The following is a 72,089-nucleotide window of genomic DNA, read 5'->3' as shown; positions in this document are numbered from 1 at the left end:
AACATGGGTTTCAATGGGGCTGGTGATGAGGAATTGAAACATTTCGTTAAATCCAGGAATTCATTAAATAGAAGTTGACTACATCAGGGGCGGTATTCTCGAGTTTTGTCCCTTTTGCGTCCCTTTCAAAAGTGTCCCTTTTGGCGAGCCCTGATTGGCTAAAAGCAAACAACCGGAAGTGACTTAACGCAAGCGCAACAACCCTACTATCAACGCCCACTGCTTAACCGGAAGTACGTCACGATGAAAGGGACGCAAAAGGGACGTTTTCAAAAGGGACAGTTACGAAAATACCGCCCCGGGTTTAACTGTATTGGGGCTATAACCATACTCCCTCCGCAGATGTCCATGCTTCACTGTGCAACACGCAGTGGGGGAAAGCCAGCTACCAAAAAGCAAGCTTGCACTTCATTTTACAAAGTCGGCTTCTCCTCTAAACAGCAGTGCACGGCAGGAAGTACTTTTTTAGCGGTAATATATGCTGTCTTATATGAAAATGTGGAGGCCATTTTTTTCTATGAATTGTGCCACGCGCTCAACACATGCCACTGAGCAAATTGTTGCAGCCGGTGCGACACCTTGATATCCCGGTTATATACAGCTTCGCTGCAATATATGAGTCTCAGATCACATTAGTGTCGAATAACAACAGGTATACCATTCGCATACGAATCTTATAATGTTTGTACCACCCGCCCGTAGGCAACCACTGAATGCAGAGAGAGAGAAACACTTCTATTGAGTCCTGTGGTTTAGCGGTGCGTGGTGGCCGCCAGTTGAAGTCTGGCGGTGATGGTGGCAGCTCTTGTGACCAGGAGTGTTTGCAGACGCTCCTGAGAGACTTCGAGACAAACAAAGCAAACTAGCAACCGCTTAAGGATAGAGAAAAAAAAAGACATGGAGGTGCTGGGTATCGATCCCAGTACCTCTCGCATGCTAAGCGAGCGCTCTACCATCTGAGCTACACCCCCACGGTAGAAAACTGCACTGCGATCCCGTTAGGTGCGTGCAATGCCGCGACGGAAACTAGATCACGCGAGAGTTGCCGGAGAAACCGGCGGGCACGGCGGACGCACAGTTGCGCATTCTAATGTTTGCGCTCGGCTTGCAGGTCAACGGCCGAACATTTTGCGGGATGAAAGTTCGTGGCGAACAAACTTATTTCGGTCCCTCGAGTAGGTTTTTTGCAATAATACGGCTAGCCTGAGTGAATAAATATGGAGAAATCAATTACTTATTTGTTTATCAGCGTTATCTTATAGTCGCCTGCATGCCTTCCAAGTGGGAGAGTCGGGATATAGGGTAGACAGCGTCTTCAAATAATTAACGGGCAGATGTTGTACTCTAATAGATCGTTCGTAAGAGGGAAGGAATATCTGCAGAGTTCAAATTATTTATTCTGGTAATTCGAGAGTTACGACCGCTACCATGTTGCATTTTTAAACTTATTCGGGCTTTCCCAGCACTTCGGTTCGACCTGCTTTTCAATGTGCAGTCGAATGATTGGATAAGTTGCAACTATATATGATGATACGAAAGAATTTGACAATGCCGCTGATGTTTACTTTCGGGAGCAGTGAAAGCAGCGTTTTTGTTTTCGTGTCAAGGAAATTGTCTTAGCACGTACTTTTTTTCTTCTTGATTCCATTCTCTAACCATGAAAAAAAGGGTGAACCGGTGATTCCACGTTCTTTTTATGGAGTTCGAGATGAGGTTGCGCGCAAAAGTGAAAGACATAGTCGGAATTGACCCTGCCCTTTCACGGCCCATTCCACTGCCGCATTTTGCTTATTCGATGATGGAACTAGAAGATATGTGCATACCATCCCAGGGAGAAAATGCAGCCTTCTCCAACGCTTCTCATCATTAGACCGTCGCCTACTAACACCGCTAGAATACTGGCAGCGACGACGTTTTCCAGCAGGAGGGTTCGGAGGGTTCGGTGATGGGAGAATGTACAGAGCCCCTGACACTCTACACATAATGAAATAACGATTGTTTTTATTTCCCAAGCAATGTGCTAAGATCATACGGCTTCGACCAAAACAATGAGCGATTTTGCAGTTCAGTTGAAGCCAAACAAAAACAACGAAAATAATCGGAAGTTTGTAAAGGGCACCCTTCTGAATACCGATGCCTTCTTTAATGTTTTGATACTGAATTCATTTTCTTACATTTTATCAGTTTAATTCCTCCCTTCCCTGTTCCATAGATTTCGCCCCTCCTGAAATTAAATTCTGCGTACTCTTTGGATTTCATGTATATGTATGTTCTGACGGATGAAGTCGCAAACGGTAAAAAAAGAAACCATTAGTGTTATTTATGTTTCCAAATTCACCAGACTGTGTCACTTCAATTATGTATACAGTATTCAACACATATTTTGGGGCTACGATGTTCTTACCGGTCATGCAAGCTCGTATACTTGAATTAAGCCGTAACATTCGGCAAGAATGCAATGTTTAGGTATGTTGAATGTAAGGGATTCGTATCTAATGCGCCTGAAACAACTGGAGCGAATTTCGAATTTCAAAAATTCGATATTTCGCTTACGAAATTTTGAAGGCTTGCACACTCCGAGTGTAGCAGAATGCTGAAAGCTAAATGCACACTTTCTTGGGAGCTATTTGCAGAAGAGGGGGGGGGGGGCAACTAATGAGAAAAAAGAAAAAAGACATGGAGGTGCTGGGTATCGATCCCAGTACCTCTCGCATGCTAAGCGAGCGCTCTACCATCTGAGCTACACCCCCACGGTAACACCGTGTCGTAGGATCCTGTTAGGTGCGTGCCATGCCGCGACGGAAACTAGATCCCGCGACAGTGCCGAACAAACCGGCTCCCACCGTAGACTCAACGTTGTGCATTTTAATGTCTGAACTGCGCTTGCAAAGCAATTGCCGAGCATTGTAGAGGATGAGGTTCTTCAAGGACGATTGTGTTTTTTTGGCTTCCTAGACGAAAGCTTGATCGAGGAGCATATCTGGGTGATATGTTTCAACACTTCTAAAGCATGTGGCTTGCGGCGGTCATGTCTACAATGTTTAAATAAAGAAAACACTGGCATATTGAGAAAAACTTAAGAACATTATTACTCAAAGTGGGAGTATTTTTTAAAAATAAAATTGGATTTCTGACTGAAATTTGGTGTAGCAATTAAAAACGAACGTGTTGAAAACGTGTTGAAAAGTTGCTAGATCAACTGAACCTTAAAAGAGATGTCGCCGCGAGGCCAGGGCGAGGCGTCTTGAAAAACGGTACGGCGCAGTCCTTCATATTTGGGTAAACGGACATTGCTCAATCTACTGACCAGTTGTGTACAAACCTTCGTAGTCCTTGACTCAACTGGGAAAATAGCAACCACGGTGCCCTGTTGGAATCTACCCGTAGCAGCAGCCGCCGAAGCGCTTGCCATCGCCCACGCCTCGATAACCCGCCTGCCAGAGCACTAATTTACTAACATAACGGACTCGCATCAAGCCTGCCGCCTAGAACATGCCAACCTCGCACTTCCCCGAGCCATCCAGATACTCCAGAACCGAACACATCGATATCTCTTTTAACTGTATTCCAGGCCCGGCAAGCCTTGCAGGGAATGAGGCAGCCTACCCTGCAGCCCACGACTTCCTCACCCGGACCTTCCAAATGGGAAGGCCAGGTCTAAACTTCAAGAACCCAAGCTAGAAAGGGAAGAGTTCTGGATGGACAGATAATGCTCGCGCAGTCGTTTATTGACGCAACGACCGGTTTGACCTATGAAGCAAAAACCACAAGGCAACGGGACATGATAGACAACGCCTACAGCACACGCAACAAACTTGTACTTGTGGTTGACAGTGCACTTGTTAACAACGGACTTTATATTGCTATCTGTTTTTCTTTTGGCAACCAGTGGACAAATTTTTGATAATTTATTTGGAGCTTTGAACACCGCGTTAACAGCATAGCGGGAACCTACATTTTTAAGCCCGTGGGCCATCCTCTGGGTGTAAGGAATTACTGCAAATTTCTTTCTTTTCTGCGAAGGATCACCACTCGAGTTCCGTTTAGCACGACCTTTTACAAGTTTTATTAACTTATCGGTGACAGCCACGAGTACACTAGACGGAAAACCCGCGTCTTGTAGACGGGCTACTTGCTTCACAAAGCTAGCACCTAATAAATGTTTGCAGGATTTTTCTAGTGCTGATCTTAAGCAGAAAAAAGCAATGCCCGTTTTTACTACTTTAGAGTGGGCTGACCTGAAATTAAGGCTAGGTTTTGCAGAACTTGGGAACCTCTGAAGGCGACCACGCTTATTGTATGGGCTGGTATAGTTATTTGGCTTGTATACACTGCCGCATCGACGTATCTCGAGTTGTGATCGGTTCTGTAGGATGTGTGGAGTGCTTTCGCTCTTGCTTCGAGGCGCTTCCTTTTCTCAAGATTACTGAACAAGCAATAAAATTACGTTGCCAGTCACGGAACATCAAAGTAATTGCCTGTGCAATATGACTACTTCTGGAAAATGATCACAGTACTCTTATATTACCATTCAATTTTGTCACAAGAAGAAACGTATTGTACTCACTGTCTGTAAGTTAAAAAAAGTGCCTGCCAAGAAGGGCCTCCCCGACCGGCGCATACGCAAAAAAAGTTGAATATACTTATTTAAGAGCGTACCGCTAAATGGCAAGAACAATCGCTGACGTATACTGAACCATTGGCCGGCTTTTGTAGCCTATGTCCTATTCAAAAGCAGTCATGCTTCAGGCCTGACGAACACTGAGTGGAAGTTCCGATGGTGTTTACACGGTTACGGTAGATGAGATGGGCTTTGTTACAGATGAAACGTTTGTGTCGTCACTTTCCGTCGTAACAGTATGTTCCTTTCTGTTTTTCTCGACCCCAAAATACTCTCCGAGACCGAATATCGCGGACGTCTGTACTCTCCCGTTGTTGCACCACCCTCCATGCGCGCAGGATAACCACAAGAAAATTCTTATAAAACTTTCATACAACCTCCTTGGATAACCCGGAGAAATATATCCTACAAACTCACCAGGCCGTTTTCCCTACGAATGACAAAACGGTCTCTCAGCTCCCCCCCCCCCCAACCCAAGGAAACAGTAAAGAATAAACATTTGTTGTTGTAAGCACACATTCTTTCTAGTCTACAATGTCGTCGTGCAGAACTTGCCTTGAGAAGTAAAAGCGTACGAATGAAGAGTTAATTACAGAAAAAAAACTGTGGTTGATTCCTCTCTCATAGGAATCGGTAAAACACGAAAGTGAAATGTGGAGCGAACTCTGCAGCTGAGCATGATTTGCGGGTCGACGGCTGTCTTGTGGGTGCGCTTGGCGAGCGACGTTCTGCTGGCGGGGCGCTACGGCAAAGGTGTACTCGCGTCATTTCCGTGATGGATATGAAGTCAGTGACACCTTGTGTATTCTGGCATAAAACACTTTCGTGCTAAAATATAAAACCAGAAAACGAACAACCTTAAGTATAACGTACTCTTTAGTACTGAAGGTTGCTTCCCCGCAAGAAGAACCTGTGTGCAGGTGTGCATCCTTTACAGGCCGCTTGCTTCGTTGTAATGGCGTCACTTCCGTGACGGATATAACATCAGAGAGATCTTTGTGTATCCCGGAATAAAACACTTTCGCGTTAAAAACAGTGAGGTCCAGTTACTTGAGAAGGATCATAGAGTTGGTGCCCCGCAGCCACTAGCCCTGCACGAGGTATTGTTTCGTCCTACAATATATCGCGTCCGATCCTCAGTCGCAGGAATTAAAGAGGACGAGCAGCATTCAATGCAAACAACGCGATAAATAACAGGAAATAAAATACCCACAGGTTGTGCTTTGCAAGGAAGCTGCAAGGAAGCTGCTCTCAGTAAGAATGACACACACACACACACACACACACACACACACACACACACACACACACACACACACACACACACACACACACACACACACACACACACACACACACACGCACGCACGCACGCACGCACGCACGCACGCACGCACGCAAGCACGCACGCACGCACGCGCACACACACACACACACACACACACACAACGTACAGTTTGACGTGAGGACGGCGTCATCTTCAAGGCTGTTATTTGCGTTTCCATATCCGCAAAGGATTGGTCACTCGAAAAATTATTTCTCCAGCGCACACATTTGTGACTACGAAATTTTCAGCAGTGATGCGGGATCGCAATGTTCGTAGTTAGCCAAATATTAAGCAAGAACAGAATATTCATTGGAATCTGAAACTAAGGGCCATTCTACCTTGAGAAGAGGGAAGTCTAGCGAAGCTGGTGTTCTGGTTTGACTTGCTATGTTGGGGTTTAGCTATATTGAATTGTAAGGACGACAGTTGCCCGATCTGTACGTCACAGACTAGGAACACACACGAACGCTGGGTAGAGACAATAACGTTTTATTGTACCACGGCTAAACCAATCACAGAGCAGGCTGCAGTGAGCTGCACAGGTGGACGCCATGAAGTGCGCCATCGCGCTGTCCGTGGCGAGGAGTATGCAGGACTCGGAAAAGAGGCAGCGGCTGTGGAGAGGAGTATATATTGGGGCTGTAACAATTTTCCATCCGTTGATGGCCGTGCTTTGCGGTGGGCCACGAAGGGCCGGAAAGCCAGCTTACAGAAATCAATCTTGCACTCTATTGCTTAAAGCTGGCTTCACCTCTAAACAGCAGTGAACTGCTGGAAAGACGCTTTTCAGGTGAGATTATAAGTCGTCTCATATCAATGTTTGGAGACCTTTTTATGTACTGTGAATTTGTCTATGCACTGAACACATGTTGCTGACTAAACTTGCTGCGAAACCTTGCGGCACTATCCACATACAGCTTCGCTGTAATAAAACTGTCAAATGATTTGTGTATCAAATAACAACGTATACAATTGGAATACAAAATTTGGAATAATCGCAGGCCCCATCCGTTGGAAACCACTCACTGCAGACGCTCTTGAGATCCTTGCAAACAAAGAAGTAACAGTGGGAGATGAAAAAAAGAGACATGGAGGTGCTGGGTATCGATCCCAGTACCTCTCGCATGCTAAGCGAGCGCTCTACCATCTGAGCTACACCCCCACGGTGGGACACTGCACTGCGATCCCATTAGGTGCGTGCAATGCCACGACAGAAACTAGATCACGCGAGAGTAACCGAAGAAAACCGGCTGCCGTCGTGGACTCCGCATTGCGCATTTTAATGTTCCCGCTAGGTTTGTATGCAGGTAAACGACCGACCATTTTTCTGAAAGAATGTATGTGGCAAACAAACTGAAGTCGGCCTCTCGATTAGGCTGTTCGTGATAATTCGGCTGTTCAATTAGACTGTTCGTCTTTCAAAGAAGGCTTTGAAAGAAATGCAGTGGGGCAAAGCACCTTGTGAGGATCAGATAAAAGCAGACCTCTTGAAGGATGGCGGGCAAATCGTACTAGAAAAACTGGCAGACCTGTATGCGCAATGCCTAATGACCGTGAGTGTACCGGAATCTTGGAAGAACACGAACCTCATCCTAATTCATGAGAAAGGTGACATGAAGGACTTGAAAAATTACACGCCGACCAACTTACTGTCAGTCGTCTACAAGGTACCAAGGTAATCGCTAACAGAATTTCTGTCACTTCAGATTTCAGTCAACCTAATAAACAAGCAGGGTTTCGTAAGGGCTATTCAACAATAGACCATATTCACACGATCAATCAGGTGATAGTCTTCATAGATTATGAGAAAGCGATTGACTCGGTCGAAACCGCAGCAGTCATTCTGGCATTGCGGAATCAGGGTGTAGACGATTATTACGTAAGAATACTATAGGATATCTACAATGGGTCCACAGCTACCGTTGTCCTACATAAGAAGAGCAAGAAAATACCCATAATGAAGGGTGTCAGACAAGGAGGCACAATCTCTCCAATGTTATTCAGAGCTGTTTACAAGAGGTATTCAGAACATTGGTTTGGGAACAGGTGGGAGTAAGGGTTAATGGAGAATACCTCAGTAACCTCAGATTTGCTGATGATGTTGCCTTGGTAAGTACTTCGGGGGGGGGGAGGGAGGGGGGGGGGATTGCAAAGCATGATTACTGCACTTGACAAGCACAGTACAATCGTGGGCCTGAAAATTAACATGCAGAAAACTAAAGTATTCCGCAATAACCCCGGCAGAGCACGGCAGATTGATATAGGTGGCGAGGCAGTGGAAGTGGTAAGCGAATATATCTACTTACGCCAAGTTGTAACCCGGATCCCAACCGTGAGGCAGAGATAATTAGAAGAATAGGAACGGGGTGGAGTGAATTCGGCAGGCATTCTCAGATAATGAATGGCAGCCTACCATTCTACTTGAAGAGGAAAGTGTATGACAGGTACATGTCACCGGTACTCACCTACGGGGCAGAAACTTGGGGGCGCACTAAAAAGTTCAACTTAAATTGAGGACGACTCAGCGTGCAATGGACCGGAAGATGATGGTGTAATGTTAAGGGACAAGATGAGAGCTGAGTGGGCCAGGGAACAAACGCGTGCTGCGAACATAGTAGTAGAAATTAAGAGGAAATAGGTGTGGGCCGGGCATGCAGTGTGAAGGCAAGATAACCGTTATCCATTGAGAGTAACAGAGTGGATCTCTAGAGAAGGTAAACGTGGCAGGGGGTAGCAGAAAGTTAGGGGGGCAGAGGAGATCAAGAAGTTTACAGGGATAAATTGGTCGCAGTTAGCAAAGGACCGCGATAAGTGCAGATCTATGGGAGAGGCCGTTGCACTACTGTGGGCGTAGACAGGCTGATTGCGATGATTATGATAAATTCATTTTAACAGGTTAACCGGTTTCCGTCATGTGAGCGAAATAAAATAAAAGTTGCATGTTGAAACTGCTCACAAGCCTGTCCAGGGCCATATTCATGTTCAATTAACAATCAATACTTCACAAAAGAAAACGGTGAAAGTATCCTCATAGATTGTAGGAATTAAAGCCGCCGGCTTATTAAAATAGAAATTAAAAATTAAAACGGCCAAGACAGACGGGAAAATGCTTATTTTTAATAAAAATATACGCGGTAATAAAAACTAGCCCTGACGTAAATAAACCATGAATAATCGATAGTCCTGCAATTACGGTGAGTGCCGTTGTTCGGGATTCTATAAAGTGACGAACGCGGTAGAGGGAAGAGATAAAAAGTTCAAATATAGCTTTGAGTGGGTGACATAGAAATCGAGATGGCCTCGCAGGATGAGGATATGTATTCCTAAAAAGCCTCAGAGATCCTGCTGTCGCGCACGTCACACTTTATGCATCACAATGAGACTGTGAGTTGACCAAAAAAGCAAGAAACTATGCCATTTTATGAAAACACTACATCGCGGTGGGTCGGTCGATCGTAATGCGGCAACATGTGTTGTTTTGGTATTGATATCACATATCGTAAAGCAATCATTGAAGAAAGTTGCACCGATTACATAAAGCGTCACTGTAGCTTTGTACTGTCTTGACGTAGCTTTATTAGCGTGCCCTTACGCGGAACTTCACTTTCATTCGCATTTATTTTTTTAAATGTTTATTTACAGCACTGCTAGCCCTTACGGGTTTTAGCAGGGATGGGAGGTGAACAATGCACGATGTTAACGTGAACAACAAATACGGCTGTCCTCCAAAGTTTTCGGAGGATTTGAATCCTGGGAACACCTCGGAAAACCGAGAATTCGAATCCGCAATGGATGCTACAATGAATTCAATTTTTAATAGATCGACTCGCGGAGTTAATGACTGAAGAGCGAATTGTTTGCATTTTGGGTTCCGCCAGGCGTGAGTAATTTTTAACTGTGGAATATTTCGGACATCAGTTTAGCTTAAATTTCAGGTACATCTGACGTAACTCGAAACATTTTAGTGAGGGGCGTTGCTCTCTGCTATCCAAAATGCGTTGCTTGGGTCATGTACCCACTTGATTGAGCCCAGCTTTAGAACCAAGTTCAGAGCTGGATACCCTGACGGGCTGCTTAATAGTCTCGCAGAAGTACTATTGTTAGAAAACCGCAAGTACGCTGGAAGCAAACCCCAATGTGAGGAACCCCGTCACGGAACCGCGGTTATCCTGTCTTAACGCGCCGACGCTACACAGGCGATGGGGCGCGCCGTAATGGAGGGCTTCGGATTAATTTTGACACCTAGGGATCTTTATCGTGCGCCGAAATCTCGAACACACGGGCGTTTTCTCTTTTCGCCTCTGCACCTCGGCTACGATTGGGCTGGCTATCCTCTCTGCGCCGTTCGAACGCAGCCTGTCCCATACTTGTGGCTGGGGACTTCAATGCTGGGGGTACCCCACCTTAAGTGAACGCGGGCGTGTGCTACTAGAACACTTCAGTGATGCTAACTTTATGCTTCTGAATCACATTTCGTGCCCTACGCACCGATGTATTCATCCTCGGATGCCACCGTACTCACCTGACTTAACATGGTGGCTTGGGGGTGATACGGCATCATGGCAGCGAGAAGCAGACTGCTGGGGCAGTGACCATCCCCCCACTACGATTGGCATTACCCCGAGCTCGACGCGTCGCCTTCGGCGTAGCTGCACGGTTGTGAATTGGGATGACTTTCGGGGTAAAACCAACACAAACCTCACGGCGCTCAGCCCAGATCCAATCGCTGTTATTAGGCATGCGCTGAATGACGCCTCTCAGAAAACTTGTGGAGAGGAGTCCTGCCAAAAACCTGACCTCCGCCTTTTGCAGCTATGGGCCCAGCGCAAGCACGTTGAAGTGGCTGCCTCATAGATCCCTCGTCTGTGGAGGCTCAAATACGCTTGCAACGCCTGACTGCGGCTGCCAGGCGTCATAAGAAACATCTGTCAAGGCAGCGATGGCTGAGCTGGTGTGAATCACTCGGCCCATCGGCGACTACATCATCCATCTGGCGCACCTTTCTGGCGATGGAAAGTGGAGGCCGCACTCCGGATGCGGCAGCCAGTGCATGTCTGGCATCGGGCAAGACTCCCGTCCAATTAGCCACCGATGTTGCCCGCGCCTTGTACCCTGCCTATGACATCCTTCCAGCCAGTAGCCCGTGCCCGTTTCCTCTGTCACATCGGGTCGGGTCCCCACCCTCTGACGACGCGGCTCATGGAATTCAAACTTCTTTTACAATGGCTGAGTTCCTAGCTGCGATTGACCACGCAACACTTCGGACGACTCCGGGACCGGACGGCATTACATATGACGTGTACAAGAACCTCGATGAGCCAGCGCTTAGCCATCTCCTCAACTACGTCAACGAGGTTTGGCTCTCTGCCCAAATACCAGAGTCGTGGCTTCACGCAGACATTGTGCCTATACCGAAGCCAGGGAAGTCACGCGACCATCTTCCCAACTTGCGCCCAATCGCCTTGACGTCCACGCTTTGCACGCTTCTGGAGCGCATGCTGGCAGCCCGCCTTCAATGGTGGTTGGACACCTTCCAATGGTACCACCAAGCCCAGATCGGGTTTAGACCTCGTCTGGGTACAGAGGATGGGCTGGGCCATTTGTCGTCAATGGTGCTACTGGGAGGTCGTTCACACAAAGCGCGGACAGTCCTTGCTATGGACATCCGCAAGGCCTACGAGAACGTCAGCCACGAGGCAATCCTGGAAAATCTACGAAGTCTTCGTCTACCAGACAAAGTGTGCGCTTTCATCGAGACCTTTCTTACGGGAAGATCCTTCTCTGTACGAATCGGCGGGGCAAGCTACGGCCACTTCACACCAGTCCGCGGAGAACCTCAGGGGTCGGTTATTTCACCCCTCATCTTTATTATTATTATGTTGCCGCTTGCCTGGCATCTGGGCTCCATACCGGACCTGCATTTCCTCGTCGACGCGGGCGACATAACGGTATGGACCGTCCACCCAGACCTGCATCGCCAAAACGTGTGCCTTCAACAGGCCTTGAGAGACACGCAGACATGGTGTCAATACGCTGGACTGACACTTTCAGTTCTGCCTGTGGCCAGTGCTTGGGGCTGTCGCAAACTAGCGATTTCTCCCCTCATACTGCAACTTTCCGGCCAAACCATACGCACCGCCGCATCTCTTCGCGTGCTAGGTTTGGAAATCTCTGCGTCTGGGTCGGCTGCCATGTGGCTTCGACCTGCCCGACAAAAAGCAGAACAGATGCTTCACCTGATTCGACGCATTTCGCAGAAGTCTGGTGGTTCCTGCTCTAAGATGGCTCGCCTCCTGGTGAGGTCAGTACCGCAGCCTCGACTGGTTTATCAGGCCCGATTCCAGTACATGACTCAGACGGAGTGGGCCCGACTTGATGCTATCCACAGAGCCGCTATGCGCACCATCGCCTGCTTAGTCCCGAAGACGTAGTGAACGTGGGTGGGATGTGGAGGCTCTGCGCATCCCGACCTCCCACTCCCTGCTGGCCATAAATAAAGTCTTTCTCTCTCTCTCTCTCTCATCGCCTGCCTTCCTGCAATGAACCCAATACCATCGCTCCAAGCTGAGGCTCAGCTGAACACGCTTGACGAACTCGTCGAACAACGTCGCTCAGCCCGCATACACAAACGCACTTTTGTTGCGGAAGCAGCGGCCTTGGCTAGCTATATGGGCTGTTCCCTACCTGCTTCACCAGATCGCCCTGTAACCAGGCTGCCGTGGCGGTATCGCCAGGTGACTGACAACCGACCACTGACTAGACTGCACACTCGAACTACCGGAAAAGCATGTGCGAGAGGATCACTACTGATGGCTGTTCACTATGGCTGCGACCCAGTACGAGGCGATAGAGGCCTTCGTGGACGCTGGTGCCCAGGATGGCGTTTTATCTACGGCGATACAGTGTCCCGTTTATCCTGACGCCTCTCAAAGTTGCCTGTACCAAACCATCCGCACCCTGCCCTCTCTGCTGGCGGAGCTCACAGCCATCCGGGATGGCCTACAGGCACTAACGCCGGCCCTACAGCGCGCCCCCGTGGTTTCCATCCTGCATCTTTATACGGACTCCAGCGCGGCGATACGGGATTTACGCCGAGTATCGAACAATTGTACTATTTCAAGGGACACCCACACACTACTAGACACGTACCCCTGCCCTCTCAGGCTGGTGTGGGTTAGGCGGAATACGCGCCCCGCTCACATTGCAGCGGATATGGCTTGTCACCCGACGTATATTCCTCGGCCGCTGCCAATGTTAACAACCGGTCCGATAGAAAACTTTCTCCAACGGAAGGACGATCTGCGTCGCGCCACACGTGCCCTGATCCCCCCGTGTGGAACGGGCCCCCCAGTAGACTTGCTCACTGGGAAGAGGTTTTGCTGCGCAGACTTCGCGTTGGAGTGGCGCTTTCACCTGCTGTGACCTGGGCGTGGCCACCACGCTACCATGCCCCGTTCGACGACACCTGCCCCTTCTGCACAGCTCCGGCCGCATAAGCTGATGCGGACCATCTCATATGGGCGTGTCCTTCACTGGCCTCAGCCAGAAAGCGACACCTGTGAGGCACAGGCCTCCGTCCTGGAAGACCCCCCCCCCATTAGCTGATTAAACCTCTCAGGGATCCAAGCTTTGTTCTTGCAGATAAACATGGAACTGCCTGTGTCCCTCTCGCGTCGTAAGCATCTTGGGGAAGTTTCTCTTCTAACGGGAGGGATTCGCAGCTACTAGGCGAAGTGAATTTGAGCGGAAACAGCGACGGCGGGTTTCGGTCGTTTTAGGGGGAAGCTCTTTGGCAGCCGTTGCCTGGGCTTCGCAGGAGCGTCCTCTCTTTACGTCCGCGTAACCGAGTCAGCGAACGCACCAACGATGACAGAAAGAAAACGGAGAGGAGCGTCTAGCGAAGGGTGAGGTGGAGTACGACACGTGTGGCTACGGTGTCATATCTCTCACCGCCTTTCCTTCACATATGTCTCATGCATCGCCACCAAGGAGCGCCCTCCCCCTGACCCTTTCCCCAGATGCGGTTTCATTCTCAGCCAATCCGAACCACGGGACGTTTCCACGGGAGGTTCAAACACGATATGCAACAACATGCTCGCTGCTCCCTTGTGAGGGCTGATCCGAACCACGTGATATGTGCGCGGGAGGTTTAAACACGATTTGCAACATGCTGGCCTGCGGCGGCGGCGCACTGCGAGGTAGCAGCAGAGTTGCGCACGCCCCCCTGCGTTCGCTGATCACGCGAACACTTCCTGAGATGCAGCAGAAATGCGCCATGACGTAGAAGACTGCAGCTCGCGCTTCACACAATTTTCATATTAGGGAGTGTAGTAATCGTCAGTGCATTTTTTACGTCCATCCACGCTTCTGTTTATTTTTCGCAATCACCTGATAACCGCACTACCCCGTCAGCTGCCGACTCCGCAACTTGTCAAAGGGGCATCGGTGGAGGCGAGGGGGAAATAGTTGTGAAAGAGGTGTCAGCGATGGTGAGGAGGAGCCCCGGAGCGGCGCCGAGTAAATCGATGACACCGGAATGAAAACCCGGGGGGTTAGACATGTACTGTTTTGTAGTGAAAACGCTCGTGTGTACGATATTTCGTCGTACGTTAAAGATCCCCAGGTGGTCGAAAGTAATCCAGAGCCCTCCACTACGGCGTGCCTCACGCCTGCGTTGCGTCGGCGCGTTAAACCCTACAATCACTCAATCAACAACGCCTTAGCCACTGAGCTGCCGCGGCGGGTCAGGATAAAGAGAGGGGCTCCCCGTGTGGTGGTATGAGGGGATTTTTCTGCCCCTTATAAGCTTGGTATTCCGTGACATGCCATTAATAACAGAGAAAGGAAAGCCAGTTGCAACATTAGGCATGCAAAACTTTACGTCCACTGGAGCGTAGTTGTGGTGTTTGAAATGAAACTGTCATGCGGCCGGTCCTACATCGGCCAGACAGGACGGCGCATCAACGGTCGCCTAAGGGAGCACGCCTAAAACAGGGCGCGGGCAGTAACCTTGCAGCGCACTGTTCGAAGCGTAGCGGTTGCAGGCCGTACTTTGAAAGAGTCACCATCCTAAGGCGATACCGAGAGCAACACACGCAAGACATACTCGAAGCATTAGACACACAATGTAAATTCTGTGCTAGACCAGGTGCTCTATGGCACATAATATGGGAGTGTGTCAAGAACCCAGACCTGCCAGCCCCTTTTCCTTCCCCTACCCCGGAGCAGTGGGAGATACTGCTGTCCAGCTCCCTCCCTCAAGATCGACTTCTGTTGGTCAAGAGGGCCAGTCGAGAAGGGACGGCACATGGTTACCTGAAATGAGGAACCACCCCACCTTAGTTCAATAAAAAAAGTTTTGTCTCTCTCTCTCTCATACACCAAAAGGGAAAAAAATTGCTTGCATCATCAGTCCTTTATTGGAGTCAATGGACAAGGAGATTAGGTATCTCACTTCACAATCCCTATTAATAGGGATTGTGAAGTGAGATACCTAATAACAGTAATTACTGTTATTTTGTAGCGTGAGCTGCACTGGCCGAGGTTGAGCAGTTTCGCGTGGCCCCTGGAGAGCCGTGCTGTGCATGCGCGAGGAGCAGTGACGTCACATGGCGCACAGAACGTTGCTCGCTGCCCGGCGTCTCCCACACACCCCACGCGCCCAGCCGTCTTAGCCTACCTCAGTTCCGCACGTGGCGGCCAGGTCCACTTGATGATCATGTGAGGGGTGGCCGGGTGTGGAACCGATGGCTCGTGCGTCGCAGAGACACCGGCGTGCGCCTGTGTAACCAGCTTAGCTCTCGGGAGATTGGTGACGCTGCGCCGGATCATCTCGATAAATATACATGTGTCACATAAGGCGTATACCACGTGTGTGTCATTGAAGCAGCAGTGAGCATGACAATCAAGCTAATCCTAGACAATTGGGAAAGCGAAGAATCACCAGCTAAACATTAATTTACGCTACGTATATCCTGGCATAGCCGAGCTAAGCCACTGCCAGTTTTTCTGTATATGTTCCATCTGATACACGTGTTTAAACCCCTCTTTCATTTTAATAAAACTGTAGTTGGCAGTCAGCGCTGCGTGTGTCTATTCTTTCCTTTGTCCTGTCTTCAGCGCTATTTTTGTTTTTGATTGATTGTAGGGTTTAACGCGCCGACGCAACGCAGGCGAGGTGGTGCGCCGTAGTGGAGGGCTCCGAATTAATTTTGACCACCTGGGGATCTTTAACGTGCGCCGAAATCTCTTACGCACGGGCGTTTTTTCTTTTCGCCTCTTTTAAATGCGGAGCATTTCTTATGCTCGCCTGGTCCTGCGTCGTTGATGGCGGCGCCGTCCACACGCTCACTGCGCATGCGCAACTCTCCTCCTTACACCCACAGCTCCGCGATACCACACTATAAAAAAAAGGAAATAGTTAGCGGCGCCCGGCTTCGATCCCACGACTCTCTAACCGCAACGGGAGGTACGTGGTGCTCTTCCCACTACGGGACAGGAGCAAGTGCTACGAACGCGCCTTATGTGCTTGACTCATTCAAACTACGTCAAGAAGCTACTGCTACAACTAAGGCACGCGAAGCTGAACGTCAACGGAAACGACGAACTGAAAACTTTAGAGGGGGATGCTGAATTTCCCGTGGGAAAGGTGTGGCGGGAAGCGCCACGTGCCTTGCAGCTCAACCAGCCCCTTCCGCAGCGCCTCTGATGCTGATTGTGGCAGGATGCCCCTAGGGATTGGCCAACCGAAGAATCTATCACGAGATAGGTTCGCGTTCAACCACCGTCGTCATCTTCCCGTAGGGGAACCGCCGAAGAAGAAGAAGAACGAGAAGACAAAGCTGCGAAGAGGAGGGCGTGTACATTGCTCTCAGCCGGTGCACCAATGTCAACAACCTTTACCTCACCATAGCTGACGGAGACTACCGATTCTACCACAGAGACAACATCGACAAGAACATGATGGACGAGTTTCGGCGCCTCGAGAACCACCGCCTACTCACCTTAACACAACAGCACTTGCGTGCCTTTGCCACCGGTGTGGACCCGGATGGGGAATTCCCTCTGGCGCTAGTAAAAACCAGATCACTCAACATAACGGCAACACAATGGAACCACACGGAAACGCCACGATGCTTCGCATCCTCATCAGGGTTCCCCAAGGGAAGATGGTGTAATTATTTTTTCTTTTTTTCTTTTTCATTTTCCCTTTGTATATTTCTCTTATTTTGCTTTTTAAGGACCGGTTTGCGTTGGCATAAATAAGAAGGCTGCGCTATGCACATAGAACAGCGAGCAGGATGATTTATTATTTCTTTGTTTTACCTGATCTGTTCAGCTGAAGAACATCTCCAGGTGGTCCTGGCTGAACCGATACGTGCAGATGTAACTGTCGCAAAGAAAAAAAATCAGAGTTTAATTTATTGTCGGCTATCCAAATGACTGCTCTCAGCAATACATATTAAGTGTGTGAATATTATACACTAGTGAATAATGATAGTCCCATGAATATGATTTACCTGCTATAGCGTTATGTTTGGCAGCTGTTCCAAAATTAACCTCTATAAATGAATAATTTATAGGTGCACTCAAATCTATTTACTTGTGAAAGGAGAAATATCCCAGGTGGTATTCACGTAGCGCAAACACAAAATACACGAAAGCGCCATCGCGACCCGAGAACGCACGTGTGTACGTCAGCTCAAGATGTTTCCGAGGCGGTTTCTATAGACAGACTGAGATTTCCGGCCAAAAGTTCAAGCATTTTAGGCAAAACCACCTTCAGGTGGTGTGGTCCGGATAACCTTGAGCGAGCGGAAGCGGCCTTTTCAGTTCATTGGCGGAGGCGCGCAGGGAAGGACAGAATAATGGTTTTAACCCCCCACCAGGTAGGTGGCCAGACATCAGCACCTAAGGCTCGCATGAATAAAGTTTACTCCTCCTCCTCCTCCTCCTCCTCCTCCTCCTCCTCCTCCTCCTCTTTCTCCTCCCCTGCGAAGGTATATACCTGAACCATATACGAGTGGAAGTAGACGTAAAAAAATTCGGCCATCTCCACTAACGTGGAACCTGGGGAGGGGCGAAGCATGCAGTGTATAAGTGTATGCTTGACGCCTTGGTCTTTTTCCTAACGGAGACTAAACCATTGGGGGTAGAGGTATACAGCTGTGTTGTAAGAGTCTTGTATCTTCGATGCACGAAGGGTTATAGCGCGAGGCGTAAACGAGTGTCCGGGTGTTTTTATAGTACGCGTCACATTCTAGCGCGAGGCGTAAACGAGTGTCCCGATGGTTTAGCACCGTGACTACATGTGACGACGATTTTGACGGCGACAGGAGACGCCATAAGCCCCAGCCCCTAAGGGGCTTCGCCCCTAAAATGTAACTTCGCTGTTCTATCGAGTTCCGGAAAGTGTCATGCAAAGAATCAAGAGGATTGCATATCGTCGCACTATCTTATCTTCGACAATTTCGGATTGCGTGTTTCAGTGATAGAAGGCGCGTGCATCAATCGAAATCTTGTACGCACGCGCGGGGTTACCTTCTGCTTCGCCTTGTCCTCCTATAGTAAACTAGCTTGCTGTGAAAATAACGTTCTCCTTCTTCTTCTTCTTGTTATTATATTATTATTATTATTATTATTATTATTCCACTACAACCACCACATTGAACAGAAGGGTAATAGGTTGCTAGATTTTTTGGCTTTCACTTCTATGGCACAGTGTAATCGCATAAAAAATTGCAGTGGAAATATTCTGGACCTGTGCTTTTCGAACTTTGATGGCGTTAGTGTGTTGCACTCTGATTGTTCTTTAGTAATACCGGACAGATTTCATCCTCCTCTTTCTATTTCCTGTTGCCTCCCTTCATTGCTCCACCGTTCCGTAAATTCCAACAACACGCAACCTCATTACGCTTTCGCCAGGGGAGATTATGCTGGGCTGTATGGCTATTTTTCCGCTGCCCCTTGGTCGACCGTCATTGACCACACTGATGTCAATGAACAAGTCGACCGTTTCACAGAGATTGTGCTTTCGGGTATGAAGGAATACATCCCGCAATATTTACCGAGGAGGTTCAAGTTTCCACACTGGTTTTCTTCTGAATTGCGGGATGCCCTGAAACTCAAGGAACGTGCGCACAGAAAAATGAAGCGCTCTGGTGCCAACCAGTTTGCTCAGGAATTCCGGCGCCTACGTGCCCTATGTAAAATATTGCACAAACGTGATCATACTTCGTACCTGGCGTCGGTAGAAACTAAAGCAACTCACCAACCGGGAGCCTTCTGGAAATACATTCATTCTAGATCTAGTACAACTAAAGATTCTATTCGTCTTCTAGACTCCAACGGCGATGAGGTTGTCAAGGTGGCCGACTGCTTTGCTCGTCAATTTTCTTCTTTTTTTGGGATTAGCGGTGGTAGTGACAACAGCAGTGCCCCTTGCCACCAGGGCGAGAACTCCGGTTGTTTACAACTGGACGAGAACATCATTCGGACCAGCATCAAGCGGCTCAAGCCCTCGCTTTCTTGTGGGCCAGATGGTATTCCTGCTGCAATCCTAAAAACATATGCAAATATATTCGTTCCTGTGTTCACTTCAATATTTAATAACTGCCTCCGGTCGGGAACGTTTCCTCGCTCATGGAAAATCTCTCGCGTATTCCCTGTTTTCAAGTCAGGCCTAAAAACTGATGCAATAAACTATAGGCCTGTCTCGCTGCTTTGTTCTGCCTCTAAAATTTTCGAGTTATCTCTTCATACGGTCTTGTCTTTCTCATTTAAACATGTCCTCATTCCTAATCAACATGGATTTATGCGTGGTCGTTCAACTTCCACGAACCTTGTATGCTTCATGGAGCAGGCTGTCCCAGCAATCGTTGGTAGAAGCCAACTGGATGTGGTCTACTGTGACATGAGCAAAGCCTTTGATGTTGTCAACCACTCGTTATTGCTTGCAAAGCTCACTCTGTTAGATGTACACGCTTCTTTGGTGGGTCTTATGCGTTGTTATCTCAAGGAGCGATATTGCTATGTAAGTGTTAACGGTCAAACATCATTTAGGTACAAAGCAACCAGTGGTGTACCCCAAGGCTCCGTTCTGGGTCCCCTTCTTTTTTCCATTTTCATTAACGATGTTGCTTCTGCCATTCAAAATTCTTCTTTTTTGTTGTACGCTGATGATATAAAAATCTTTAGAGAAGTGCGTAGTGTTCAGGACTGTAATTCTCTTCAGGTTGATATTGTGTCATTCCATCGTTGGTGCACTAAAAACGACCTTATTTTGAACCCTTCAAAAACTAAAGTTGTCTCCTGAAGTAGAAAAACTCAACAGCTGCAATACCCTTATGAAATTGCAGGCACCACGCTGCCGAGGGTGACCGAAATTCGGGACTTGGGAGTACTTTTTGATTCTCCTCTGACTTTCTCTTCCCACATTGCACAAATTACCCGTCGGTCTCTTCGTTGTCTGGGTGCTGTTTGCAGGTATTCTAGAGAGTTTAAAGGTCCGCTTCCTTTCTTAAAGTTGTATTCGGCTCTCTGCTTACCTCTTCTTGAATACGGGTCTGTTGTCTGGAATGGAACTTGCAAGTCCAATAGTGACCGCATCGAAAGGGTTCAAAATAAGTTCCTTTCTATCTTTAGGCACCGTTTCCGTCATGTACAAGAAGACGCAAACGGCAGCATGTCTTGTCTCAAAAGTATTCCTTCCCTTTGGTGTCGACGAATGAGAGCTGACATTATCTTTCTTTATAAACTTCTTCATGGTGATATTTTGTGTGATGACTTGGTTGCACTTATCAATGTCAACTTGCCGAACAAACTTTTCCGAAGATTTCGAACTTTCAGAACAGATGCTTTAAGTAGACGACGCTCGTCCATCTGCAGAATACAATGTGCATATAATGAATATTCCGATCGTCTTGATATATTCCAGAGCTCTTTGTCTTTGTTCTCTTATGAATTGAAAACTGTTGTAGCTTAAGTGCCTTTATGTCATCTATGTGCCGTATTTCTGTTCCATATTTATTTTATGCAAATCATCATCTTGCTTGTTTGTTTTTCACTTTTCCTGATTTTGTGTTGCTTGAATTTCTGTCGGTTTAAGTGTCAGTGCTTGTAATGCTGAACTTCGTTTTTCCATTTTGAAACTTCCTAACATTTTGTTACAAAACCTTTGTTTTATGTGTATAATCTATCTCCGTCATGTTCATTGAGTATTTGCTTGTGTATTTTCAATTTTTCACGTGCCTTCAACGTTTTTGCTGGCCGGGTGTCATGGCTTCTAACACTAGGCTTCCGTTTTTTTTTGCTGTTTTGCATTCTGGGATCTCTGTAACTATTTTTACCTTATTGTTTCTTTCATATATATGGTTTTCTGTGTTGTGTTGTCTTGATTTTAGTTTGTTTTTATGAATGCTTGTATATGGTGTACCAGTACCAAGACCCTAGGGTTGTTCCTGGGCACCAAAAATAAAGGTTGATTGATTGATTGATTGATTATTATTATTATTATTATTATTATTATTATTATAACAACCCATCTACAAGCAGCTTCTGCTTGGGCTTGACGATTGCTGAAGCGGTCAGAGAGCGTTGCACAAATCTTTAAATCATATTAATTTATTTTAAACCGATTTCATCTATCGTACACTTTTCTTTTAGTACGCGTTACGTTCTAGCGCGAGGCGTTGGAAAGCGAGTGTTCAGGTGTTTTAGTACCGTGACTACAGCAGAAGACGACAGGAGACGCCGACAACCCGAGCCCCTGAGGTGCTTCGCCCCTAAACGAGTTCCCAACAGCGGACAAGGTACCTACCGCATGCATGCTTTCGACAAGCGATGTATGCACGACAACGTGGCATCCGAGTATGTTACCCTCGTTTTTAACGCAGAAATACAAGGCTGGCTGATGCATGATCGTTCTGCTTTTATGATGCGGTAGTTGTAGAACATTTGCCCAATGTCCTGGTATTCATGTGGACAATAAAGTGCGCTGCATCGAACAGGGCAAGACACGCATGCAGCAGTGGAAGCATACGTGAATAATGTATAAATTTTGTCGGTGAGAAATTATTTCTTTTGGCCTGATGGGTACACTATCCACCTCTGAAGAAATCGAAATTTAATAAAGAGTTCCTTTGAGCACCGAACAATCCTCTTCCGGTGTTTCACGCAGCTGACGCCATTTTATTTCATATTATACCCAAATTACTTGGTTCCGAGAAGCCAAATTGCACATCATCTCCCCTGCAACCTTTCGAATCTCATATGCAATGCTGTGGAAGTACGTCAGAAATGCGGGTAGCATTGGTTTAAAAAACCCGAAATCTGGGGGTTAAAAACGCCAAATTACGGGACAACTAGGATATGGGGCTACATCTTATGCAAAACTGTTCCTCCTGAACGTTGTGCCTTTTCCATGCGTTTGCCCCCCCCCCCCCCCCACACACACACCCGATGTAATGCTGCTGGGCCCTTGTGTAACAAACAAACCAAAAGAAATAAAAAAAAACATGACCGGCTTTGTCAAACAGTATAGGTAGTAGTGTCGGGGTTCGTTTACCAAATGGCTTGTAGTCGGCTACAGAAGGGCAGCAGTACGCAATCTGGGAAATGCCCTGGGTTATAATTTGGCAGATCCCTAAGTAGCTATAGCGAGACAACACAACTTGTCATATAGCGCGTGATTACTATGGGAGGGTGTGTGATTCGAAAGAGATGAGGGCCTCATTCGCTGTTTAAGTCTATTAAAATGTTTCCCCCCATTTGTTAACAGGGAAGTCATGCAAGATTTCCTGCCTGTAGGTGTTGAGTATGCATGGTGACATTCTCACTTATATTTACGAAACATCTGTGCTGCCCTTCCTTTCAAAGTCAATCAATCAATCAATCAATCAATCAATCAATCAATCAATCAATCAATTAAACATTCAATCAATCAATCAATCAATCAATCAATCAATCGATCGATCAATCGATCAATCAATCAATCGATCAATCAATCAATCAATCAATCAATCAATCAATCGATCGATCGATCGATCGATCGATCGATCAATCAATCAATCAATCAATCAATCCATCGATCGATCGATCAATCAATCAATCAATCAGTCAATCAATCAATCAATCAATCAATCAATCAATAGAAAAAATACCGAGCACACGTCAGTGTGCTCCGCGTGAGGAGCGCCCGGCATAGGCCAGCTCGACCTTCGAGAACACAATGAACAGCGTTGGTGGTGTGATCTCTCGTGGGCTTTTTGCGTCGCCAGTTCGCGTGATTTCGCGCCTGATGTGCGGAGCACATCCGCCGAGTTCACGCTGCAGACGCCGAGTTCTAAAAGCCGGTGGCCGTGGGTTCTAGCGCTTTCAAACGAGGTCAACTTTGGGAATAAAGGAATGAGCACACATTTATTAAAAGAAAAAGAAAAGAGGGAGCGAAGTCCCCTTGACAGCACCGGAGGCCTCGGTTGAGAGTCGGAAATGGGATAGGAAGTAAGGAGTGGGGATAACAGGGAAACAAAGGCACCTAGAAGCAGTCCTCAATGCCGGCTTCTCTGACGAAAATTATGAGTGCCCGGCAGGTGCTTCCTGTGAGGTGGGGTTCCAAGTGGATTAACCCAAAGTTCGTAGTCTGCCAGTCGTAACGGGCCAGGTGTCTTTAGGCAGCGTTCTCTAGGAAGACTGACTGCCTTACAATTCCCCAGAAGGTGTCGCACACTGCACAGGGTTTCTGTAACCACATTTGTGGCAGTTGTACGGGTTTCCACGACCGTAGAAGTAGTGAGCTGTACTAGGCGTAGAGCCGTACCCGTTCTCGTACGCCTTAGCCGCAATGTTGTCCAACCGCTGAATACGGGGGCAACGGGTTGGGGTCTTCCGGAACTTTGATTTGAAGAACGGCCTTTCACTCGGCCTTTGCCAAAGCAGCACCATCTATGTGTCGATGTCGGCCTCTGTATCTAAATCAGCGAATTCTGAACAGTCTTTCTCGGGGTGAATACGAAGTTGCTCGCGGGCGATTTGGATGGCCTCTTCATTGCCTTCAATCCCTTCATATTCAGCGACCCATCGGATTTGGTATTGCAGGCCACTCTATTGGCATTCAGCAATGAAATTCTTGATCCTGCGGACAGTGCGGCTGGTAGTTTCCCGTGAACAAAGTGCTCGAATTGCGTCCGTTGAGGCTGTGTAAGTTATACGTTCGGGAGGGCGGAGGATGATTTAATGTTTGCCTGCATGTTCAGTCAAGCCAAGCAGGGCGGCCCGTAGCTCGGATTCTCGGCCACGCATCAAAGCGCCAATGTGCATTTGCGCTTTGATCTTCGAAACTGTGCAGCAGAGGGAGACGTGGATGCATGTTCAACTGCGGCGTCTGTGTTGACATGCAGGGTACGACTCGCTGGGGCATCACTGCCTCCCATAGCTAGTTCTAGGAGGTGATCTTTAGCCTTCCTTTTCCTTCTACTTGGGTTGTCTTGACCGACATTTTTTTGATAGTGGCTTGTTCGTTATCACAAGAATGTTCTCCCAAGGAGGAACCGGCAGGCCATGTGGGTGTCTTCCTGGAAGCTCGAAACCAGCTTTGAGAAGTCTCCTGCCTGCATTGGTGTCGTCCAGATGCTGAAATTGTCCAATCTATCGGTCTTCAGCATTGCCACCAAGTCTATTAGGTTGCGCCTGGGCGTATAAAAAGCCCCTGGCTCTAAATTTTGCTAATCCCGTAACGACGCGCAGAGCTTCACGATGCAGGATTTCAAACTTCTGCCAGTTTTCTTTGTGAGCATTGCACAAGGCCCGCACTCATGCACAATGCGAGGAACTACCGTGGTTTCGAGCTAGTTGAGCACGCTCACGACCCTGAAACGCCGTTGCGCCAACTCAACACCGCCTCTATTGGGCAGGTGGAGTAGGGGGGGGCAAAGGAATATGCCCAGGGTACCGAATGAAGACGTTTATTTTACGCCAACCTCCCAGTAATATGATTTACAGTACAGGGACGTAGTACCCTTTTGGTGGAAGGGGAGATGGGGTGCACCGCGCAAGTGTGCACGTCGTCTTTGCGCAGAGCCAGTGTGCTATTCGGTCAGGGCAGATCCGGCACCGCCGTTCTGGCCAGATCGGCTCGCAGCCGCAAAGGAGGCGCGGCTCGTTCGCTCACAGGCGCGTACCGCATGGCGTGATCGTCAAGTGTTACGTATGGCCTACAAGTAGGCGTTGGGTCGGAGCAACAGGAACAACCTAAGGCATGAGCCAGCAGACAGAGGGGCTGGCGGGCTTTTGCCGGCGCAACAGGGTTGCGGCCGCATGGTAGAGAAAGCACCACTAACCTTCGGAGTCCTGGTAGCGTCTCCCCGAACGTACTCCCGCGCAGTGCGCGCGTTCACGTGCCGGCGAGAGGGGAGTTAGGGAATCGTTCAAAGGGGCCAATGAGGTAAGGTTAGCCCCGCTACCCGGGTGGAGCGCCCGCTGTGTGACATTTTTTTTATCGCCGCAACGGTCGCTACAGCGTTCGCATCAGGGAGGCGTTTGAGAAGTCGGCTCGGCTGTACACAGTGGCGCCGAGACGAGCCGGCATTTCGGGGAGAGAGGGCAAAAGCGCCGCGCAAACGCACAAACCTAACGATCGCGCAATAGCTCGGGCGCCAGGATCCTCACAACATGTATCTAATGGCTATGGGAAGAAAACGTTTGTTGCGACGTTAGCGAGAGTGGCCTCGTCAGCGTTGAGGTGCAGGGCAAGGTTCTGAGCAGCTGCGGGCATTCTCCGCTTTGCTTGCATGGATTGAAACGTCCTCCACATTTTGGACTGGACAGTTGGGCCGTTCTTTCGTTGAAAGAGGAGCAGTGCGCGTGTCATTGAGCTCTGTGCAACTTCTTGGAGTGCTAATGAGCGGCGGCTGTAGCCTTGTTCAGGTTAATCCGCAGCGAAAGTGCTTGGCCGTTGTTGCGGTACCGGTGCTGTGCCTGGAGGCTGTTCCTGAAGGTGGACGACGGGCCTTCCGACAAAATAATCTGGACCTGCCACTCATGCAGACCTTTTAGCGTCAAGTTCGAAACTCCACGTGAAATGCAACAGACGGATCTGCGACGAAGAGAGAGGGGCCGCCAGCTGCGCTGTTTCTCTAGCCTTGCTCCACTAGTGTGAGCTGCGCCATTTTTCGCCTTTAGAAGTCTACCCTTTTCCGCCAGCACATTGGACCGTAGAACTTCCGGACTTGAAGATATATGCTTGAGGTCATGCATGCCTGCGAAGGACGCGATGTAGTGGCTTTAGACCTCGAACACGCATGGGCGCACGTCATTCGTTTTATTGACAGAGGTACCTTCGTTATTACTACTGCAATCACTCCATTTTCCTTCCAGATGACGAGCTTGGACATTAGCCGTGCCGAAGGCCTGCATGAAGACCTTGCTTTTCCGGTAGCAGAAATATATGGCGACTAATACGATGCCACGAAAAAAACCCATCAAATTTACACTGGTCAGCAATGAACACCAAAACAGCTTTATTCATTTTATAATAAATAACACATGGAGGCAGATTTATCCACTATGTTGTCATCAATATAACTAGAGCGTGTAAAGGCTGATTAATTTCGTCGCCGAACTACGACGGCGACGAAAGTCTGCGTTTGCATTGTGCGAGTAGTTTTATAGTGTTTATGTTTTGCTCGCGGATTTAAGATGAGTGGAGCGCCCGAGCCTGTTGTCCAACGAAAGAGCGGCTCTACTGGAAGCCCTGCTCCCAATCACACCCCTCGGCCTTCTTGCGCATCGCTTTAGGCACTGAGCAGATCTGATCGGCGCTCTCGGATCGCAGATAGGTCCACGTGATGGGTTCCAGGACCCTTAAAATAGACTGCGATATATATGGGCTGCCAGAGGACGCATTGTAGTAGACATTGAGGCGTTCCAACTGTAAGTCAGTGTCTCCACAGTAGGTGATGCAGCAGTCCACACCAATCTCGTCCAAAATGTCCTCCCAGAACTTGCAACCGATCTGGTTGCCACATTGCCTGACCTGCATGCACACAACCATCCGCATGTTGAATATAGAATAGCTTATAACTGACTTACGAGAAAAGTAACTAATGCCGTTGAGCTCTCATACAAAGGCCGCCTCCCTCCGCAAAGCGCGCCGGTATAAATTTCCAATACCTTTAAAGGGCTCCTCAAATCTCCCAATTAACAGCAACGAGCCCCATTGAAAGTGGCAGAACTGTGATGCGAGATCAACCGCCAAAAGTACCTAGAAGGGCCGTCACAATACCCACGAACGTGTATTAATTCTATGTCATATTTATTCTTTGTATGGTTCGCACCAGCTGTAGAAACCTATCTAAGATTTTTATAGTCTCCTCAAAAATCAGGCCAAACAGCAGCCTTTAATGTTTCCGCTAGCCTTTATTGGGCCACATTTATCGTTAACTACAGACTTTATGTGCCGCTGAGGCTCACTGGCTAAAACGTTGGGCCCGGATGCACGATGACTACGTTGAAACGCATCCGCGGTGGCCGCTTTTATGGAGCCGAAATGCGAAAAAAGTCTTTTTCGACGTAGTCAATTCAAGATACGCAGAAGAGCGAGGCCCTGTCCTTTGATTACACTACAGTGTTCTTGATTTACAAAGGTTACTGTTGCACGAAAAATAGTTAGGCATGTACGCATTCAGAGATATCACGCCTTATTTTCAGCTTCCTTTGGGACACAGAATTCGTGGATTCATGGTGAATTACGCATATCTTTGATCCATCGGGTGCCACTTCAGTGGAGCTACTGCCGGCACATCAGGCAAGGCTAGAACCACCTGAGAAATCTACACCACTATCACCACCCACACCACTTAGAGATGTAATTTCAGGTAGCACAAGATGTCAGAGCCATTGCACCCACTAAGGCTGTGGTAGTGCGAGGAGGTCTGTACTTATTGGCCACTGCTTCAGCGTGGTCCCAGTGGAACGGCTAATCAAGTTTGTAGAGAAGGCTAAGGAAAGAGGTGGCGCGCCTATGGTTTTCCTCATTTTCTAAAACGTGGGAATCCCTACATTGACGTGGCTCCTCCGCCGTTTAGCTCCCGGTGTAATCTTAGGCACGGTGTGCTGCCCCAACGGCGTCTGCCTACGGTTGACGTTGTAGCGCTCTACAAAAAGCCTGTATACGCGGTATTAAGCACAAGCCTCAGGGCGCTCACATCGGGGCGACTATTCACCCGACAGAAGAGAAGCTTTACACGGACGATGTAATCACACCAGCACATGCGTTTTAGGGTGTTAACTAGGAGTGGATACACACAATCCTTTTAAAGCAAAGCTTTTTACCTCTACCCCCCAAGGGTCCTTTCGCGACCGTTGGTGTCACCAGAAAACTCCAGCGAACAAATAAAAGAATTTACTGGCACCGCTGGGAATCGAACCTGGAACTAACAGACTAACAAAGCGAGAGCCCGTTGTCTTAACGATTTAGCTACGAGCCCACGCGAAGACGGGGAAGACAGGTGGTGTACTCACCAAGCACATATACGGGTTTACCCTCTGCGTTTTCGCTGAATGCCACTTGAAAGCGTCACGTGACCACTCACGCTCGTCTAGCGGCCCTGTGCGCACCTTGCTCATGTGCTAAGAGTTACAAAAATTAAAGGAAGCTCACACCAATGCATGCCATCTCACTTCTACACCAATGTGCTAAAGCCTGTGGCCTCCAGTGTTCACGTAAAAAATAACAGCTCCTTGTCGTCCGCCCTCACGCCAAACCAAAGAATACGGCCATCACTCTAAGCCCCAGCATCAAGATCCTGGGCCTACATCTCGGGGCTAACACCAAGAGTGACGTCTCCTTGCAGCGCCTCAAAAACAGCATTAATAAAATCACACACAAGATCAGGCGAGTTGCTACCAAGAAGCGAGACCTAAAGGAATCCGGTACCTTTCGATTATTTGAAGCTTTTTTCCTCTCGAGGGTTACGTCAACCACTTCACTTCTCTCTGGTTTTACTATTTGTAGAGCGATGTGAGTGAATTTAGGTGACGTCGCACGGGTAATCGTTATGGGTGCCGTTTACAGCTTTGCTTTCCAACCAGATTCACGGGGTGGATTGGCGGGATTTTTTTTCAGGCTGTATTGGAAGAGCTCTGACTCTGACTTAAGACGGTGGGAATTCCTACTTTGATCTTTAGGCGATGCATAGTTTAGTGTGTAGCCTTAGCACGGGTGATCAGCGTGGTATACTCACTTGGTCTGTTCGATTAACGATTGCTCGGTACGTTGTGTAAGGGTCACTGCCATTGACTGTGCTGGCGTAGATTGGGCATGGGGTTAGGGTGAAGTATCGAAGGTGTCCCTTGTCGTCTTCAGTGGGCACGGAATGGTCCGGGACACGAGCATCTGGAGAAGCAGTGGGTCGGGTCGGAGGCGGGGGGCCCTCGGTAGGCTTTGGTCGGTTTCGTGTTGCGCAGGTGCGGGGTTCGGTCTCCGAAGTAATGGCGACGTTTCCGGTCAGACGTGGGGCGGAGATCGTGGGTGCCTTCTCTGGTGGCTTGGCCGCCGTCAGCTGCATTCCCAGCCGCGATGGTAGAGCGGTGGGACAGACGCTGAAGAGGACGTCTTGACGGTTAGTCAGGCTTTGCCAGTGGCGGCGGCAGGCTTCAAGCAGCCCAACTGAGGTGTGTAATGACGAAGGTCTGCAACATGAAGACAGGGTTGCTGCACAGGTTTAGCGAGACCACGCAAGGCCTTGGTCTCAGTAACCTGGTACTGAATGGCTCTCGTGCTAGGAGCTGATTGGTTGGTTGGTTGGTTAGTAACCTCGGATCACGGCGCTTAGCCACGCAGGGGATTGGCCATGAATTGGCCTGAAAAACGTAGGCTTTGGGTTCAACTGATACAAAAGCAACGAAAAAATTAAAAAAAGAACGAAATGACTTGGAGTGTAATAGTGTACTCAAAAAGCTAAAAATAAATGAAAAGATAGCTGTCGAGTAAGGCAGCAGGCAGCCAAACTATCGCCGCAGAGATGGAATGACACGATGTTGTGATGTGTAATCTAGTTCATGTTCCCGACACAGGTGGCGTACAGTGTTAAAATGGCCTAGTTCTGTCGTCATCATTAGCAACTGTGACCAAGTTATATACACATAGAAGCGATAATACAGGCTTTGTTTTCTGTGTGTGCGAGTTAGCGTCTGTGTCCCTTCCGTCACCTCCCAAAAAGGAAAGCAGTCTTTAACGAAACTGTTCCTCTATCCTCCCTACATGTGGACGGCCGCATATCCGCTGTACAAGACGCATACAAACAAGCTCTTCCCGAGCAGAAGCAGGGATTTATTAAGCTTCATCAAATTCTCTTACATATGCAAAAGACAACTCGAGCTTCCATTGAGGAACTTAGAGCCGAAATGCCCAATTGCATACAAAACCTGCTGGCCAACCTTTATGCCCATTCCAATACCTTAACCCCATCGTTCTTCTTTTCCAATGACCAATTCCAATGAAATGCTTAGAAATCTGGCAGTGGAACTGTAGGGGCTACACCAGAAAACGACAAAACCTACAAATGCACCAATCGAACACATTAGAGACCCGTTTAGTAATTGCTGTTCAATAACCAAGCTTTAATGTCGAACTCTTTGGATATCAAACATTTCAGCGTCTTGATAACATTTACAGAGTCACCCTTGTGAATAGTAACATCGCTGAAGAATGTATGCATTTCGACAGCATCGACATACCTCACGATCTTTACGCGCTCTATCTAAACATACTGGTTTTCGACCCATACACACAATTTCTCTCAGCTTTTTAACCTAGCAACGCATACAGCGGGTCCCTACCCTCTAGCCATTCTGGGTGACAAACGCTGCCCACACGCGTTGGGCTATAGCAGAATTACGAGAAAGGTCGCCCCCTGTGGAAGCTGGCGCAGACCCAACGGCTAACGGTTGACTCGAATCCATCCATCCCCACAAGAATGTGCAATAGGCCGTAAAAAGTGAGTTCTCCGGACTTATCATTCACACACTGAATAAACATCGCCAATTGGAGTTGCACATGACACACTTTGGGCAACAGCCTTTACATAGTACCCACCCTGTATCAAACCCCCAACTGCTCCCCATGTGGTTTGAAGGACACCGTCATTCATACCATAAGCGCATGTAAGAAAGATCCTTTCTTACTAATCTGTACGACCCAGCAACGGGAGGCGCGCGCTATAGCTCAGAGCCGCAGATATCGAAAAGTCTGACAGAACGGGGTGCCTTGGTCACCGGCAAACTGCAACTACCGGTCACCGCCACCGCCTAAATACCATTTGCAATAAAGTGGATTTCTCTCTCTCTCTCTCTCTCTCTCTCTCTCTCTCTCTCTCTCTCTCTCTCTCTCTCTCTCTCCCTCTCTCTCCCTCTCTCTCTCTCTCTCTGCGTCGCTCGGTTACGTTGGTGACTCGGGGTGCATCGGGTGCAATCCAAGCCGGCCCTGGTCATCAGGTTCTCCTTCAGTAGTAGTAGTAGTAATAATAAGTATTGCTGAATGAAGCGGACTTAGCCTTGCACATCTGCTGGCAATTGCTCCGCCTAATCGTCCCCAATACAATATCAGAGACTCTAAAAGTCACCACACCTCACTTAGTCCTGGGGACTGCAAGAATCCGAGTAGGAGATGAGACTGCTATCTAAGCACAATCCAGTGGTCCCTAGGAAAAATAACGTCCTCCGATGTAGCATGAGGCACTCCTAACTTCTGGAGATCAAGAAAAAGTTCGCCCGCTCAGGGTTGGTTTTGGAGCAGTTCATAATGAAGTGATCAATGTCACGAGTCACACTGCACGACGGGCACAAAGGGGATGAAACAATGTTGATTTTATGTAGCCAAGCTGGTGTACGGGCTGCGTCTGTTTTTACACAGTGAAGCTGGCAGGCTTCGGCTCGCTTTAGGCTTTTTGTGACGATTGGTTGATGCACTGGTAGCCACAGCTGCCTAGTGCTCGCGAACGATCTGTTTCTCTATACGCTGGAAATCGAACTGCGTTTGCGCCATCCTTGTAGATGATAAGGTGCCCTTGGCTAAGCTTTCAGCATGTTATTTTCCCGCTACACCGACGTGCGACGGGGTCCGCTGGAATTGTAAGGTGAAGGGGCCTTTCGTCACGACTGGTTGATGTACTGGTCGCCACACATGCCTAAAGTGCTCGCGAACGATCTGTTTCTGTATGCGTTGGAAATCGCACCGCGTTGACACCGTCCTTGCAGATGATAAGGCGTCCTTGGCTCCTTCAGCTCACGAAGAGAAGGGCTAGTTAGTGGATAAATGGGAGAAGGCGTAGTTATGTGCGCACCTCAATATGATATAAAGGATGTTACACGGGTTAGGGCCAAATTTACATGTGGTACATTACATCTTATGTAGCCAAGTTGGGTTAGTGAAGGTCTTTGTTCGAAGTCTCCGAGGTAATACTTTTTCTTCTTTAGTAAGCTGCGGGTGAGGGGATGCATTAATTTTGGATGACACCTTGAAATGTCAGCAGGGGAATGAGACTTTGTGTTTCCTCAGAGGCCTGAGAGGAAAGTTGGCTGGCTTAGTTATGAACCGAGTCATTTCCTGTCAGTGAGGAGCGTCCAGGGGTCCACACAATGTCGATAATCAGGTCGGGAGCGTGTTGAGTGAGTAGCTTCCATGCAGTAGAGGCCACGAGAAACTGCTTGGCAATCCGTCAATAATAGTTGCGCGAGTTTGAGTGATGGCGAGAGCCACAGAAAACTCTTCCACGGACCAGATAGATGTGGTCTTGAGTGAGGTGTAGGTGAGAATCTTGTAGTTGATTGTTAGCATGGCTTAATGATGGGATAGATTGGAGTAAGGGCTGGCATCAGTGTATAAAACATTAGGATTGGTTTCGTAGATTCGTTCTTGGGCTTGGCTACGAGCGTGGCGATGAACGGAGTCGAAAGTAGGATGCATGTCTTTTGGGAAGAAGCGAATACGATTGAATTGATGCCAGTAATGCGGAAGAGATTTTCTTTTCGTAATCTGATATCTTAATTTTCTAAAAAGGCCAGTCATGCTAGTGTTTGAGGGAGACATTGACTGGAAAGATGCCCTTCGACGAGTTCCGAGGTCAATTTGTAAGTGCCTAGTTGGAGCAGTTGAGTTGTCGCGGCGAACATAGAGAGATTAAGAGCTTTTTTATAGCTTTGCGGATGAGACTATCAATGGCTTTCGTGTCACTTTTGCTGAGAGTTAGGTAGGGGCGATGTAGATGCCCTGTGATATGAGAAAGGCCCGGATAAGACAGAGAAGCCGCCTTCAAGCCGCGATGTCGATCGAGGATGCGGCGAAGAATATGGGTGACTTGTGTAAATACTGTGGTGAGCTTAGATACTGTGTGGTTGTTCCGTGTGTTGGCCTGAATAGTAACACCAACTATCTTGAGGGAACGTCTGGGACATATAAGCTGACCATCGAGGATAATTTGAATTGATTCTTTATTGGATGTATGGGAACTTTTCTGTACAATGATGAGGTGAGATTTTTTAGGAGAACAGCGAAGACCAATTGATGAAGTGTTTTTTTCTACATGTCAGTGGCTCTTTCAAGGATACCTACCTGAATGTCACCTGAATCAGCCGTGTCAGTTCAAATGATAATGTCAACCGCATACAGGGCGTGATGAACACGGGGAATGGCTTTTAGCTGACGATGCAGGGAGATCTGCGAGAGCGATAATCAACAGCAAAATCAACCAAAGAACCTTTAGAAGTGCCTCGATCTCCTAGGGTGATGAGATAAGAGTTCACATCGACTGCTTTTAGGATAGCCATTCTGTGGATGAGAAAATCGGCAGTGTAGGAGTACGTATAGAAGCCTCATGCTGTTTTGTTGAGGCGGGAGAGGATGGCGCATGGAGAGAAGTTATCAAAGGCTACCTTTAGGTCCAAAGCAAGAATGGCACGAAATGAATTTCGGGAGGCTCGTATGAGAATTTCTTTGTTTCTGCGAAGTGGGATGTCTTGCGTGCACAAATATTTTCTGAAACCGTGCATAGTATTTGGGATGAGCTATTTGGCTTCTAGGTAGGGTTGTTGATGTATGAATGACATGCGTTCCAACATTTACCGACATAAGATGTTAAAGAAATAGAACGAAGGTTGTCTAGGTGGGGGACTTGTTAGGCTTCGGAATAAAGCGGATCTCTGCTATTTTTCATTCTGGGGGAATTTTTAAAGATTTCCAGTGGGCATTAATATGCTGCAGAAGATGTTCCATTGAGTCATCATCGAAGTTGGCTAAGAGAGGGTAGGTCACATGATTCGGGCCAGGAGTGCTGTTTTTGTTGCATTCGGAAAGAGATGTGCGGAGTTTGCAAAGTTGGAAATAGGTGGCAATGAAGTTATTGCCATTTATTTTGGTGTAACGCAATCTATTTTTCGGCATATTAGAAGCACCATTTTCTCATAGATAATAGCGTTAAAGGAATGTGGAGTCAGCCAGCAAAGTCAGAGCTGTTTACCTCATACCCTCCCCCCATTCGAAGATGGTGAAAACAACACACTCGAAATTTTTAACCGAAGAACAAAAACCTAAACAAGTACAAACGGTGTAACGCGTGCCCAAAAAATTTAAAACGTACTTTTTGATATACAGCTAAGTCCGAACAACTGGCGAGCGCGTAAAGAGCTCTGCCCTACCCTGAAGGTTGTTGGCAGTAGTTCGCGAACGTTACACGTAACAAGTTCTCCTAAGCTAAGACTTTCCGACTTTGTGTACGTTTTCGTGTGCTTTTCTCTTTTTGTGAAATATTGCACTGATAAAAGGAAGTTGGTATCGCGGGCGAGAAGACAACAATATATCAGCAGCCCCCCCCCCCCCCCTTCAAAAAAAAAAAAAAAAAAAAGAGAAGGGAACAGTGAAGCTGGCAGTGGAACCCCTGCAAGTGTGGAGTCAGGTTGCGGCGTCCGAAAGCGGAATACTACGCAAGGGTACCCGAGGCGTGGTCGATTTCAACCGGTTTCTGCAAAGGTTTTCTCTTTCACGTTCGAGTGTTCGCTTTCACCTTGCACGTAGATCGCGAAAGCGCGTATGAGTTATTTGGGGGAGCCGGCAGGGTTTCGGCGGACGATTTATTTTGTCGTACTCTGATGGTAGAAGTAAGTGGGCTACAACGATAAGGCCCTTTTATTCAATTTTTACGTTGTTAATTAGGCAATTCTTCAGACCATTAAAATCCTCAGCAGTACGAAGGTCCCTACCTATTTCCAATGACACGTTTCAGTCGAATGCCGCACGAGTGTGGCCGCATGCTTTTGTGGTGAGGGTGAAATTGTTTCGGCCGAGACGACCTCCCTATTATGATTTATGTATTTTGTTTAGACTCATTATTCTAAGGAAAGAGTTAAACTTTCAATCCCGTCCGCTGCTAACGATAAGCTCACAGCGGCAGCCAAATGAATGTAACCAGAAAATATATTTCTAATCAATAAACTTTGCTTGTAGTGCTTCACCACGTTTGATAGAGAGTGGTGTTCAGGGCTTTTTTTATTCGCTAAGTGCGGTTCAAACAGGCGGATTGTGAACTATTTAATGACAATTATTGTTCTGCAGTGCACAATTACAGGGCACGATTGCAGAATTGTCGACAGTTGGTGACTCTTTATTGATTCGTTTATTTATTTATGTACTTTTTAGGAATTAATTATATATTCATTCATTTTGAAAAATAGCGTACCTTTCCTTTTATTTTTATAGTTTTTTGTGCCGAATATAATATTCCCCAGTGAGATTGTTTATGTTAAAGAAAAACCAGGATGGAAAATTTGTTGATTAATGTTAGCTGATGCAGGGACTGTATGGAGGGGCCCATCGAATGCTCGGGGACTTTCAGAATCTTTCGCAACATGTAGTTCATATGACAAGCGGCGTGAAGGGGACCGGATGCTACATTGTTCCCAACAATCCACCGGCTTCAGAAAGTCTGCCACGGCGTGACGTTCTACGGTGGCAAGATGGGGACACGTGAAAATGGCCCTTATAGACTTGGGTACATCTTCCAAGAGAGGGATCTGTAACGCCCTTCCAAGGCCGTAACGCCTATTGTAGCCTTTTTTCACCCGGCAACCGGGAATGTAACGGTGATTTGGACGTGCCGCTTTGGGTGGATTGTCGAGGACAGTGCAGAATTCGGTGTCCTGTACGCAGCTTCTGAAATGAACTAGAGGTTGTGCAGTGTTACGCGTTCCCCAGCCTGTGTCAGCTTGACCAACCCCGCTTGCTGGACGTAGTGAAGACATTATGTACCTGTATTTATGAATTCATCTGCAAATATGAATTAGGTACCTGTATTTATGAATTTCATGAATTTATCTCCTCGATAAATTCCTCGAAGAAGGAATGTATCTCCTCGAAAGATCCCTAGAGAAGGCAAGCGTTGCAGGGGGCGGCAGAAAGTTAGATGGGCAGATGAGATCAAGAAGTTTGCGGGGATGAATTGGTCGCAGTTAGCACAGGACCGGGATAATTGGAGATTAATGGGAGAGGCCTTTGCCCTGCAGTGGGCTTAGATAGGCTAATTATTATTATTATTATTATTATTATTATTATGATGATGATGATGATGATGATGATGATCTCCTCGAAGGCGCCGTAGCAAGCAGCAAAGTTCTGGTATGTGTGCGTCAGCATCACTGAGGCCGATGATTACGGTTGTATTATTACGAAAAGGCTATTATTTCGGTTTCCAGATCCGCCAGAAAGTGTTCACTGGAAAGATTCATTCTCCATCGCACATTTTTGTGACTATACAATATTTTCATCAGTGATGCAAGATGCAATGTTTGTAGTTAGCTGAATATTCAGCAAAAAGGGGATATTTATGGGCACCGAAAAATCAGAGTCCTCCCTTTTCTACCATTTCAAGGGGGAAGTCCCACCAAGCTGGCGCTCTTGGATTTCTATGCGGGTGTTTAGGTATATTGCTGATTTGCTATATTAAATCATACGGACAGTTGCCTGATCTGTACGTCACAGTCTAGGAACACACACGAATGATGGGTAGAGACAATGACGTTTTATTTACCACGGCTAAACCAATCACCTCGCAGGCTGCAGTGCGCTGCTAAGGTGGCCGCCACGAAGTGCGCCACTGCGCGATGTCAGAAGTACAGACGCTGTCCGTGGCGAGGAGTATACACTGTTCGGGAAAGAGGCGGGGGCTTTGGATAGGAGTATATATCGAGGCTGTAACCTTACTCCTTCCGTAGATGACTGTGCTTCACTGTGTGACACGCAGTGCGAGAAAGCCAGCTTACAAAAATCACTCTTGCACTGTACCTTCTAAAGCTGGTTTCACCTCCACGCAGAAATGAATTGCTGGGAAGACATTTTTCAAGTGGCAATATAAGTCGTCTGATATCAATATACGGAGGTCGTAATACATTTTTAATTTTTGTGAATTTGACCATGCGGTGAACACATGCCGCGGAGTAAAATTGTTCCAGCCGGTGCGAGACCTGGTCACATACATCTTCGCGGTGATATAACAGTCTCAAATAATTTCTGTATCGAATAACAACGTATACAATCCGCATACGAAATTTAGAATGTTCGCACGCCCCGAGAGTAGGCAACAACTGAATGCAGACGCTGTTCAGATCCTTCCAGACAAAAAAAAAAGTAAATGATAAACAGTAAAAACAAAAGAAAAAAAAGGGATGGAGGTGCTGGGTATCGATCCCAGTACCTCTCGCATGCTAAGCGAGCGCTCTACCATCTGAGCTACACCCCCACGGCAAGACAGCGCAGTCGGATCCCGTTAGGTGCGTACAATGCTACAACGGAAACTAGATCGCGGGAGGGCAACTGAACCAACCGGATCCCCGACGTGGACTCGCCGTTGCGCATTCTAATGTTTGCGCTCGGCTTGCAGGTCAACGGCCGACCACTTTGCAGGTTCGTGGCAAACAAACCGAAGTCGGTCCCTCGATTAGGCTGTTCGTAATGACGAGGTTGGCCTGTGCGAATAAATACGGAGACATCAATTACTTATTTATTTTCGTTATTTTATAGTTTGCTACACGAATTACGAGTGCGAGGGGCGAGGATATCAGCCTAGCAGCGTTTTTAAACAAATAACGGGAAAATGTTGTACTCGAATACATCGTTCGCAAGAGGAAAGGAGTATCTATACTGTTTCAGTTATTTGTTGTTGTTGTAATATGTATTAATTATTCCTAATTACACTTCGTTCCTTGACCTTTGTCATCGCCGGAGGGGTAGATGGGGGAAGGGGGGGCAGTGATTGTCCCGACTAAATGTGGTCCTGTACGGCGGCTTCTCGAACATATACGAGGAGAGAGTCGAGGACCATCTTCCTGTATTCTGTAGACCCTTCGGGATGGGTCCACTCCCGCAGCGTTTGTGGCCTGACTTGAGGAGGAATGAGCGCATGTGCGAGGTTTCTGTGGTCCTTCAAGGCAGGGCAGCTCCATAGCAGGTGGTCAAGGTCAATTACTTGTTGGCTGTCAGGTGATCCGCACTGTTTGCAGGTATACCGTCGCCGGGGTGCAGAGTTACTTGTTCTGGTGATTTCAAGAATGACGAGAGCTGCTGTGTAGCATTCTTAAACTTATTGGAGTCTTCCCCATACTTCGGCTAGACTGGTTTTTTTTATATGATGTCGAAAAACTGAGTAAGTTGGCACTATAAATAGTGTAAAGATTTGATGCAAAAAAATTCGAGTATTGATGTTTACTTTAAACAACAGTAAACTTAAGGTATCGTTTTGTTTTCTTCTGAAGGAAATTGTCCTGACATGTATTTTTCACTTTTTCTTTTTCATTCCCTTCTTTGACCCTGAAAAGAGGGCTGACGTAATGAGCAACGCGAGATGAACTGATGTCACCCCACTCTTCAGCTGCCAAGTGAGCCCAAGGACGAGGGTTCGATTCATGGCCGAGGTGGCTGTTCTTCTGTTGCAGGCGTAATGTGAAAGTGCTGTGTGTCCAGATTTAAGCGCGCGCTAAGAATCCCCAAGAGGTCGGAATTCTTCCGGAGCCCTCCACCCTGGCGCGCTTCATCGCCCACGTGTAGCTTCGGCGCGCTTAACACCCACAATTAAAAAAAAAAGACAAATATTAATTTGTTCCGGGTTTGCACACTCTCTCATTTCGTTCGTTTGCGTCACTAGGCGAGCCTAAGAGACCTTGATATCGATCTTAAAACTACTTGCGTATCTACAGGGCTCCTCCTCCCTCACGCCGTTGCTGATCGCGGAGGCGGTGCATATACACAAGCACCCGCGCTCCGAAACAAGCACCAGACCTTGCCGCGCTTCTTCAACACGCAGGCGCAGCGCATGTCGACACTAAGCGTCATCTTTATCCTCAGCCGTACTATCGTTCGTTCGGGAACGTTCGTCCGCTCTCACGGTGCCTCAGAGCCTCAGAACCCCAGACACGCCCACAGATATCTTATGGTCTACCCTTCTATTGTTTGCGCACTTGTAGGAATTTTCTTCCGGCAATTGGGTTGCCTCACGCCGGCCGGGTTAGCAGTTATGGTGATCTGTGTGGTTCGGGAGCTGCCTTTTAGTGACACCATCACCCTTTTGGAATTTCTTCCGAGATCATTGTCTCATCCTAGACGGGCGATCTGCGATTATCAGTCCACGACTTAGCAAGTACTCCCTGATAAACAATCCGCAATTCGTTTATCGCTTGTATTCCTACGACACGAATAATCATCGATCTACCCACGGTATATCCACGGCGAGTTCGACACTGTAAATCAAAGAGCCCGCGCGTTACGAATTCTGTGGGGGTCGTCTTGAATCTTTCACAAAGCCCCAGGTCCACTGCACACTGGCAGGCCGGAAGGCAATCGTAGGATGTACAGCACCCGTAAGTGCGCGCCCTGCTTTAAGGCCGCGCTCGACAGAGCATGTTCTTGAGAACAGTAACCCTTTTTATTTGCACATGTCACCGAACAAATAACGACAAAGGAAGTGAACAATTTCTAATTCATGCACTATTCATGCGCGTGTTGCGTTTCGGTTGTGGAAAGCGAACGATAAAAGGGAGAGGGTGAGGTAAGTAAAAATAAACACGGACGGAACGGGAGAAAACGGCTACTGTGCGGGTTTAGCGGGAATGTATGTGATCAAAGCCTCCCAAAACACAGAATGGCCCGTATTTGTGATAATGCTCCGAGGTGACATGTTAAATACATCCAGGGAGAAAACTTGGAGGCAACATCCACATTTTTAACACAGACGATGTTGTTACTGGCTGTAATTCCCGCGTTGAAAAAAACTCCCCGACCGCATGCACAGTTAGAGAGATTAGCTAAGCCCTCCCCCCCCCCCCCCCCCCCCCCTATTTAAGAAACTTCCAGCATTCGCCGTAATCGTGGAAACACTTGCTCGGAACGAGAAAGACACGTCATAGGCCGCCGCATTCTCTAGAGGCCATTTTGGATAATTGCAGACATCGTTCCTGAGACGACTTGCCGATCCAGCCACCGCTGCCTCGGGTCGAAGACGAAGTAATGGTGGAAGTATACAAGGTCGAGGATGAATTTGTATCCACCACTCGCCGCGAAGAAGACGACGACCTCTCCGATGATATGACGGCGTTTACAAGCACCGCAACTTCGCAAATTAAGAATGTCGTTGAAATTTAACTATGCGTCCGGCAGTGCTCATACTTACAACAGCTTCACCATTCAAGTCTTGCGCGTGAGTTCAAGCTTCCTTGAATTTTTTGTGAAATCAAATATTAGAGACTTTTGCTTGGTCGACGCGAGTGCAAATATAATGTGCGGGCAAAAGATGATGGAACGCGAAGGATAAGTTTGCATATTGGCAAAAGCGGAAAAAATGGCAATTGAGAAGCATTCCTTCGTGCGTTTAAAATCAAGAAAGTTGGGACTTCTATATTTCCTTTGTGCTTCGAAGGAGTGGGCCAGATCGTAAACTGTGTGACAGCAGGGTTGCTTGGAACCGAATCGATGCAGTTATTCAGGTTAGATGTACAATGGTGCCGAATGATTGATGCGTATCCAAGAGTTACTCGAAACAGGGAAGCAGATGTTTCTTTCCCGAGTGTTGTACACTCGAGGAAAGGAAGTTTTTTCCACGCCTGGTTGGTTAACGACCACTGTGCGCGGACAAACTGAAATCAGGAGTCAACTTAATGACTAAATGCATAACACACCGAGTACGAGGGTAGAAGGAGTGTGCTAGAGACAGCAAAATATCATGAGCTATGCTTCTGCTACGTTAGTTATTGCGCAAGTAGAACCTAGGGAAATGAAGCCCGCGTCACGGGATAAAGTAACAAACACTGTAGAAATGTCATCGCTCCAACCACAGGTAAAGATGTGGAGTTTGACAGTGTGACCATGCACGCGACGGAGAGCCCTCATAGCAGATGGAGATAAGAAAACTCGGGAGGAAAGAACGTCATCATACGGCACAGGACAGGAGTGGTTGGAAGTCTTCGGGAGCTTCACTCCTGCAATCGCTATTAAGAGGACGATCACAAGGACGTGTGTTACGATTCATGGTCATCGTCGTCATTATGACCTGTTCCTCAGACTCCGTCCCCCACTGCCATGTGAGGGGCGAGAAGAGATAATAAACATATTTAACGGAGTTGATAGCAGAGCACAGCGGCAACGTCATCTTCCGCAGCGGGGTTCAATCTCCATTCAGTGTCGAGCACTTTTCAATTACATGAGGCCTGAATTGGATGTCTGTGTTTTTGCGCGTGTATATGTGTGTGAGTAATTATAAATGGAGCTATCGTCCCATGCCGTGTTTTTGCGTAGTAAATGTGATAAGGCAAATACGGATCGTTGTTGTGGCGTTCGAGATGAGGTTGCGAGCAATGCTGAAATCCCTAGCTGGCACTAACCCCGCCCTTTTGCAGCCCATGCGGCTACCGCATTTTGTTTATTAGATTGGGGAACTGAAAGATATGTATATGACAGCTCAACCAGGAAGTGTAGCCTCTTCCAAAACTTATCATCATGGCGACTTGAAACTCCAGGTTGAACGAAAAAACACAGGACGTTAGGCGAAAACCCGGTTACAATGCCGACTATCAGCTGAGTTTACTAACAAAAATGGGCACATATATACATGACACATTGCAAAGTTTGCACATATGCAATGTTTGCACATTGCACATATATATTTTTGAAGCAATGTTTCACGTATATGTGTGCCGTTTTTTGTTAGTACATTCAGTTCATAATCAGCAATGTGTTGTGTTTTCATCTAACGTCCTGTGTTTTTTCGATGAAGCTGAAGTTTCATATCGATATGAACCAAGTCGCCCAATCCCAAGGAAATTTTATCATGATAAAAATTTGCGGTGCTAGTAAACGACAGGCTTATGCCAGTCGTTTACTAGCACAGCCAGAATACAGGCAGCGACGGCGTTTTGGCGCAGGCATTGTGCCTGGTGCCAAGTTGTCAACCCACTGCAGAATTAAGCGCTCACCCGCGGCCCCATTCAATTTCATTTGTGCTTCCGTGTCTTTGAAAAAGCAGACTTGTTTTGGGGTTATTCAAATCTCTAGAGCAGGAAGTCCTAAACTATGAAGGGTAGTTTTTGATCTCAATCAACGGGCTCTGTTTGTACTTGAAGCGGGACCGGTACGGCCAGGGGGTTAACTTTTGTCGATTAGAACCTCTCAATTACGGTGTTGGACTAAAGATCAATCCTTGCTTGTTACCAGGCGTTGAGTGACTCTTTCAGGGTCCTGATATCATGCAACTTTGCTTTGGCATAACTTTTGAAAATTTCCTCAATTCGCAGTTCAGAGAGAAGAGAGAAGGCTCTTTATTGAAAAAGCAAAGAGTTTTGCCGGTGTTTGTGATCACCTACATGCTTCTCTGCTAGGGGTCGGGGATGTAGGGATAACAGGCCCTAGAGAGAGGTGGGTAGAAAAGAAAAAAAGAGAGAGGAAAAAAAAACGAAGAAGCAAAAAAAAAAAAAAACACTGGCGTGGTTTGGCGGGCGTGGCGGACTATTTTTTAGATTGTGTTACAGAATTTACAATTTTGAAATGTGGCCAATGTCCTCCAAATATGAAAACAAACTTTTTAGGGCCTGACGCTGCTTCGATGGGCTAGTCCATGGTCCTAAGATGGTCTTCAAAGTTACCGGCCCTTGATCTAGGCGTTCAATATCTTCAAAAAAACGGGATCTTGGTGCCAAGTAGGCCACACATTCTAATAAGATATGTTTTGACATCAAAACTTCCAAGAGAGCTCCCTCGTAGGCTGGAGACATTATATCATCGTCTACGACTGAACTCGGCCTACACCAACAGTTACCTCTTTCGCCTCGGACTGACGACCAACCCGTACTGCGATAACTGTTCTTCCATAGAAACCGTCGCAGTTCAGTTTTATTAAGCGGTACACTTGCATTTAAACATCCGCTTTGAGTGCAGTACGACACCATTTAAGAGACACTTTATTACCGTTTGAAAGATGTTGAAGGTGGTAAATGGAATCCTTTGGATGTAACACTTTAATAATAATTACAAAATTCTGCTCTGTGTTTTCGAAAACTTTCCCGCCAGATTCAATGAATGGCACGAGTTTGCTGTACGTGCAGTATGGCTCTTACAACACTGCTGTAAAGGTCACTCTTCACGAAGTTTTTTGTTCTCGTCCGTGTAGGACGTATAAGGTCTCTGTTCGGGAACGTATGAGGTTACCGTAACAGGAGCCGTACGCAAGGCGCTTGTTCAGAGACGGGACTATACTTTGACGGCTTTCGCGCGTAATATGTTCATTCGAGAAGTGATCTGGAAGACTAGGCGCATGCCTCCTTCCCTTGCCCATTTTCAGTATCAAAAAGGTAGTTTTTTCTTCACTTTTCCCCATTCTTTTTTTTTTTGCGAGAGTTTGCCTTGCGGCATAACAATTAAATATACAACATCACATTTGTGTCACGCAGAAACGTAAGCAGAGACCGGTACTGCGGGCCCCAGATCCACCGCTGTAGATCAGGGGGTCTCCCAGGATGGAGCCCTGTGCCTCGGAGGTGTTGCAGGCGAGATGTTTGCAGGGCAGGGCAGGTCCACAGAAGGTGGCTCGTGTCGGCCTCGGACGCAGGGACCGTACAAAAGGGACAGGTGTCCGCAAACGGTGAATGATAGCGGGCAGGCCAAGCGTGGGTCACTGCTGGGGATAAGGCCACCCCAACTCGAAGCCTCCGCAGCAGCACCTCCTCCCAGCGAGCGAGCCCACTGGGGAGGTCAGTTCCACGCGGTGGAAGTAAAGCACGCGTGGCGCGGCGGAGGCTCTCTTTCTCCACCAGCAGTTCTTCTAGGGTGGACACTGAAAGAAGTGGTAGCGGCCGTGAAAGGTCTATACGGCGACAGGCGCGATCCGCTGCTATATGGGCAGGAAGCATGTCCCGGCGAACCCACAAAACACGCACAGGGCATGGGTATGTGTCCAGGATCGCGTGAATACGTGCCGACATGCTGGTGCTACGCGCAACGCGACGTAAATCACGTATCGCTGTCGTTGAGTCCGTGTAAATTTCCAGTTTCATGCCGGTAGTTACCGTCGATGCAAGTGCTTGGACACAATCCCGAATAGCAGTAAGTTCTGCCAACAGGCTTGGTAGAGGTCGGAGGGTCTCGTAGGCGCAGCTCTGGTTTAAGATTGGGTGAGAAGGACAAGCCAAGGCTGTGGTTACGAGGGAGTCCTGTGCCCCGGCGTCCACAAAAGCCTGCATGACTCGTGGCCGCGTAGCAGGCGCCCGGTGACTGACATGAAGTAGGGCTGTATCCGGAGGTTGATGAAGGCCAGAGGTTCGGACATGTAGCCTTGCCAGAGGCTTGTTGTCCGTCACCTGATGGTAGAGCCAGGGCGGCCTTGCGACGGAAAAGGCTGGCATCGTATTCGGCGGCTGGCCCATGTACGCGGCCAGAGCTGCCGCCTCTGGAACCAGCCCACGTTTCAGCAGGCGTGCGGAACGACGCTGATGAATCAGTTCATCAAGCGTGTTTAGCTGGGCTTCGGCTTGTAGCGGTGGAATTGGTGTTATGCGAGGGAGGCCAGTAATGGTGCGCATGGCGGCCCTGTTGATGGCCTCAAGCCGGGCCCAGTCCGCTTGCGTCATGTGCTGGAACTGTGCCTGATACACAAGCCGTGGCTGTAGTACGGCGCGCACTAGGAGACGGGCAATCGTCCAGCAGGCCCCGCCAGACTTCTGCGAGATGCGGCGAACGAGGTGGAGCATCTGTCCGGCTTTCTGTCGAGCAGATCGTAGCCACTGAGCTGCTGACCCTGATGACGATATTTCTAGTCCTAGGACCCGAAGACGGTCAACCGTGGGGATGTCGTTCCCATTCAGTTGCAGTGAAATGGGAGACACAGCAAGGAGGCGGCGGCCCCAAGCGTTGGCCACGGGAAGTAAAGCAGTCTTCTCTGGCGAGAGAGTGAGGCCCGCGTACTCGCACCACCTCTGGCAGTCTGTTAGTGCTTGCTGGAGGCACTCGGCTTGTCGTGACAGGTCTGGATGCACTGACCACACCGTAATGTCATCCGCGTACATGAGGAAATATAGATCTCGGATTGAAGCAAGGTGCCAAGCTAGCGGCAACATGACGATGTTGAAAAGAAGCGGAGACAGAACAGACCCTTGTGGTACGCCTCGGACTGGTGTAAAGTGACCGAAACTTGCTCCGTTGATGCGGATGGAAAAAGAACGGTGTTGAAGGAAGTATCGGACGAAATCGCAGACTTTGTCTGGAAGGTGGAGGCCATTGAGAACTTGTAGGATGGCAGCGTGACTAACGTTGTCATAGGCCTTGCATATGTCCATGGCGAGCACAGATCTCACACGGCGGCATCGGCCTCCAACTGAAACCATAGATGAGAGGTATTCCAACCCATCCTCAGTACCGAGATAGGGCCTGAATCCAATTTGCGCCGGGTGATACCATTGGAAGGTATCAAGCCACCACTGAAGCCGTGTTGCAAGCATTCGCTCTAACAACTTGCACAGCGTCGATGTCAGGGCGATGGGGCGCAAGTTCTGAAGTACATGTGGTGGCTTCCCGGGCTTTGGAATGGGAACAATATCCGCCTGAAGCCAAGAGTCAGGTAGTTGACCGGAGAGCCACACCTGATTAACCGAGTCCAAAAGCGGCACGAGGGCTGGGTCGTCGATGTTCTTGTACACCTCGTAAGCTATGCCGTCGGGACCCGGAGCAGTCCGCTGTTTAGCGTGATCGATCGCTGCCAGGAATTCAGCCACTGTGAACGGTGCCTGAATTCCCAAAACGGCTTCATGAGTAGGCCGTAATCCAACATCGTTCGGCAGGGGGAACGGAGACGGCATGGCCACTGGGGCAACATCAAATGCAGGAAACAAGGCCCGAGCAACGTCGGGGGCGAATTGTGCCGGATCCTTGTTTGACGCAATACAAGCGCTGGCAGCTGCATCCGGAGGGCGACTGCCCGATTCCATGGCGCGAAACGTGCGCCAGACAGACGCCGTTGAGGAAGATGGGCCTAGAGAGGCGCACCAGTCAAGCCAGCGCTGCCTCGACAGTCTTTTTTCGTGCCGTCTGGCAGCAGCGGTAAGGCGCTGATACTGAAGCCTGGCCGGTATGGACGATTTCCCCATTCGAAATGTTGCGCAGCAAGTCGTGGTACATCGGTGCACACTATGGTGTACCTGATACCCCATGGAGAAGCTGCGGCATATAGAGCCCCCTAATTTGAAATTGAGGTCAATATAATATTTGGCACTCTTTTTACAGGAGTAGTTTTAGTGATCCAGTACAAGAGTGACGGTGGAGGAATTCCCATCCTGCAGCAAAAATACGCAGCCGAAACGTACGAGCAGAAGAAGAAGAAAATAACTATTTACGCAAGGATCCCGTAGTCCGGAGCTCCCGGGATAGCCGACAGGAAGCTTCTCTGCGCGTTCAATGAGTGTCCTTTGTACTTCCGCGCTAGAGTCGGCCAGCCTCCTTTCCCACGAAGTGGGGGTAAGATTGGGTATGGGGGGAAGGTTAGGGTTCTGTGTACATATCCAGAGAGTGTGATAGATGCTAGGGTAGTCCCCGCAGTTAGGACACTTGGGGGTACCCGGTAATCGTTGGAATCAGTGTGTTAGGTGTACAGTGTTTGTCTGAATTTGCCTTAGTACAGCGGATTCCTGGCGAGTAAGTGTTTTGTGTGCTGTTGGGTGCTTTTGTCTATTTTGACGGGCTGTCCGTAGCAGATCGCTGGTGTCAACTGCTTTTTGAGGTCCTCGTTGCGTCCTACGTTCCTTTGAATGTGGAAGTGCATGCTCAGGCGTCTGGTGGTTTAACGCTCGGGCGAGTGCGTGTGCGCTCTCATTTCCTGACATGCCTTCGTGCCCAGGTACCCAGATTACCTTGTAGCACTTCTGACTTGAAGCGAGGACCTTGTTGAGTATTTGAACGGTATTCTGTGCATTCGGTTGCAGAGAAGTTGTCGGCATGCAGAGTGAGAGTCGGTGGAGATGTACACTGCACAGAACGGCAAGAGTGCTCTATAGCACGCGCGATTGCCCTTGTCTCCATATCGGCGGTTGCGTTGAGGTCAAGTTCTGTGCCTGCTGTGATGAGGGCATGACTTCCGTCTACGACAACGGTGACACCCACCCCATCTAGGAGGTTGGAGTCAGTGTAGCAGAGTTCGGGTTGTGGCTCGGTCTTGTTGATCTGCTTCAGGATGGCCTTAACAGATGGTGCTAAACGATTACAGAAATACAGTTATTAGAAAAACGGGTCATAAATACAGTTATGAATGTAATCTACTGAATGTGTGTTTGTATGAAGAGTACCAATTGATTGATTGATTGTAGGGTTAATCACGCTGACGCAACTCAGGCGATGAGGCACACCGTAGTGGACGGCTCCGGATTAATTTTGACCACCTGGGAATCTCTAACGTACGCTGAAATCTCGTACACACGGGCGTTTTTTCGCTTTTTGCCTCCATCAGAAAAGTGGCTTCCGCCGCCTGGAATCGAACCCGCGACCTGGTGCTCAGCAGCGCAACGCCTTAGCCACTGTGCCACCATGGCGGGTGGTGCTAAGCGAAGGAAAGGTAGCGCCGAAGTTTACTAGCGCTTTAATTCTTATGTTTGCTCTGCTGTTTCACTCTCTCTCTCTCTCTCTCTCTGCTTACAAACATGAACATAGACATAATTCTGTATTGTCCGCATGATTACTAAGGGCACAGTTAAGGACAATTTTTATTCGAATCGATTACGTACGATTGGTAAAGAAATCCGTTCCAAGTATTTACTAGAATACCGAATCTCCTTTGCCTGAACATTTTCGTATGCTAGGATGGGTCGGAGGGCATGCGGCCGCCTGCGAAATGTCGGAGTGTTTGATGAGACAAGATTCTACATAGCAGGAATGGGCGACTGATCGATTAACTTTCCGATTAATCAATTAACGCTTCAATCGCGATTAATTCTTTGTAATCGGGTAATCGGTTTCCTTCGTGTGAGTAAAATAAAACAACAGTTGCATGTTGAATTTGTTCCCGAGTGTGCTGAGGATCATATTAATGTTCAAATACCCAGCCTTCCTTCACAACAGAAAACAATTGAAGTATTCTCAGAGATGATAGTTATTAAAACAATCGGCTGAAAGCCAAGAAAGACCGTAAAATGGCTACTTTCAATCAAAATATGGGTGGAACAATAAACGGTGAGAGGGCCCTCACACTGTTCTACCGTTGTATAAACAAACGCTGGCGTAAAAAAACACGATTAATCGGTATTCCTGCAATGACGGCGAATGCAGTTGTTCGTGATTCTGCAAAGTGACCAACGCGATGATAACCGTCCACCCTCATCAGCGCCATAGGGATAATCTGCTAACGTTGTGAATTTTTCTAACTTCCGAAATGTTTTCCCTTTCCTCTTCATCTTATTCGTTGTTACTACGCACAGTCACGCTCACTATGACCTACACCGCTCATTAGTATTCACCGCTTCGTAGAACCTTTGTCTGGTAAAGACCAAGTGCGCATTAGGAGAACAACGTCCTAATGAATCAAGCCTTATCCTAACGTATATGCCCATGGTCATTGTTTTGACGATATAATCGTCTGAATACTAATGAGCGGTGTAGGTCATAGTGAGCGCGACTGTACATCGTCCCCATTTCTTTTAGGCGCGAAGTACCTTAGGACCGCACCATCGCTGTCCGCGTCCGTGCCCATAGCATTTACAATCGCAAAAAATCACACAGGCACCGGCACTATTCGAGCCTGCGTCTGGTAGACCTGACAGAGTTAGTGTGAGTCGTCTTACCCATTGGGCTACGACCGTGAGTTAGTACCCGAGAGTCAAACGGCTTACGGCCTCGCCTGTAACGGTGCGGAGTGCCTTAGGACCTCCCAATGTCCGTCCGCGTCCATCCGTGCGCCCACTCACATCAAGCGAAAATCAAGCGAAATTCGATTTGAGCCGTGAGTTGCAGCTTCATTTAGGGAATAATCAAGGTGCAACTCACGGCTCAAATCGAATGACGGTCGGGGCGCAACTTGGATGTCGCTAGGGGTGAAACTTCATTGTCATTTCAAGTCACCGTACTCCGCACCCTCGCTATCATCCACGCAGTGGAGATGCTGGCATTCTTTTCCTTTTTTGCCTCACTATATTCAGCCCCCTCTGAAGTAGCATGCCCCGCCGTTTGTGGGGATAACCTTTTCAGTGCTACTTAAAACTTTATCTTTCTCTCATCTTGTTTTTATCTCATCGGTGACTTGTTTTTATGGAATCAATAAACACTATTATTATTATTATTTATCTGGAACGTCTGTGACCCGCCTAGGAGCATATTGATATTACTTTTTAATATTTTATTGCTATGGTTCACATTATTATATAATATTTATCTTTTTTTCCTGAAGCCAACGTAACTGACTAATCGATCAATACACCGAATAAAGCCTGTCGATTAATCGGGTTAAAATGTTTAACCGACTTCCAGCCCTAGTACGGGGACGCTGACATCCTGCACATCGCGAAGTAGCGATTCTTTTTCTTTTGCAACCAATGCACCAAGCTCATCCAGCTTCGATCAATACGATGAGCTATTTTACACTTAAGCTGAAGCCAGAAAAAAAAGAAAAACATTACCGGAAGTTAATGTGTATCCGCCTGAATGCTGAAGTCCTCGTTAATGTTTTGTTACAGGGTTTCTTTCCTTACTCTCTCTCTGCTTTTAATGTCCTTCCTTCCTTCTTTGTTTCCTGGATTCCGACCTTTTTGAAATGAAATTAGGCGAACGCTTTTGATCTCAAGTATATATATATCTACTCTCGTACCACGTCGCGAACTGTACAAAAAGAAACCATAAGTCGCCTCTGCGTTTCCACATTCGCTAGACTATGTCGCTGGAATAATACAGTACCCAACACACAACTTGGTGGTACTAGAAGTTCAGCGTTGATGCGAACTCGGATACTTGTATTAAGCCCTAACATTCGGCAAAAATGCAATGTTTAGGTATATTAAACATAAGTGCATCCAATAACAGGATCATACAATTTAGATCAGAAATTTCGACAGCTCGCACTCTCGGAGTGTAGCAGCATATTGCATGCACACTTTCTTAAGACCTATTTGGGCAAAAAGAAAGTTAAGAAGAAAAAAGGAGATGGAGGTGCTGGGTATCGATCCCAGTACCTCTCGCATGCTAAGCGAGCGCTCTACCATCTGAGCTACACCCCCACGGGAAGACGGCGCAGTCGGATCCCGTTAGGTGCGTACAACGCCGCAAAGGAAACTAGAGCACGCGAGAGTGCCGAAGAAACCGGCTCCCACAATGGACTCACCGCTGTGAATTAATTCTAATGCCCGTGCAGGACTTGCAAAATGCAGCAGCGGAGTATTTTTCGGAATGCGGTGCTTTAAACATGATGTTTTTTTCTGGGCTACCTATATAAAACGAAAATTTCAGACGGATGTCCGCCTGCCAGTCGACTGAACCACCTGATAAAGAGTAAAAAAAAACGCTTCATGAAGGAGTATATAGGGGTGATACCTTTCCAGACTACAAAAGTTTGTGGCATGTGGCCGTTCATGTCTAGAATGTTCCCCGATAGAAACACTGGGCAGATTGAGAAAATCTTGGGTACATTACTCAGAGTGGCTGCATTTTTAAAATTAGAATGGGCTTATTTATGACTGGCATTAGGCGTAGTCAGTAAAAATGAGCGCGCTCAAACGGCGTAGAAAGGAGGAGAGATTAACTAAACACAAAACTATGAAATGTTGCCCTGAGCCGGGGTGAGGCTCCCAGACAAACTATACAGCGCAGGTTCTCAACTCGGAACACGGACATTGCTCAGTTTACAGCTGTAAATTGAGCAGGTCAAATTTACACATTGTTCAATTTACAGCTATAAATTGAGCAGATCAAACTCAGACATTGCTCAATTTACAGCTGTAAATTGAGCAATGTCCGTGTAGGCGACCGTGCGCGACAGGTCTGGACCAGTCCCGCACAAACCCTCGTAGTCTTCGACTTAACTGGGCAAATAACAACCGCAGCTTCCTATTGCAACCGACCCGTAGCAATGTCCACCGAAACGCTTGCCATCGCCCACGCCACCATAGCCCACCAGCGACAGCCCTACTTTATTATCATAATGGACTCGCTTCAAGCCTTACGCTATAACAAGCCGGCCCCGTACCTTACTGAGCCATTCAGATGTATCTCATGTATATTTATGATCTGTCAGACGACGTCGCGAACGGCCCAAAAAGAAATCAAAAGTCGCATCTTCGTTTCCACATTCGCCAGACTGTGTCGCTGGAATAATACAGCACCCAACAAACATCTTGGGGCCACTATCTGTTTACCAGTGATTCAAACTCGGATACTATACTCGGTTACAACTCAAGAACGGCACCACCTCATGTAGTGTATCACTCCGCCAAAAACGCCGGACCCGTGACGTCAGTGCACGCGCGTTTTGAAAGGGGTTCGCTATGAATGCGTGATATCATCTGTCTTGTCTCACGCAGTTTGTTTGTCGTCACTGGAGTCATTTATAAGCATATTAAGACCAAAAAATCACGGGAACGGCTCACGCCATGTTCAAAATATTACCAGTAACGCCCTACTTACGCCGCGCGGTGAAACATCCGGCTACGGTGATAAGGCACAGCGGCAATTTCCGGTGCCGTTCTTAAGTTGTCACCGAGTATAGTAGTAAGCCCTAACATTCCGCAGAAATGGGATGTTTGGACACATTAAATGTGAGAGACTCGTATCTAATGCGCATCGAATAACAGGAACAATACAATTCGCATCCGAAATTTCGAGCGCTGGCACACTCCGAGTGTAGCAGAATACTTAATGACCACCTCCTGCATTTTAGGGGCGAAACCCTTTAGGGGCTCGGGCTGTCGGCGTCTTCTGTCGTCGTCATCATCGTTTTATGAAATCGCGGTACTAAAACACCGGGACACTCGTCTTCCAACGCCTCGCACTAGAACGTTTCATGTCCGTGATAGAAAACGCGTGCTAAAAAAACACACCAGAACACTCGTTCTCCAACGCCTCGCGCTAGAACGCTTCGTCCTTCAAAGACACGAGACAATTACAGCAAAGCTGTATACCTCTACCCCCTAATGGTTTCATCTCCGTGGGCGAAAACGCCAAGACGCCAACAATACAATTATACACTTCGTGCTTTAAAGACGATAGCCTTTCCTGGGCTACTTAAACGAAGAAATTTTGGTCTGCCTGTATGTCTGTCTGTGTAACACGATTCAGCCACCCGGTCAAAGTGAAACAGAAACTGCGGAATAGTCTTATATACCACAGCCAAATATAAACTTCGAAGTCCGGTGTCAATGTCCATACTTGCCAACATTGTCGCACAAGAACAAGATATTGCACAAACATATGGCAGAAAATCAATACATAAATGATATTTGCAGTGTTCCTTTATTAAAATATTCATGAATGCTTGGTTTTTGCGTTACCTGCATTAACTGCACAAAAAAATTCACCCCGTCGCCTGCTGTTGTCCGCGCTACTAAATCTTATGACGGCATTTTAAGAAATCAAACGGCAACAGTAGCGAAAGGTTCCACGATACGTTTCACCTTCCGCTTGGAATGCTCATGGATTAGGGCAACGTGGTTCTATAAACGTTGGAGGAGGGTGCCTGGGTTCACGCGCGTCAACGCCGCACGGCAACGCAGGCGTCCAGGCACCTGACCTGAAGCAGTGGAACGCAGTAAATTTAAAAGGACTGGAGCAAACAACCTCTAGGGTGTTATCTTGGCAGGAGCGATACGGGAGAGGAACAGTATGAGAGGTGAGCGGGAAAATTCAGGGAAGCATTTATTGGCAGGGGCGTCTGTGGACTATCGTGTTTCGTCAACATTTGCAACGAAAGGAGCAGATACGCGGCCATTTTGTAAATGCCAACCGCATCGGGCGCTTCACAAAGGGAGTGAAGGGGATGCCTGCTTCGAGCACATGCCGTAAGCTGAGGCCACAAGCGTCGCGGTGGAGCACGATATTCATACGCCGCCACTTACTTTCCACCAAGCGTCACCCAAAAATTAACCGGTCACGTGACTAAAGCACTGGGAAGGCTAACAAATGGGGGAAGGTAGCAGGAGTAGCAGGAAAGGGCTTGGTTGGCCGCTTGGCGCTGATGTGTTCGGCATTGAAAAAAAAAAAAAAACAGTGTGTGATGCTCAATTCACACTTTCTTCGGCACTATTTGGAACAAAAAAGTCAAGGCTAAACTGAAAAATAAAGAGATGGAGGTGCTGGGTATCGATCCCAGTACCTCTCGCATGCTAAGCGAGCGCTCTACCATCTGAGCTACACCCCCACGGTAAGACGGTGTTGTACGATCCCGTTAGGTGCATGCAGCGCCGCGACGGAAACTAGTGCACGCGAGAGTGCCGAAGAAACCGGCTCCCACCGCGGACTCATCGCTGTGCATTCTAATGCTGGCGCAGGGCTTGCAAAGCAGATGCAGAGAATTTTGCGAAATGAAATGCTTTAAACACGGTAGTGGTTCTGGAATGCCTAAACACGGAAAGTTTAGTTGTCTGTCTGTCTGCCACTCGACTGAGCCGCCAGGCCAAAAGTTTAAATGAATTCTTGAAAAACTATATAAGAGCGATACCCTTCCAGACTGCAAAAGCTTGTCGCATGCAACGTTCATGTTTAGATTGTTCAGCAAAATAAAAGACTGGAAATATTGAGCAAAACTGAAGTACATTGCTCAAAGTAGCAGCACCTTTTAAATTAAATCTGGCTTATGACTGGAATTTGTGGGAGCGAATTAAAATGAACGTGCTAAAAGCGGTGTCGAAGAGGAGAAGGCAGGGTGAGGCTCCCCGTCAAACGGTACGCGCAGACCCTCACACTCGGTGCATGGACATCGCACAATCTAAATATCAGTCGCGCAAAAAACCTCGTAGTCTTCTACTCAACTGGGCAAATAGCAACGAAGGCATCCTATAAGAACCTACCCGTAGCAGTGGCCGCCGAAACACTTGCCATCGCCCACGCGACCACAACTGAGCAGCAACAGCCCCACTTGACTATCATAACGGACTCCCTACAAGCCTGCTATCCAGGGGCGGATCCAGGTTTTTTCTGAGGGGGCGGTCAGCTTTTATCAGTGATGATGATCATGAGGAGGAGGGAAAGGAAGACGAGGAGTAGTAGCCCTGTTTATTCAGCGATATTTCAGAAAAGCAAAAATTTAGTAAAAAGAAAAAATCACCAACTAGACCTTTTCAATGGCCCGTGGGGCCCTCTCCTTGGGGGTATAAATTCAAAAATTAAGGAAGTGGTCAGGACATCCGGACCCCCTCTGGATCCGCCCATGCTGACATCTATAACAAGTCGGCCTCTCAGTCCCCCCGTGCCCTGACTTCACTGGACTCTCCGTACAGCTCCAGCCTCCCGAATTACCCAAACACAAAAAAGGATATACCTTACACCTCCCCACGTTTTGCCAACCATCGCTCGTACGTCTTTCCGCGACTGAGAACAGGGACATTTTAGAATTAAGTCATTCTGTCGCGCATCGCTCCAACCTTCTTCCCCTACAACTGCCCACAGTGTGACACCTAGATTTCTGCTTTCCACCTCGGGTACTCCACTGTGGCCACCACTCTCACCCATCCCCTCCACATCCTGAGCAGTGGGGGACGGCGCTGGCCAGCTCGGCGCCGGAGAGCCAACTCGCTCTGGGTCAACGTGCCGGGGATGTAGCGCAGGCCCGCGGCCTCATGAACACAGGAGGCTGACCCCAACACCCCCCCTGCCCCTTCCACACAAACACACACGCACTCACGTAGACACTCACTTGCGCGCTCCTGAGAGCGACGGAGAGATACATATGTTGCCTTCTCGTTGCGCCGACAGCCCTCTTGTCCGTACCAGTCATCATCATCAAGATGGTTATGTCCATTACAGGGTGAAGGCCTCTTTTATACAGAGGGAGAAAGACAGTAAACGTTTTTTTACGAAAAGCCAAGGAGATGAGTCGTCAGGCCAAGACCCTTTGGGCTCTCCCATCTTCAACCGCCAGCAGGCGCTGATCATTGAATTCGGAGTTGGCCAGGGCTCTGTCTTAAAGCTCGTAATTAGGCGAGGGATGGCGCGAATGTTGTGGGGCATTGTCTCAGCCTCCTACCGCAAGAAAGAGCGTCGCGCGGGCTTCGCAGAAGCGGGATATCGTGGAATATATGGTTGGGTGCAATGTTTACATGATTAATTCATATTTACTTTCGACTGCTCTAAACCTGCACTGTTCGACTCCCTTCTTTACCACCGAATTTCTTTTATCTCATCCCTCCATCGAGTTATCCATCTTCTCCTACTTCTGCTTCCACCTCTCCTCGGAGATTCTGTGACCGCGGGGGTCCAGCGGTTGCCCGTTCTCTTCATTGCATGCCCACACTCTATCAAAGCAGGGTATAATAAATCTAGGTTCGAAACTCTGTCGGCACGCCAACAAATCAATACGCTCTATCTCGATCCACATGCAATGCGAGAGCGAACATTAGAGCGCGAAACGGAAAACCCGTGCGGAAACCGGTTGCAATCTACCGCTCCACCTTCGGTACCCTTGCGTGCTTCGCCTTCTGACGCTGCGTGCAGTCCACACCTGGTGGGGCTCCCATTGTAACCTCTAATTGCACGGTGGTGTAGCTGAGATAAAAAGGGGAGGTGTAACTGAGATGGTAGAGCTCTCGCTTAGCATGCGAGAGCTACTGTGATCGATACCCAGCACCTCCCATGGGTACTTTTTCCTGTTATTTTTTCGTCTTGCCCACGTTCCAAGCTCTTATTAATGTTTTGCTCGCAAAACACTCCGATGTTGTTTCAGTCACTGTTCCGAATAAAGCGTACTGTGCGATATTGTAGTGTGAGCTACACTGGCCGAAGCTGAGCAGTTTCGCGTGGCTCCTGGAGAGCCTTGCTGCGCATGCGCGAGGAGCAGTGACGTCTCACGGCGCACAGCTGGCGTGCCCGGAGCCAGCCGGAGCCGGCCGGAGCCGCCGCCGCCACCGCCGCCGCGACTGGATTGGATTAGATTGGATTGGAAATCGTTTTAGCAGCAGTAAGCATGATAATCAGCTAATCTGAGGCAACAAGCAAGGAAAGCTAAAAATAAGCAGCTGAACCTTAGCTCACGCTACGTATCTCCTGGCATAGCCGAGCTAAGCCACTACTAATTTTTTACGCCATTCGTAGAAGAGCTCACGAGGCTCAGGAACGACTGTGCTCCATCCCCATGACGGGCTTATCCACGTTCTCGTGAGCATGCTAAATTTTAAAGCATAAGAAGCCGGAACGTCGTGTAACTCATCCCCAACGATGCTAGTTCTTACCAGCACGAGAAAGGAGATCCCGAAATCTGAAACCTCCTAGCACGGGAGTGACCGTGACCTCTGGTAAAGCTGGGAACGGCGTTCGCGTGACTGAAGTGATTTTCTGGGTAACTTTACCGTGACGTCTCGTCGTTTGAGGGCTGCTGCGTTCGTTGCCTGCTTTGGTTCGTCTTTGTTCTCGATGCGGTTTGCTTACGTCCAGTCGATGCCTCACGTTTGCGCCCATCCGAAATGTTTTGTGCGTTACATTTACCATAGGGCAGTTCTTCAAACTGTGTTTGTATTCGTCTAAGAGTTGGGTCGTCGCTTCGGAGCAGAGCGTACGTGTCTGCGCACTCGTCCGCTTCATCGTGGCTTTGGATGGACCACGCCGGTCGTCGGCTTGTGCTCTGCTGGTGCGGACTGTCGAGTGCAAGCTACCTCTCGCTAGTACTACTCTGTCGGTCTCTGTCATGTGCAGCGAACTCCCAAGAGGTCGGAACTGCCGCCGACCACACTCCCCTCCACAGCCAGCTCGCGTCTATGCTTCACCGTTCCCGTCGAGGCTCCTCGCCTCCTAGACGCAGCATGCCGATAGACAGCTGTGTTCGAGGTGGGCTGTGTGCGACGAGGTCGACCATAGAAGCACTTTCCCGTATTCTCTTCTCATCTTTCTAATATTTACTTTTCTCTGTCCTATCCTGTAATATTTAACTAAGTTCCCACCCGTGCACCGGTTTGAGTGCAGGGGAACTCCAAGATGAGTTCACTAATTTCGTGAGTGTATTTCTTTCAGTCTTCCTTTACCCGCTACCACCACCACCGCATGCGTCGAGGTGCGGTGTTTGACCGATTGTTTTGTTGTTAGCACTACCTGCAGCAAACGCCTGCTTCGTTCCTGCTTCGGCTTGTGCATGTGGGAAGCTTCCGTGCAAAGTGTGCGAGTTGTAATGGATGTAATGGATGAACACTTGATGAAGACTGGATGGATGAACTTGTGATGAATGAACACTGATCGAAGCATACCGACTGCCAAGAGCAAAATAAAAAAAAAGTTACTGATTTTTTTCTTTAGTGGATTGTCGTTTTGGAAGACATGTCGTGGCTCCTCATAAAGCATTACAATTGTTTCTTTCGGATATCTGGCAAGCGGAGTTTTAAATAAGTCATTTATTGATTCATTGTAGGGTTTAACGCGCCGACGCAACGCAGGCGATGAGGTGCGCAGAAGTGGAGGGTTCCGGATTAATTTTGATCACCTGGGGATCTTTAACGTGCGCCAAAATCTCGCACACACGGGCGTTTTTGCTTTTCACCTCCATCAGAAAAGCGGCTGCCGCGGCCGGGAATCGAACCCGCGACCTCGTGCTCAGCAGCGCAACGCCTTAGCCACTGAGCCACCGCGGCGGGTCATGTTTCTTTTATGTCTACTTGTTACTACGTACATCCCCTTTCTTTTCCTTTTCCCCTCACTGTGTCCCCCCACCCAGTTTGAAGTAGCAACCCCCGCCCTTTGTGGGGACAACCTCTCCAGCGTTCATCAGAACTTTCTCTCTCTCTCTCTCTCTCTCTCTCTCTCATCTGGAACGTCTGTGACCAGCCGAGGAGCGTATTGGTATTACTTTTTTTAATATTATATTTCTGTGATTAACGTTAAAGGAGTACTGACACTAAATTTTCGTGTTACGTTGGTTTTCGCTGCTTTGCGTGTCTACCAGCCCACTAATCACAGAATGACACATTAGACGGTCGAGCGCAGCGCAAACATTCATTTACGGCGTCGTTTATTCGCGTCAGTTTCGGTTTCGACAAAACGAACGCCGAGTGGCCGCCATGACAGGAGGCATCACGTGACGTCACCATTCTTGCCGCACCGCGGTCGCTCTGGACGCGCGTGCGCGAGCGCACGCGCGCTCCCAGACCGGCCGAGGTCTTCACCGTCCCCACGCTCCCGGGCAGCATGAGTTAAGGCCCAAAACCATGACGTGTACACACCGTGTAGCAGCGCACGCCAACCACAGCCAGCGCTTCGGTTTCGTCACGGGAGCCCCGACGTCGGCAGTTTGGGGCAAGTAGCAGATGATGTCATGTCGGCCCGCTCTGGGCTTTCTCGTGCGGGTGAAGATTAAAATGGATTTAAAACAGTGTGTCCAACTGAAAAAATACCGGTTCGGTTACGGTTCTGGTTCAGGCAAAACCATTTCGTTCCGGTTCACAAAATCACCCACCGAACCGGTTCGCGAACCGGTTCGATGAGTTGAATTATCAGTGAAATTAGAAAAGAACATTTAGTAGTTTAAAACGACATTCAAATCAAAATGCTGCTGTTCCCCAAAGGCAGTGGCGCAATTGCAAAGCAAACTTTAAGCAATTACGAGATATTAGAAAAACAGATGAAGTGGTGACGATTTACCACCTACTTTCTCGCCCAGACTTTATGTTGTCCAGCGACTATTCATATAGCCACCGCCTAGGGACATGACGGTGGGATATATTTTCTGCGCTTTCCTCCCTTCCCTTTGTTGTTGAAATCGCAATCGTCGCTATGGAATCGCCCATCACGCTAACTAGTGTCACTAGATAAGATACAGAGTGCCGCCACTGTGGCACGCAAGCGAGCAATGGTTGCCATTTTGGTTTTTTTCAGTGTTGCCAGGTTGCCGCTTCTGCGGCCTCACCGCTAACTTTGACGAGGCAATTTCTAAACAACACTGCCGAAGACGCAGCAACAAGGCATCTTTGGCCGCACTTCGGCTGCTGAAATACTGCGAAGCGGGTTATCTTTGATTAGGTTTCAAAACGACGCAGGTAGCGCGCAGCCGCAGAGCAGGGAGGTCAGGCTGAGACTACCACAGTTGACCGACAGAAAACGCATAAACAACAAAATTGCGCCCACCTCCCCGCGAGGGGAACCCTGTGTAGATGCGACGCATCGCGGGGTTCACTTGGTGTTTCCGTTGGATTGATTCTGAAATCGCGTGAAACGTGTCGGGAACGCGTATGATTATTATGTTTTATGATTATTATTACGTTTTATTGGCCAATCTTGGTCAATCTCTCTAAGTGGTATGCTTGGGGCTTCGCTGTCGCAACGACCTTTACTCCATCATCGTTGCTGTAAGTGGGAGCTTCTTTTCTTTTATTGTAAGTGTTAATCATTGCCCCATCATGCGTTGTATCCGTAGCTTCTTGACGTAGTTTGAATGAGTCAAGGATATAAGGTGCGTTCGTAGCATTTGATTCTGTTTCGGTTTTGTGGCGCAGTGGGAAGAGCACCATGTACCTCGCGTTCCGCCCACAGGGTCGTGGGATCGAAACCGGGCGCCGCTAACTATTTTTTTTTGTAGTGTAGGGGGAGGGGTGTTGACGGACAACGCCGTATGGAGGGACAAGGCGAGTGAATGAGATGCAGTCGCATCTAAAATGGCGGTGCCCATGAACGGTAGGAGTGTAAACGAATGTCACGTGATGCGAATTGATCAATAAATACGCCGGCGGCACGGAGCAATAGGAGAGAAGAGTGCCAATACTCTTTAACCTTATCTAGGGACACTAACGCTAACCTTGAAGCCTTAAATTTAGGCCTGCGTACTGGCGCGTTCAAATACCAGCGCTTGATACCTATGGCGCACATTTTTTATATTTGTAACAAAACAGAAAAAACCTACAACAGGCGCGTAAATACTGCCAATGAATTAGATTATTTGGTCACCCTGAATAATTTGTTAGCTGTCACCTTATCGAATGTGTTAGTCACACTTTTGTTAAAAGTAAGTTTTAGTTAACGCTCAGTCACTGCAATATTGCTCTGACCACTCCTTTTGCGATAGCTATACCGGATGTGTCCATTACAATAAGTATGTCATCGTACCGCCTGACCCCCGGCCATCATTAGGTGTGATACATTGCGGAAATCTTATAACAGATTATGCTGTTACAAAATGAAAGCAAAATTTGACGCGCGGTGCATAGATGGGAGTTTTTTGGGTAGACGCTCTTTAATTCGTCCACAGCAGTACTCCCCTCCGGAATGAGTAGCAATAGAAGTAATGTAGCGAGTTGGGCAGTCGGTACAAGTGAACCTTCGAAAGAAAGCAGATCTGAAGGCGACAAAACTGCAGAACAAGCAGAAAAGATGATCGCTGGGCGAATGGGACAGGGTGAGGTACCGGCCTGCCTTTCTGCACGTGTCATCTGCTTTATTACTGTTTCTGCTTTCAAGACGAGGTCAATGTCTGCAGTTTCTTGCCGCGCCTTAACAGTTTTCCCTGAAATATCTGTTATTTGTATCTGTAAAAAACGGAACTTGTCCACTGTACCGTGTTCAAAAACTGACCCCGAAACTCACTTCCTTTGCATTGATGACACGTTTGGTTGTGAAAGGCAGGGCAAAAAAAAGTATAGAGCAATATCCACGTTTTGATGCTTTTTTTTACTTATTCGGTTTTACTTACTTTTTTTGAATAATATTTTAAAACAACATGATTCTCCTTTTCTTTTTTGTTGCTTTCCGTGTAAACACATTTAAAAAAACTGGCGCATTTGATGCCCCGTGCGATATCTCTTCTCCAAGGCGCAGCTTATGTTGCAAGCTGGCAGACATATATTTTAACCAGCTGGTGATATTAAACGTGGATCAAAATCTCGATACACGGACGTTATCGAATGCCATCTACTTCAGAAAAACGGTCGTGGGGAAGGGAGATCGAGGCCACTTGTGGTCAGCAGCAAATCGCTTAGCCACTGAGCAGCTCCTGCGGTCACACTTGTCAAGTATTAATAATTTGCAGGTGTCGGACCTTTTAAACAAAGTACGAAATGCAAAAAGTTTGCACAATCGGGTGTGGGCTTTCGCTGTTATGCAGTGGAGCACTCCTGCAGCCTGATTGCTCCAATAAAGTCGCAGCTAGGGAAGGGCGAAGTCGTTTTATATCCACTGCAAGCTGCCGAGAATGACATTTCGTTTGGTCAGCTTGCAGTAGGCTCGCGCTTCCAGCAGCAACAGACCGTTGCTACATTGGCGCTCATTCATTTCTCCTGTTGCTACATAGAACGTGGTAGTGTTCAATAGTCTGGAGGGGAAAGTGCGCTGGCGGGTTAAGTTGATGGCACGTGAAAGATAAAAAGGCCTGAATTGCATTTACAGTGCAATATCAACAACGGAGGGTCGAACTGTTTCGGCATGAACCTTTAACCGTTATTTATTTTTTGGGTTCAGTTCCGGTTCGGGTTCAGCGTGCTCACAAAATAACAGTTCTGGCTCGGGTTCAGTTCCGGCAAAAATACCGGTTCAGTTCGGTTCCGGTTCGACACCCTGATTTAAAATATGTTACGCCGAATGGTTGCTGTTGAAACTTGGTGGGAGATATCTCCTGATGAAAAGTAAGCATTTTACATAGTTATCTAAGCTTTGAAATTTCGTGCTAGTACTCCTTTAATAATTTTATTTCTTTTTTTTTCTCAAGGCAACGCAGCTGACTAATCGGTCAATTAACCGATTAAAGCCTGCCGAAGCTGACACCATGCACATCAGAAAATACCGATTGTTTTTTCTTTCAGAGCAATGCACCAAGGTCATGCGGCTTTGACCAATACGATAATTCATTTTACAGTTCAGATGAAGTAAACAAAAACAAACACCGGAAGTTTATGTAGGGTGCCCTCTGAATACTGAAGTCTTCGTTAATGTTTTGATACGAAATTTCTTTCCGTACTTTCTCTCAGCTTTTTATTTTCTCCCTTCTTTTGCATCCTGGATTCCACCCCTCTTGAAATTAAATTCTGCGAACGCTTTTGGTCTCATTTATCTATCTACTGTCGTACTACGTCACGACCGGAATAAAAAGAAACCATAATTCGCATTGCGTTTCCGAATACACCAGACGGTGTCGCTGAAATAATACAGTACCCTACATACATCTTGGGACTACAATACTCTGATACTTGTATTGAGCCCTAAACATTCTACAAAAATGGAATGTTTAGGTATACTAAATGTAAGCGCATCGAGCTACAGGATCTATACAATTCGCATCAGAAAACGAAAAAAAAAACGTTATGGAGGTGCTGGGTATCGATCCCAGTACCTCTCGCATGCTAAGCGAGCGCTCTACCATCTGAGCTACACCCCCACGGTAAGAAGGCGTCATAGAATCGCGTTAGGTGCGTACAACGCCGCAAAGGAAACTAGAGCACACGAGGGCGCCAAAGAAACCGGCTCCCACCGTGGACTCACCGCTGTGAATTCTAATGCTGGCGCAGGGCTTGCAAAAAGCAGCAACGGAGAATGTTGCGGAATGTGGTGCTTAAAACATGGTGTTGTTTCTGGGCTACCTATATAAAACGAAAATTTCCAGTCGTATGTCCACCTGCCAGTCGACTGAGCCACCTGATCAAAAGTAAAAAAAAAAGCGCTTCAACAAGGAGTATATAGGCGTGATACCTTTCCAGACTACAAACGTTTGTGGCATGCGGCCGTTCATGTGTAGAATGTTCAACAATATAAAACACTGGACACATTGAGCAAACCTTTGGAACATTATTTACAGGCTGAATTTAAAAAAAAAAAATGGGCTGATGACTGTCATTACCTGTGGTCAATAAAAATGAGCGCATTAAAGCGGCGTAGAAACGAAGAGAGATTAACTAAATACAAAATCAAATCAAAATCAAATCAGTTTATTCCAACACAAATGCTGAGAACCGTGAAAAAAAAAAAAAAAACCTCAGAAAGGGCTTGACAGGGTCTACGGCCCCTATACAAAGCAGATGCAACCGGAACAGATATATTAAATTTACAATCATGCAACACCTGCATGGTTGATTAGCAGTCATGGTACATCATAAAATTCACACATTCACACATCATAAAATTCCCACACATAGTACATCATAAAATCCACATACATAAAACGGATGATACATGACCAGTCTTATACACATGGTACATTGTTCAAATGAAATGGCAACTGATAACGTAGCATTTGTTCACGGTAATTCGTTCGGTTCTTCGGTATTTGACACCGGTTAAATTGGCGAATATTTCCCGGGTGGAGTTTAAGCTTAAGTTTGGAAATACTGCATAGTACATTGTTATTTCTTTATACATTGGTTCGGTTGAGTTTGAGCAGGATTTATAGAAATGGGTCACTGGTAATAACTTCATATCTTCAAAAAAGGAGAGAGAACGCAGTTTAATGGTACTGACGAGGTCTGTCCAGCAGAGAGCCTAACATGCTACGTCAAAAAAGGAGGCTGTGTGACTATCGTACGCAGCGTTCATGATGATGCGAAGTGCCTTTTTTTGTACTTTGCAAAGTTTAGCAATATTCGCCTTAGTTGTGGTGCCCCATACCAAGTGACAATGCTGCAAATGCGATAAAAACATGGCCCGATAGAGTACAAGCTTCACACTTTTGGGCAGGCAAAACCTAAGTTTAGAAAAACACCAGTAATGCGACAAAGGTTTGATAACACGTGGTCAACATGAGCATTCCACGACTTGTGTTGCTAAAACACTACTCCAAGACACATCACCGTAGATACAAAAAATGAAATGTCGCCCTGAGCCAAGGTGGGGCCAGTAGACAAACGGTGCAGCTCAGGTTCTCAACTCGGAACACGGGCATTGATCAATTTAAAGCTGTAAATTGAGCAATGTCCGTGTAAACGACTGTGCGCGACTGGTCTAGACCAGTCGCGCATAAGACTCCGTAGTTATCGACTGAACTGGGCAAGTAACCACAGCAGCTTTATATTCGAACCTACCCGCAGCAACGGCCACGGACACGCTTGCCATCGACCACCACGCCACCATAACCCACCAATGAGAGCCCTACTTGATTATCATAACGGACTCGCTTCAAGCCTTCCGCTATAACAAGCCGGCCTCGTACCTCCCCGAGCCGTCTAGATGTGTCTCATGTATATATATGATCTTTCAGACGACGTCGCGAACGGCACGAAAAGAAATCAAAAGTCGCATCTGCGTTTCCACATCCGCCAGGCTGTTTCGCTGGAATAATACAGTACCCAACAAACATCTTGGAGCCACTATCTGACAACCAGTGACTCAAACACGGATAGGTGTATTAAGACCTCTCATTCGGCAGAAATGGAACGTTTGGACATGTTAAATGTAAGAGACTCGTATCTAATGCGCATCGAGTAACAGGAGCAATACAATTCGTATCTGAAATTTCGAACGCTCGCACAATCCGAGTGTAGTAGAATACGGAATCATCGCCTCCTGCATTTTAGGGGGGAAGGCCTTTAGGAGCTGCGGCTGTCAGCGTCTCCTGTCATCGTCGTCGTTCCAGGAAGTCACGGTACTAAAACACCGGGACACTTGTCTTCCAACGCCTCGCGCTAGAACGCTTCGTCCTTCAAAGACACGAGACTTTTGCAGCAAAGCTGCATACCTCTACCCCCCAACGGTTTCATCTCCGAGGGCAAAAACGCCAAGGCGCCAAGAATACACTTATACACTCCATACTTCGCCCCTCCCCAGGTTTTATGTTAGTAGAGATGGCCCGGAATTTTTAGCCTTTCCTGGGATACTTAAACGCAGAAAGTTTGGTCTGCCTGTATGTCTGTCTATCTGTAACTCGATTCCGCCACCCGGCCAAAGTGAAACAGAAACTTCGGGAAAGCACAGCCAAATCTAAACGTCGAAGTCCGGTGTCAATGTTCATACTTGCCAACATTGTCGCACAAGAACAAGATATTGCACAAACATATGGCAGAAAATCAATACATAAATCATATTTGCAGTGTTCCTTTAATAAAATAGTAATGAATGCTTGGTTCTGGCGATATCTGCATCAACTGCAGAAAATAATTTACTCCGTCCCCTGCTGCTGTCCGCGCTACTAAAGCTTATGACGGCATTTCAAGAAATCAAACGGCAACAGTAACGAAGTCTTCCATGATAGGTTTAACGTTCCGCTTGGAATGCTCGAGGAGTAGGGAACGTGGTTCTATAAACGTTGGAGTAGGGTGCCTTGGTTTACGCGCGTCTCCGCCGCACGACACTGCTTGCATTAAGGCACCCGACCTGGAGCAGTGGAACGCGGTAAATTTAAAATGACTAGAGCAAACAACCTCTAGGGTGTTATCTTGGCAGGAACGAGACGGGAGAGGAACAGTATGAGAGGTGAGCGGGAAAGAGAAAAGAAGCATTTAATCGGCAGGGGCGTCTGTCGACTATAATATTTAGTCGACATGTGCACCCAAAGGAGCAGATACGCGGCCATTTTTTCAATGCCAAACGCATCGTCCCGATCACAAAGGGAGTGAAGGGGATGCCTGCTTCGAGCAAGGGGATGCCTGCTTCGAGGGGATGCCTGCTTCGAGCCTGCCGTAAGCTGAGGCCACAAGCGCCGCGGTGGAGCACGATATTCATACGACGCCACTTACTTTCCACCAAGCGTCACCCAAAAATTAACCGGTCACGTGACTAAAGCACTGGGAAGGCTAGCAAATGGGGGAGAGCAGCAGGAGTAGCAGGAAAGGGCTTGGTTGGCCACTTGGCGCTGATGCGTTCGGCATTGAAAAAAAAAAAACAGTATTCGATACTAAATTCACACTTTCTTCAGCACAATTTGGAACAAAAAAGTCAAGACTAAACTGAAAAATAAAGAGATGGAGGTGCTGGGTATCGATCCCAGTACCTCTCGCATGCTAAGCGAGCGCTCTACCATCTGAGCTACACCCCCACGGTAAGACGGTGCAGTCGGATGCCGTTAGGTGCGTGGGTGGTGGTGGTAAAAACATTTATTATGTATGTTAATGAAAATACATGAGAGGTATGCAGGGACCACTCCTTAAGGGGGCGACCCTTACAAATACTAGGTGGAGGTCTCTAGTACGGAACCCCATTGGCGTCGGCCGCTGCCTGGGCCCGTCCGACCAGGGCCTTTTGGGCCTGAAGGTCAGAGCATGCAAGCAGGGTCGCCTCCCAGTCCTCCCGTGTTGGGTTAGGGATAGGGGGTATGGCAGGATTGGAGGGGCAGGCCCACTCCATGTGGTAGGTGTCCGAAGACTTCTCCCCACAGTGCGTGCAACTGCCGGAAAAGGCGTGATCGAAGTGTTTGAGAGCTGCCGGGCACAGCATGGTGTTTGTGTAAAGTCGGAGTAGAAGCCGCTCCTCCGCTTTACTTAAGCCTTTACACGGGCGTGGATAAAGGCTGTGGCCGGATTGATAATACTGAATGATTTCTCGGAAGGAATATACCGGATTGAATTCGAGGTCTCCCTGTTCGGTGGAGTCGAGTGGTGCAGCGCCGCGACGGAAACTAGAGCACGCGAGAGTGCCGAAGAAACCGGCTCCCACCACGGACTCATCGCTGTGCATTCTAATGCTGGCGCACGGCTTGCAAAGCAGCTGCAGAGAATTTTGCGAAATGAAATGCTTTAAACACGGTAGTGTTTCTTGGAATGCCTAAACACGGACAGTTTAGTTGTCTGTCTGTCGGTCACTCGATTGAGCCGCAGGCCAAAATTTTAAATGAATTCTTGAAAAAATATATAAGAGCGAGACCCTTCCAGACTGCAAAAGGTTGTCGCATGCAACGTTCATGTCTAGATTGTTCAGCAAAATAAAAGACTGGAAATATTGGGCAAAACTGAAGTGCATTGCTCAGAGTAGCAGCACCTTTTAAATTAAATCTGGCTTATGACTGGAATTTGTGGGAGGAAATTAAAATCAACGTGCTAAAAGCGGTGTCGCAGAGAAGAAGACAGGGTGAGGCTCCCCGACAAATGGTACGCGCAGACCCTCGCATTCGGTGCATGGACACCGCTCAATCTAATTACCAGTCGCGCAAAAACCCTCGTAGTCTTCCAATCAACTGGGCAAATAGCAGCGAAGGCATCCTATAGGAACCTAACCGTGGCAGTGGCCGCCGAAACACTTGCCATCGAACACGCGACCACAACTGAACAGCAACAGCCCCATTTGACTATCAAAACGGACAAGCGTGCTATCCAGGGGCGGATCCAGGTTTTTTTCTGGGGAGGGGGGGGGGGGGCGGTCAGCTTCTATCAGTGATGATGATCATGAGGAGGAGGGAAAGGAAGACGAGGAGTAGTAGCCCTGTTTATTCTGCGATATTTCGGAAAAGCAAAAATTAAGTAAAAAGAAAAAATCACCAACTGGACCGTTTCAATGACCCGTCCTCTCCTTGGGTGTATATATTCAAAAATTAAGGAAGTGGTCAGGACATCCGGACCCCCCTCTGGATCCGCCCATGCTGGCATCTAAAACAAGTCGGCCTCTCACTCCCCCCGTGCCCTGACTTCACTGGACTCTCCGTACAGCTCCAGCCTCCCGAATTACCCAAACACAAAAAAGGATATACCTTACACCTCACCACGCTTTTGCCAACCATCGAGCGTACGTCTTCCCGCGACTGCGAACAGGGACATTTTAGAATTAAGCCATTCTGTCGCGCATCGCTCCAACCTTCTTCCCCTACAACTGCCACAGTGTGACACCTAGATTTCTGCTTTCCACCTCGGGTACTCCACTGTGGCCACCACCCTCACCCATCCCCTCCACATCCTGAGCAGTGGTGGACGGCGCTGGCCAGCTCGGCGCCGGAGAGCCAACTCACTCTGGGTCAACGTGCGGGGGATGTACCGCAGGCCCGCGGCCTCATGAACACAGGAGGCTGACCCCAACGCCCCCCCTGCCCCTTCCACACAAACACACACGCACTCACGTAGACACAGACTTGCGCGCTCGTGAGAGCGACGGAGAGATACATATGTTGCCTTCTCGTTGTGCCGACAGCCCTCTTGTCCGTACCAGTCATCATCATCAAGATGGTTATGTCCATTACAGGGTGAAGGCCTCTTTTATACAGAGGGAGAAAGACAGTGAACGTTTTTTAACGAAAAGCCAAGGAGATGAGTCGTCAGGCCAAGACCCTTTGGGCTCTCCCATCTTCAACCGCCAGCAGGCGCTGATCATTGAATTCGGAGTTGGCCAGGGCTCTGTCTTAAAGCTCGTAATTAGGCGAGGGATGGCGCGAATGTTGTGGGGCATTGTCTCAGCCTCCTACCGCAAGAAAGAGCGTCGCGCGGGCTTCGCAGAAGCGGGATATCGTGGAATATATGGTTGGGTGCAATGTTTACATGATTAATTCATATTTACTTTCGACTGCTCTAAACCTGCACTGTTCGACTCCCTTCTTTACCACCGAATTTCTTTTATCTCATCCCTCCATCGAGTTATCCATCTTCTCCTACTTCTGCTTCCACCTCTCCTCGGAGATTCTGTGACCGCGGGGGTCCAGCGGTTGCCCGTTCTCTTCATTGCATGCCCACACTCTATCAAAGCAGGGTATAATAAATCTAGGTTCGAAACTCTGTCGGCACGCCAACAAATCAATACGCTCTATCTCGATCCACATGCAATGCGAGAGCGAACATTAGAGCGCGAAACGGAAAACCCGTGCGGAAACCGGTTGCAATCTACCGCTCCACCTTCGGTACCCTTGCGTGCTTCGCCTTCTGACGCTGCGTGCAGTCCACACCTGGTGGGGCTCCCATTGTAACCTCTAATTGCACGGTGGTGTAGCTGAGATAAAAAGGGGAGGTGTAACTGAGATGGTAGAGCTCTCGCTTAGCATGCGAGAGCTACTGTGATCGATACCCAGCACCTCCCATGGGTACTTTTTCCTGTTATTTTTTCGTCTTGCCCACGTTCCAAGCTCTTATTAATGTTTTGCTCGCAAAACACTCCGATGTTGTTTCAGTCACTGTTCCGAATAAAGCGTACTGTGCGATATTGTAGTGTGAGCTACACTGGCCGAAGCTGAGCAGTTTCGCGTGGCTCCTGGAGAGCCTTGCTGCGCATGCGCGAGGAGCAGTGACGTCTCACGGCGCACAGCTGGCGTGCCCGGAGCCAGCCGGAGCCGGCCGGAGCCGCCGCCGCCACCGCCGCCGCGACTGGATTGGATTAGATTGGATTGGAAATCGTTTTAGCAGGAGTAAGCATGATAATCAGCTAATCTGAGGCAACAAGCAAGGAAAGCTAAAAATAAGCAGCTGAACCTTAGCTCACGCTACGTATCTCCTGGCATAGCCGAGCTAAGCCACTGCTAATTTTTTACGCCATTCGTAGAAGAGCTCACGAGGCTCAGGAACGACTGTGCTCCATCCCCATGACGGGCTTATCCACGTTCTCGTGAGCATGCTAAATTTTAAAGCATAAGAAGCCGGAACGTTGTGTAGCTCGTCCCCAACGATGCTAGTTCTTACCAGCACGGGAAAGGAGATCCCGAAATTTGAAACCTCCTAGCACGGGAGTGACCGTGACCTCTGGTGGAGCTGGGAACGGCGTTCGCGTGACTGAAGTGATTTTCTGGGTAACTTTACCGTGACGTCTCGTCGTTTGAGGGCTGCTGCGTTTGTTGCCTGCTTTGGTTCGTCTTTGTTCTCGATGCGGTTTGCTTACGTCCAGTCGCTGCTTCACGTTTGCGCCCATCCGAAATTTTTTGTGCGTTATATTTACCATAGGGCAGTTCTTCAAACTGTGTTTGTATTCGTCTAAGAGTTGGGTCGTCGCTTCGGAGCAGAGCGGACGTGTCTGCGCGCTCGTCCGCTTCATCGTGGCTTTGGATGGACCACGCCGGTCGTCGGCTTGTGCTCTGCTGGTGCGGACTGTCGAGTGCAAGCTACCGCTCACTAGTACTACTCTGTCGGTCTCTATCATGTGCAGCGAATTCCCAAGAGGTCGGAACTGCCGCCGACCACACTCCTCTCCACAGCCAGCTCGCGTCTATGCTTCACCGTCCCCGTCGAGGCTCCTCGCCTCCTAGACGCAGCATGCCGATAGACAGCTGTGTTCGAGGTGGGCTGTGTGCGACGAGGTCGACCACAGTAGAAGCACTCTCCTGTATTCTCTTCTCATCTTTCTAATATTTATTTTTATCTTTCCTATCCTGTAATATTTAACTATGTTCCCACCTCTGCACCGGTTTGAGTGCAGGGGAACTCCAAGATGAGTTCAATAATTTCGTGAGTCTATTTCTTTCAGTCTTCCTTTACCCGAACTGCTATTACCACCACCGCATGCGTCGAGGTGCGGTGTTTGACCGATTGTTTTGTTGTTAGCACTACCTGCAGCAAACGCCTGCTTCGTTCCTGCTTCGGCTTGTGCATGCGGGAAGCTTCCGTGCAAAGTGTGCGAGTTGTAATGGATGTAATGGTTGAACACTGGATGAACACTGGATGGGTGAACTTGTAATGAATGAACACTGATCGAGCCATACCGGCTGCCAAGAGCAAAAGAAAAAAAAATTACTTATTTTTTTCTTTCGTGGATTGTCGTTTTGGAAGACATGTCGTGGCTCCTAATAAAGCATTACAATTGTTGCTTTCGTATATCTTTCAAGCGGAGGTATCGGTCATTGATTGATTCATTGCAGGGTCTAACGTGCCGACGCAATGCAGGAGATGAGGCGCACCGTAGTGGAGGGCTCCGGATTAATTTTGACCACCTAGGGATCTTTAACGTGCGCGGAAATCTCGTATACACGGGCGTTTTCGCTTTTCCCCTCCATCAGGAAAGCGGCCGCTGCGGCCGGGAATCGAACCCGCGGAGGTATAGGTCACATCTGGTAATGTTTCAGGGGGATTGGCAAACAAAATTTCACCACGTATAGCAGATTTACCCTAAAAAAACGTAGCAAATTTCATCACTAAATATTTTTTCTCAAGACAACTCAGAAATAAAATAAATTACGTTGCGAGTCACGGGCCATGAACGTAATTGCTTCTGAAATATGTCTACTTCTGCAGAAAAACCGGATTAATCGGATGGGAGCATTATCGGATATACCGAAGCCCCGAGTAAAGTGTCCACACCAGCGTTACGACCTAGGGGTTAAAGATATGCCGCTTTTCTGTAAAAATGTTGGTCCCCTTATACGGCAGCATGTTAAGAGAAACAAGAAGCTATTGAAATAAATTGATGGCGACAGTCGAAGGGGGGGGGGGGTGGAAGTCAAAACGGCATGAGCCTTTCACAAAGCAAGCTTTAGGGAATCCTGGATTCGGTATGCCTTTCACGGTATGAGGACATTAACATGAGCGTCTGCTGGACGAATAAAAATATTTATTCTTTCTCTCTTTTTCAGTGCCAAGCAGCTTTTCACCACAGATTAGCAGCCGTTAACATTGGGTAACACAATAAACAAAGAGGGTTAGTGATGCCGAGAGCTATCTTCGGAGATTCTA

The 72,089-nt window shown here is 48.0% G+C and overlaps 8 non-coding genes across 8 annotated transcripts; all 8 read right to left on the bottom strand.

Moving 5' to 3' along the window:
- Positions 1-898: 898 nt before the first annotated feature.
- Positions 899-971, bottom strand: Trnaa-agc (transfer RNA alanine (anticodon AGC)). The gene has a single exon. It is a non-coding gene; the product is annotated as a tRNA-Ala (tRNA).
- A 1,706-nt stretch (positions 972-2,677) lies between these two features.
- Positions 2,678-2,750, bottom strand: Trnaa-agc (transfer RNA alanine (anticodon AGC)). Its single transcript has one exon. It is a non-coding gene; the product is annotated as a tRNA-Ala (tRNA).
- Positions 2,751-7,037: 4,287 nt separating this feature from the next.
- Positions 7,038-7,110, bottom strand: Trnaa-agc (transfer RNA alanine (anticodon AGC)). Its single transcript has one exon. It is a non-coding gene; the product is annotated as a tRNA-Ala (tRNA).
- A 30,543-nt stretch (positions 7,111-37,653) lies between these two features.
- On the bottom strand, positions 37,654-37,726 carry Trnaa-agc (transfer RNA alanine (anticodon AGC)). The gene has a single exon. It is a non-coding gene; the product is annotated as a tRNA-Ala (tRNA).
- Positions 37,727-50,635: 12,909 nt separating this feature from the next.
- Trnaa-agc (transfer RNA alanine (anticodon AGC)) lies at positions 50,636-50,708 on the bottom strand. Its single transcript has one exon. It is a non-coding gene; the product is annotated as a tRNA-Ala (tRNA).
- A 3,058-nt stretch (positions 50,709-53,766) lies between these two features.
- Positions 53,767-53,839, bottom strand: Trnaa-agc (transfer RNA alanine (anticodon AGC)). The gene has a single exon. It is a non-coding gene; the product is annotated as a tRNA-Ala (tRNA).
- A 9,062-nt stretch (positions 53,840-62,901) lies between these two features.
- Positions 62,902-62,974, bottom strand: Trnaa-agc (transfer RNA alanine (anticodon AGC)). The gene has a single exon. It is a non-coding gene; the product is annotated as a tRNA-Ala (tRNA).
- A 3,512-nt stretch (positions 62,975-66,486) lies between these two features.
- Trnaa-agc (transfer RNA alanine (anticodon AGC)) lies at positions 66,487-66,559 on the bottom strand. Its single transcript has one exon. It is a non-coding gene; the product is annotated as a tRNA-Ala (tRNA).
- Positions 66,560-72,089: the final 5,530 nt, after the last annotated feature.

This window comes from Haemaphysalis longicornis, unplaced genomic scaffold (genome assembly GCF_048455015.1).
Source record: "Haemaphysalis longicornis isolate Haplotype H1 unplaced genomic scaffold, Haemaphysalis longicornis Haplotype H1 scaffold_5, whole genome shotgun sequence".
In the NCBI taxonomy this organism is placed as follows: Eukaryota; Metazoa; Arthropoda; class Arachnida; order Ixodida; family Ixodidae; genus Haemaphysalis; species Haemaphysalis longicornis.
The sequence above is the reverse complement of the archived record's forward strand: the minus strand, read 5'-3'. Positions and strand labels throughout refer to the sequence as shown.